Source organism: Phalacrocorax carbo, chromosome 2 (assembly GCF_963921805.1).
Source record: "Phalacrocorax carbo chromosome 2, bPhaCar2.1, whole genome shotgun sequence".
Taxonomy (NCBI): domain Eukaryota; kingdom Metazoa; phylum Chordata; class Aves; order Suliformes; family Phalacrocoracidae; genus Phalacrocorax; species Phalacrocorax carbo.
This window is the reverse complement of record NC_087514.1, coordinates 111,113,223-111,185,311: the sequence shown is the minus strand read 5'-3', so window position 1 is coordinate 111,185,311 and position 72,089 is coordinate 111,113,223. Positions and strand designations below refer to the sequence as shown.

General features: G+C 39.5%; 1 protein-coding gene across 1 annotated transcript; it reads right to left on the bottom strand.

Moving 5' to 3' along the window:
* Positions 1-28,375: 28,375 nt before the first annotated feature.
* INHBA (inhibin subunit beta A) lies at positions 28,376-47,049 on the bottom strand. Its single transcript, XM_009500787.2, has 2 exons — positions 46,486-47,049; positions 28,376-35,488 (listed from the first exon to the last, which is right to left on the bottom strand). The coding sequence occupies exons 1-2, from the start codon at positions 46,871-46,873 to the stop codon at positions 34,602-34,604; spliced, it is 1,275 nt and encodes a 424-aa protein (XP_009499082.1). The 5' UTR covers positions 46,874-47,049; the 3' UTR covers positions 28,376-34,601.
* Between the last annotated feature and the right edge of the window lie 25,040 nt (positions 47,050-72,089).

The following is a 72,089-nucleotide window of genomic DNA, read 5'->3' as shown; positions in this document are numbered from 1 at the left end:
ATGAAGAAAGAAATTTTTTACAGTGAGCATGGTGAGACACTGGAACAGGTTTTCCAGACAAGCTGTGGATGCCCCATCATCGGAAGTGTTCAAGGTCAGGTTGGGTGGGGCTTTGAGCAACCTCATCTAGTGATAGATGTACCGTCGCTTGGCAGGGGGGTTGGACTAGATGATCTTTAAATGTCCCTTCCTAACCAAACCATTCTGTGATTCTAGGAAAATCAGACTTTTCTTTCAATTATTTCTGCCAAGATACTGGGTCTAAAGAGAAAACCATGTGATCCAAAACTGGGCATAGTTGTCTTCCCTTCTGCTACCCAGATGCCTTGGCCTTAGTATGAGTCCAGTCATTTTCTAGTAAAGTTGATAGAAATGGTCATCATTTCATATTAAGAGAGGAACTTTAATAAAGTGGAAATAAGAAATTATGATGCAACTATGAGAGTATCCTGGATAGTGAATTTGGAGTTACTCTTCTTCCAGGGGATTTATATATACCCAAATTTTTCAGTTACTGTGTTTTAGCAACTAATAATGTAAAATTTTGCAAAAATCTGAAAATTTGAGCGTATGTTTCATATAACTCATGTATGTTCTTTTTTTATTTCCCTTGAGGGAGATTTTTTCCTAAGGATTTGTCACAAGAATTTTTTAATTTGCTCCATGGTTTCAGTGCCGAGATACAGGAAACAAGTAACGTGGCTGTGGTTCCAGTAGTTACCAATGCTGTGTTAAATAATACAGTTATCATCCTCATAAATATTTCAATTTCTCTTCTGGCGTAGATCTAAATAGCACTACACCCCTATGTCCTTCAGAAAGTATTGAATGCTTTAGCTACCTGTTTAGCTACTGTTAGCTACCCACAGTAAAACAGTCACTAAATTTTACACTAGTCAATCTCATATTATTAATATGCACCTGTTGATACTGAAACAATTAATTATGTCTCCTGCTTAGCAGGATTCTTACGTGGATGCCTAATTCTTTTCATTGGCTCTCATTAAAATCAGTGAAAGTATGTGAATGCTTAAAGCTGAGTCAGACTTAAAGCAGTGGAAGTATTTTCACTGACACTAGTAAGAACTGAACGGGAATACAAGGTACAAATATAACCGTATTTTTCCCATCAGTAGTATGTAGGGGACCCATGCTTGTCTTAACCATGTGTATGAGAAAGGAGTATGCCTATATTTTTTTGTTCTAGTCAACTCTTTTGCAAAAGAGTTGGTGTAGCTGTACTAATATATTTTTTTGTGGGAGCAGTTTCAAGGAAGGAGTTCTTCTTTAATTGTTTCCTCTTAGAGCAGTAAATAGGTACTTCCATCTTGGAGCAAGGAATGTCTGGGTTTGGTTGGCTACATTTTTCTATCCCCCAGCCAACATACAACCTCAAATATGCATATGCATTATGTATAGTGATTAGGGTTTACTTAGTAGAAACTTTGAGTTATATATTCAGTTTTGCCACAAAATAGAAGTCCTGCCTTCCAAAGGAATGTTCGTGTTTCCGCTACGCTGATCTGGTTAAAGGGCACATGATTTCCTGTAATTTACGTGTTTTGTTGTGTTTTTTTCTTTCATCTTTCTTTGACAGTTTGTAGAGAAGCTCTTCTATTTTCTAATTTTAAATACTTCCTGGGATAAACTAATGGGATGCAAGAAGGAAGTTTGTCTTATTCAGTAGCCATAAATAAACATAATTGGAAGTTTGTGGAAGGACATCTTATTGGTCTGGGTCTGGATCTGGATTTGTAGTTGTTGTTGGTGTGGTGGTATCTGCTGCAGTGTCAGGCAAGTAGGTGGAACAGGGCAGGTGGTGTAGCTAATTGCCTTAGTGTTTATCATGTCTTGCATGAGGTTTTTTCATATCACGACACAGGATGAATGCATCACTAGGAGTTTGGCAAGAGTGTTTTGTGAGAAGAGTAGTCTAGAAGGAACGCCACTGTAATAAGCACAGCATAAAATCTAAAGATAAGCAGAAGAGAGACCAATGACAAAACACACTATTTGTATCAGCTTAAACTTCTGAACTCATAGTTTGGAGAACTGAGAGCAATAGTTACTATCTGTCTAAGATCTGATTCGATGACTGAAATCTTGTACCCACAGTCTGTGTGCAGACAGAATTGTCATTGCTTTCCACCTAATAGATAACAGAACGGAAATTTTAGGCCACTGTCATTTAGGTTGCTTGCTTATGTTCGCTGAGGTGGTTTCCCAATATGTGATGTGAAGTGGTTGGTCATTTCAAATCCTTTTTAACCTCCTCTCACTATCACTAATAATGAAGAGGTGATTCAGTCATTTTGAGGACTTTATCTTCAAAAGGTTTTGCATATTTTGAAGTAACTTCTCAGACCTATTTTTATCTGTTTAGTTAAGCAGTATAGAGACCCAACCCAGATGTCTGCTAGAACTCATCTGCTGGATGTTACAGATGCATTTGGGAATCCCCTGCATAGCAAGAACTGGACAAACTTAACTACAGAGCCTCCCTCCTTCCCCTAGGTGCCCGTGCAAGTGCCCCTCATCAGCCTCCACCATATGTCTGCTTGTGCCACAAGTTTGGCAGCACATGTTCTTTCCACAATTTCTGCTAGCAATGTATTATTTAAGCATTCTTTGGATGGGTGGCTTATGGCATTTTTTTTGCAAGTCATTGTACATCCACGTTTAGTTCGGGTTTATATTTCTCAGAAGAACATTCCTAATAAATTCTAGTTAAGACTCTCACTAGCAATTCCTTCCTTACTCAGGAACTCTTACATTGTGCTGGCATGAGTGTTGTTTTGTTTGGGATTTTTTTGGAGTGTTTTTTTTTAAAAAAAATTTTTAGTTACCTATTACTTACGGTGAGCATTCTTGTTCTGTAATCACACAGAGTACAGTTTATAACAGTGAATGCTATCAGTCCCAATATTTACAAAATCCTGCTTCTCAAGTACTTGCTTATTCAGTTTTAAGGTTACATGGGCAGGACATGAAGTATCATACAGTTGGGCTGAATGTCATATCCAGTGAAATGCTGATTATTCTAAATATTTAGGAAGTACATATCTATGTGATCTCTAGGTTTTTGCTCTTTCTTCTTCCCTCTTTCTACAATCACCAATTCACTTCTACTTTTGTTTTTGATTAATAATGTTTTTGAAGACCTAAATTTGGACTCCCTTTTTCCCTTCTTTTTTCTTTTTGAATCTTAGCTTTTGTGCTTTTGACATAGATATCCTATTTATAGCCACCCACTTAATTTCATATTATTTTAATGAAACCCATCTAGCACAGCTACACAGAGGTATCCAGCATTTATGACATTTTGCCTCACTGAGATCATGAACAGTAACAGAGGTAGTGGAAGAATCACAGCCCCAACAAAAACAACTGGAAACAGGAGTGAAAATGTGCAACAAACTGAACAGCTGACTGTCCCCCCTCTCCCTTGCCCCTGACCTGAGTGTCAGGAGAGGCAAAGCTAATTCAAAACTGCAGTTGAACAAATAATCTGTGGAAGATAAAAAGCAGCCCTTTGAAGTTATAAAATATATCTTGTGTTGTCTTGTTTTCCTTTCCTGGGTGTCTTGGAGGCAATTCTCCTCTCAATTCACTGGAAATGGCTAGTCTGCATATTTTGCTATATGAATTACTGGCAACTATGTCTTGCATAGTTGTTTAACTGGAGAAAAAAGGTTGATTGAGTAATTGAATGTAACAAAATTCTCTAGTGATAGTAAACACAGTGGTCCATAGGCCCAAGCTAAGAGGAAGAATTGACCTTAGAAAGCAGTTTTACAGTGCTGGCATGAAAGTGTGATCTAGCAAACACTGACTGGGTTCTGCTTCTCACGTTCAGATGGGGAAAAACAATGAAGCATCCTGTTGTCTGGTGTGAAAATACTGTAATCCAATTTAACTTTGAATAGTATGATTCTAGTGAACAGAAGTCAGGTCAGATCAATTTGAGACAAAAAATTTTCACAAGCCCACCTCAAAATGTTAAAGCTGCCTTTGCCCTCACAAGGGTACTTTGAGGATTAACGTCCTGTCAGCACTTTGAAAATGTAAAGTGCTAAGTATATATTATTATAACCCTTTCCATTTATTACTTTTATTGATGGTCTCGTGGTTTCCATGACGCTATGTTGATTTGCACGGGATTTTCCTGCAGTGTGCATTTCATCTCATGAAGAGTAAAAAAACAAACAGTTCTTTTTAGGCCTTGTGCCTTGTTGGATATCCTCCAGTTACTGGGGGACTTGTTTATGACCCACTATCTCTGTGCCGTGAAAGCCTTACTGCAATACATTATGCAGCTGTTTGTTTTCAACTTTGTTTTCTCAACTGTATAAGCCTCTGCTGCTACTGAGACCAATGTGCTGCTCCTAACTGACTCCTAAGGAGGGCCTGAGTGAAAAGCAGACTCTTACCACCCATTGAACTCCATGTGCTTTTACAGTAGGTGCCTTTTTATGATAGATGCTTCGGTGTGTTCAAGGAGTGGGGCTGAAGCCAAGCTTGTCAATCACTGGCAATCAGGGAATATCTTGCTTGTTGAAGTTCAGTCCAGTTTTTTCTGCCTCTTCTGGCACTGGTATTACAGCCAGACCTCCTGGTGGCCAAGCTTTTCTGAGGAAAATTCCAAACTTTATTTCAAAATTTTAGATTTACAGTTTGGCTTAGTAACATGTCTGTCTAATTCCCAGCCAAGTCCCCAGGCGGCATTTACTTTTGGAGCAGTTTGCCTCCTCAGCTCTGCTTTCCTGCAGACTTCATGGATCAAGTTAGTCCAAGAAAAGCCAAAGGCATATGAAACCACGTGTGCCTTTTGCTTCCTCCTCTGCTGAGAGTCTCAGCAGGGAGGTTGGCCCTGATCTGTCAGCAGTGTTCCTTCGGCTGATAGCATCAGCCAGGTGGGTTTTCCTTGGCCCCCATCTCCCCTTAAGAAAAGACATAAAGAGGGTTGGAAGCCATGCTGCAGGACAACCAGGCCCCCTCTTACACAGATGGCCCTGTGAAAGGGCACAAGCACAGCAGGTTGTGCCCAAATGGGTGGAGGAATTGCCACACAATGCATATATCAAAGACACCCAAGTCTATGGTATTGTCACACCCCTGACATCTTTAGGGCCTGCATCAACTTCCATACCTTTAACTATACTTCTCCCTGTCTTTCCCTTCAGGAGTCCAGGGTGCATAGGGACAGGCAAAGTCAGAACATGTTGCAAAGGGTCTTGGAGATGCCACCTCCTGTAACCTTTCATGTCCCCTGCTGAATCATATCATAGACAGAAGCCTCCAGGGGAGCACACAGACTCACCTTTCTTCTGTGAAATACAGGGGGTTTTACATCACATAAAACAGCAGACTAATGTAGGTTGGAAGGGACCTCAGGGGGTCACCTATTCCATTTTCTTGCTCACTTCCAAGCTAGGTGTGGTAGCTCAAGGCTGTCTCCAGGTGAGTTTTGAATACCCCCAAAGATGGAGATTCCCCTGCCTCTCTGGGTACCTAGTCCATGCCGCACCACCTCATGGTAGAGAATTCTTTTCTTATATCCAGGCCAAATTTCTTTGGCTGGGTTGTGCAACTGTTGTCTCTTCTCCTTTTGCTGTGTGTCTCTGAGAAGCATCTGACTTAATCTTCTCTATAATCACCCATTAGTTAGCATTCAGCCCTGTGGAGCATGAAATATGGGTTCTTTGCCAAAAATCTATCCTCAACATTTTTCTGGAGCATTTTCTTAGATTAGTTTTGCTTTTGTCGTGGTTTAACCCCAGCCAGCAACTAAGCACCACAGCCACTCACTCACTCCCTCTCAGTGGGATGGGGAGGGAATCAGAAGAGTAAAAGTGAGAAAACTCGTGGGTTGAGATAAAGACAGTTTAATAGGTAAAGCAAAAGTGTGCATGCAAACAAAGCAAAATGAGGAATTCATTCACTGGTTCCTGTTGGCAGGCAGGTGTTCAGCCATCTCCAGGATAGCAGGGCTCCATCACACGTAATGGTTACTTGGGAAGACAAATGCCATCGCTCCGAATGTCCCCCACTTCCTTCTTCCTCCCCCAGGTTTATATGCTGAGCATGACATCATATGGTGTGGAATATCCCTTTGGTCAGTTGGGGTCAGCTGTCCTGGCTGTGTCCCCTCCCAGCTTCTTGTGCACCCCGAGCCTGCTCGCTGGTGGGGTGGGGTGAGAAGCAAGAAAGGCCTTGATGCCGTGTGAGCGCTGCTCAGCAGTAATGAAAACATCCCTGTTTCCAGCACACATCCAAAACATAGCCCCATAATGGCTACTATGAAGAAAATTAGTTCTATCCCAGCCAAAACCAGCACAGGTCTCTTGTTCAACCTAATGAGAAAGTAGAGTGCAGAGAGAAGAGACACAAGAGGGGAAAAAGCTAATGATGCAATCGATGTTTTGTTTAGCACTTTTGTGGAATAAAGCAGGAGTGATAAATATTGAAACAGGAAGACCTCAAATATGATGATTCCTGTAGACAGACAGCTCTCCAGTTCTGCCAAAGCAATTTCTTCTCTTAGTGGGAGAAAGCCCAGCTGTCCAAACTGGAGAAAAAATATAATATTCTAGCTTCTTAAAATGCTGATAAAAAAAATCAGACAGCCACAGGCTTGGACTTTATGCAGCTCAGCTTAGAAGTCTGTAGCTCCTTGTTCTCTATAGGGAAGAACAGCAGAGTTTTCCTGACATGCCTAAAAGATAAAATACCTCTAGTTTATGTGCCTAGTAGATGTTGTATGCCCTTCTGCAGTTGTTACTCCAGACTGGTATGGACTCATGCCCACATTATTAGTCCCAGCTTGCTGCTATATCTACTTGCAGTAACTTGTCCACTTCTTTCTGTGTCCACTTCACATGGCTGTGATGTGGAGAGGGATAGAGGTCCAGGCACTGAGAAAAAATATGGGCAAAAAGGAGCCTTTTTGGCAGAGCATTTTTGGTATCAAAAGGAGAGGGAAGTCAATAGGGCAATGACTGCTCAGGACACAATTCATTAAGATCTTTGGGCACTGTCCCTTCCACAGAGATCAAGTATCCCATCATGACGCTCAGTGTCTGACACAGTTCTCATCCAAGTCAGCCAACCGCAATCGGTTTTATCTCCAAGAGGAACTGTCCTACTCCTGATAGAGAATACGTCCTATCTCTGTGTGTACTGTCTGCTGAGAGAGAAGATAAACACCAAGAGATATACAGAAGAATTGCATGCAGAGGTAGCTCTCTTGCATAGCTTTGTGGGCTGGCAACTGACCTCTTTGGCTATCAAGATAGTTATCAAGAAGCATCTTGCAACCTGTCTGCATCTTGTGACCTCAGACGTGAGATGTTAAATGATACAAAATTCAGGAAGTTTCTTGGTCTATGTGTTTGTAGTCAATGTTTTCTGTTGTTCCTGAGGGTAATGCCGAAATAGGAAAGAAACCCAGAAGCAATGCTGTTTATGCCATGCTGTCTCTGGGGCTGTGACTCTCAGGCCAGGTGAACAAAACAGATCTTTAACCTTAGAAGTGCCAAAGAAGAGAAAATAACCCATATTCCCTCCAGGACCAGACAGATTTATATTACTGTGTAAATGAAATAATTATTGCACTATGGATCCCAATAGAAAAAAAAAGAAAAAATAAAGGGTTTTTTTGTTTTGATTGTTTTGTTTTCTGGACGATTCTAAGGCCATTGTTTAATTAATATATTTTATTGGTGAAATAAGACCAGTGGGGTGAATTCTCCACGAACAAACACAAATGCTTAAACAGGAGGCTCAAGTCTCTTTCAAGAAAAGGAAATTAACTACAACTTACAACATCAAAGCTGATATCCTCAGGATGTTGTTCATGTGTATCAAATGCTGCAACGTCACAAAACACAGCATTTAATCTTCTTTACTACCTAGAGTAACCCTCATAGAGAATAACACCGTATTTCATGTGCTGTAAGAACACTTTCTCTAACAAGACTCTGCCATGTACTTTTAATTCTGACACTTAATCCTCAGTACTGTTATAGCATTCATTCATAATGAGAAATATTTCTTGAATTTACTTAAATATCCAAGTTCAGTATTTTAAAGTATTATGGGTTTTGGGACCCATGTTACTAGAACCATGTCCCACAACTTGAGATGTGCTAGGTAGTCAGCTGGCCATCAACACATTGAATACTTTTAACACCACAAGGTGGTCAAGACCATTTAATATTTTTTATATTGTTTCTTGTTTTCTTTTTTTTTTCCTTCTTTCCTTCTTTTTCCTTTTTTTCCTTTTTATTTTTTCCTTCCATAGTTTTTCATATAACCTACCTTGCTTGGATATCCACACATAAAATCTTTTTTCCAACCTTCTACATCTTTAGGGATGTGTGGGAATCTGATTGTTAAGATATGTACATACTAGCATGTGGAGAAAAAGTATATTTATCCACACACGTTTTATCATTTTGTTCTTTTAAGAAATAAGATTCTCAAATCTTACTTTTCACTGGAAACAAGTATAATCCTAAATAGAAATAAATGTTGATGTCCAAGGACTGAAGTTTGTTCTGGAGCAGAAGCAGCTCTTTGTGCTTTTTCCTTACATTGCTGAAGTATAGTTAACATGATTCATGGTCTGGCAAAATATATCTGAGTTAGTACGACTGTGCAGATTACATCAATTAGAGGGAACGTTGGGAAGCATGGGTTCCTCTGGTGTTCAGTGTCTTGAAAGGTCAAATTTTGTGCCTATGGATTTAGCAGGTTGAAAAATAAAACAATGGAATGAACTTTTATGTTACGTTATTTAATTGCAATACATTTTCAGCTGACCAAGGATTAATTTTCCTGTATTCTTGTTTTGCAGGAAGGCTGAGATCTCACTTATGTTGCCCCAAATCACTCAGAAACTGTCATTCTACCCTTTGAGAAACCCTTTGAATTTATTTCTGTAAAGTATCTCTCTGCTAAATGTTAACAAAAGTATTAGGTCTTTGAAAAAGTTTATCCATACTCTGGACTTTAAATGGTATAGAAGGCTTTGAATGGGGCCAATTTCTGGGTATTCTCTGGTTTCTATCCTACCCTCCAAGCATAGGATAAAACAAAGTGGTAAATGGGAATCAGACCTTCTGCTTTTGTGGACTACATAAAACCATTGGATACAGAGAATAAGAGTGACATATGACAAATGAAAGGAAGATTACAAAATTGTCATATGCAGTGCAACTTAATTTGCTATTTCTTTCACAAGGGAATCCAGGAGTGCAGCAGGCCTGTCAAATCTGGATTATAAAATAAATGTCATTAAAGGGAGAGGGTAACACTTGTCATTAGTTCTGCTTTCAATATATTTGCCCAATCTCTGGAGAATAATCAAATCTCCTTCCAAATAGTAAAATCTTTCAACAAAATAACTTCGATATATGTGCCTGTGTATGCCAAGGTAGATAAAATGCTTTATGAAAGAGATGCAGAAGTTCATTATATCTTTCCTTTTACCTTACATATTGGAATGGCCCCAAGTTATAGGATCATAGAAATGGAAAAGACCTATTAAATAATGCATTTCCTTGCCAGTGAAAGTGTACTCTCAGTATATAGTATTTTCCATCTCAGGCTATTAGGCATCTGTCCTTTCACTTGAGGAATCTATTCCATAGCACAATAAAATCAGTGTTGGGAATTTTCCCTACTGCTCAGCCTAAAAATGGATTTGTTCATTTGTATTGCCTTACTCACATCTGTAAGCCACCCTTTTCTGTCCTTCCTCCTTGAGAGTTCAACCATCAAACTCTTGTAAATTGTCATTACATATACTTCAACCTCTGTAAAGTGAACCATGTCCAAGAGGAAAGTGGGAAATCTGTTTCTAAGCTAAACTTATGGACAAACTGTTGATTTACTATAGGTGAAATATTTTTTTCATCTTTCCTTTCACAAAAATTTTGTCCCAATTATCTTTCTCACTGTCTTCCCAAACGCTTAGATGACTCAGACGTGAGAAGGGCAATCTTACCGGTACAGATCTACATTTGAATTTATTTCAGTAAGATTTCATATTTGGCTTTAGAAATTACTCAGGAGGTGTGTTTCTTTCACAGAAGTGTGCTACCTCATTTAACATCAGCTCCCCTTCCTATGTTCATGGAAACAGAATTAACTTAGCCAGCAGAAGCCCTAGTGATCATGTTGTGTGCTGCGCTGGAAGAAGTTCCCCCACAACTCCATATAGCATATGTAGTTTTATGGACTTTATAACTTGTCTGTCAAACGGTGCCTTCAATCACTGCCTTATTCTTCCTTTTCATGCTTGAATTTAATCTGTCTGAAACTTCCCCTTAAGCTCTTCTTGATAGGTAACATGGACTGTATGCAAATGCTTTAAAAAGACATTAGAAAGGTGCAAAGAAGATAGAGACAAACACTCTAAATCCCCTTGTTGGAGAAAGGCTGTTGTAGTTAATTTAAAAAAAAAAAAGAGAGAGGAAGCCACCTCTGGTTTGCATGAGAATATGTAGGATGGCTGCCCATTGTTAAATTAAGTTCATCCATTCCTTTCCAATTATTTTCACCACACTGCTTGCTCTACTTTTTGCAATGGATACCAGCCAGGTTAAGGATTTACAGCCTTCTATGGCTACTCTTGCCAACACATAGATCTTGAGAAGGTGTTCAGTGTGTATAAAGAAGCTTTAAAACAAAACTTGTTTGCTGTAGGCGTTCACTGCTCTCTCTCTCTTTCCTTTCTCTCTTTCTCTCTCTCTGCCCCTCCGCCACCTTAATTTGCCTATGGACTTGGCTTCTTTGTTCTTTCATGACTAATATTACCATCTGTGACATTACATATTAAGATAGCAATGCAACATATTAAGCACAGGAAAACCCGGAATGTTTGAGCTCATCCAAGCATTTGTTGCTTAAAACTCCAGCATTACTTGTAGCCACCTGAAGCATCCCAAAGTTTCTAAAAGCACATTGCAAACAATCAGCAGGTTTTTGTGTCATTATTGAAATGGAGATATAAGACTTTGTTGGAGCTGCCTTCTTGAAAACAATCTCGGCAACTTACCCACAGTTTTATTTCTCATTAAGGGCTCATAAAAAGAGCTTTCACTTTTATGGTATTAGCCTAACTACCACCTAGGGCAGTTCATTTTGGGAACTCCCCAACTCACTTTTGTCAAGATTTCATATACTACACGGGAAGCACCACTCCAGCATCAGATCTATGACCACGGCCTGTGTGAACTATGCTCTCGTGCAGCAGGGGCCCAGCACCCAGGCAGGACATAAACAAATGCATATCTCTGCCAACTTCTGCCCTTCCAAGGATGGGGAAGGGGCAGCAGCTGTGGAGAGAACTGTGTCAAGTAAAAAACATCTTGAAATGGGCACGTCCCAAGATGCAAGATCCGAATCAGAATGGAGTTCTGTCCTCCTGCTTCTCGTATATTTCTAGACAGATTCAAATCTTATTTACCTAATAGGGATTGCAGTAACCACCAAGATCTGATATTCTGAGAGACAGTTCTCTCCCTCCCTTTGCTGATTCCTCAGACAATGAGTTGCTTCACTGTTTATCTCAAAACCTGTACTCATCTGCAGACATCAACCTGTCCAGCTTTTCTCTGCGTTAATGATTTCCCACTTCAGCTTCTAGTTCCTGCATGTAAAATTGAATATTGAATAACTATGTTTGACACTGTATCTTATTTGTATTATTGCATTCTACATTTTAAAAGAAAAGGCCTATATCTATAGCACAGTAATATATAAAGTAAGTAATAATAAAAATTCACGGCAAAGTTTGGAGTGTTTCTGCACATCCATATTTGAAGTCTGATACCTCCTTTCTAGTTTATCCAAACTGCCCATTAGCACAAGTGAAGTGGGAACAAGTTTCATCCCCTTGTCTGCTCTGTCTGTAGCATCCACAGCTCCTGAGGGCTGAGGAGTTTCTGAATGTGCTCCTCATAGTGCCATGCAGTTGGGTTGAGCTTATGCAGAAGTGATGACGAGAGAGGGATCAACCATCACCTGTAATTAAGGTGGATCCAACGATGTAGCTTCTCCTCTGTTCCCAGGCTAGACGGGGAGCCAGAAAGGAAGATCTGACTTTTACATTAACTTAATTGACTTTGATTTGACCCTAGGCTAGGCAAGCACAGAGATGCATTGCCCTTACCCCTTATTTAGGTCAAATTGTAAATTAACCCTGCTGAAACATCTTTACTGTGTTTTGAAATACAAAATATGTGTGGGTATGTGTATTATAATGCAATATTTCTATATTACTTTTATTTCTCATATGTCCAGACGTTTACAAGACTTTCCTGTCTAACATGACAAATAGTCTATTAGTTTCCTGTTGAAAAAAGTGAATAAATATTACTATTCTTTTTGTATAAGTCGCAGAAATGAGAGAAATACTACACAAGACATATAAAAAGAACTATGGCAATGTTACTATTAGGATTTGTTAATTTGATTAGGCATGATGATAGACCTGGAAAAACATGTAACAGTGGTATATTTAGAGGAAGGAAAAGGTGAGCCGGAGAAGGTGAACCTGGAAGAAAAGGACAAAAAAAGGGAAAGTAAAAAAGTGTCTGCTTCAACAGAAATCTCCTCAGCTTTTTCTCTGGACCTGCAATCAACCTTGCAGGGCCAAAATATTTACTAGTGGAGATACCACTGACCTATGTTTCATGTGGGTTCTGGGTCATTTATGATCACTGTGTTGATATGTTATGCGGTACGTTATTTATCACTACTGTTGGGTAAATGATCTTCCTCTAAACAGGAATTGAAACATAACCAATGTGCATACTAGATGAACATGTGTGCAGATTCACACATGTGCTCAGAGTGCACATTTAACACTATGTATGAAAATTTGTCTGCATACAAATTGGTGGTGGTGTAGGTGTTGACCCAAGTGAGGCTACGTTTTCAATCTGTAGCACACACGTGGTTGTCTATTGCATGCATATGTATTGAAATATGTGTAACTTACTATAGTTCTCTGCATTTCCATAAGTGAGGGGGTGATATGGAAAGTATATTCAATATTCAGTTTGTTTATGTTATTCAGATCCTATCTATTTCTTGTAGCTGATGGCTTTAGAACTTTATTGTAAGGGAAATCCTGATGGTATAGCTATGGATGACTGAAAAACACATGTGGTTAACTTCTGGTGTCCACCTGCGCGACCCGAAACACCTTTGGGCACAGGCCATCGTTAAAGATGATGGCAGCTTCTGTTTCTGTGCTGTCTTTAGGGTCAGGGCTCGTGGGACCCTCCCAGCCAAGGTCTTCCTCAGGGAGGTGGGGCTGGGCGCTTTGCTCAGTGGAGCTGTAGAAAAACCCACAACAATGAAGCGTGTTGCTCCACCACATCTCATATGTTTTCCATGCCACCACTACCTCTGCCCTGTGGACTCAGGAGTAGGGCAGATGAGGCATGGGAGGTTTTCCCCTAACTGCAGCCACTCCTGGCCCTGGGCGCCAGTAGGGCAGCAGCAGCCCCTGTGGAGTCGGGGCTGGGGAAGGCAGGTGCTGTTCCCACGACCAGAGCCTGGCTCCCAGGAGTGGAAAGCAGGGGTCAGGAAGTTAGCAAAGGTCAGCCAAGTCCCGCTGGCTCTTCCTAATCCTCTTTTCCACCCACAGCCCCTTGAAACTCCCCTGATTCCTCCCAGTGCGGTGTCTGGGGGAGTTGCTCTACTGCTGCAGGATTGAATTTATTTTGCTCGCTTCCAAACTATGCTTCTGCAGTGTCTCAAGTCAGCTTTGTTTCAGCTGGTGTCAAGCAACACACAGGAGAGATGCGGCTCTATTACACTGGTTTGTTTTTCTTTTCCTTTCTTTTTTTTTTAAAACTTTTTTTTGGTTTTACTATATTGACAGGAAATCTCGCTCCTTTTTCTCTTGCATAAGTATGAAGTAACCCTGTGAAAACAAACAGTTACTTGTTGTTTACATGTGCAAAACTGAAAGGACAGTTTTGCTGATCAAGTTAGTTCTTGCTAATCTGAAGACTAGAGTTGTATAAAGAATTTATTTATTTGTATTTGTATGCTGGCCAAACAAAAAAAATCAACAACAATAAAAACATTTCTTTTGGTCCACCCAGAATTAAAATTTGTCAGTTTTCTTGCCAAACAGCAACAAAAACACTAATTTGAAAGAAGTGTCATTTCAGGTCAGAAGACATTTCATTTAGGCTTTTTAACATTTATTAAAACTGAATATAGGTAAATTTCAAAAGAAACCCTTATTGAAAAGGAGAAGTGGCAAGTTTCTGTTTTGAAGACATCAATATAATCCTTCTTGACATTTCAAAATGTTCTTTTGACCCAAGAATTTAATTCTGCTCTAATAAAGGTTGTTCCACATAAGAAAATTAGAGTAAGCTTTTTGATACTGATGATGCTTCCTTACAGAGGACCAGAAAGGTTAAAAAGCTGTTAACAAGCAATCTCTCAGATATAGCTGGAGAATGTACTTTTTGGTTTTGGCTTTATACAAAGCATCCAGGCATTAAACCAAATTAAAATATATAGACTATAGTGTCAAGGGAAGGTTTTATCCAAACAAAATTTAAATAAATTCATGCATATCACTAGGTTAAAACATTAAATAAACAAACAATTTTGTACATATGTAATTGTCTCAACGTTTTGTCATTTCTCTTCCGCTTTTAAAACAATAAGACCCAAATGTGGATAAAATCATCTTACTCTTCCCACTCAAAGTGAACAACTTTTTCCAAGTTCTTATGCTGAAAAAATGTGTTTCTTAGGAATTAACAATTAAAACTATATAGAATAAGTGTTTTAGTGCTCTAGTTAAGGAAAAATAAACAAATGCATTAGCTAATCTGAGTTCAAATAAACAGATGCATAAGCGGGGCTATTTCAAAGCAATGCAGAACTGAACAGAGACCATTAACACTCAAAACACTTCATAAGGTTCAGAGATGGTTAACCTCTTCAAAACAAAATGTGCCTAGGTCTTGTATGGCTGCAGTGAAGGAGTGAGGAGTAACACCCCTATGTAGTGGCAAGCTGTAACTGCATATTTGCTGAGCACATATGCTGGTACAGAAGGCAGCTCACATGTACTTAATTTTAAAGATGAAGAGAACAAAAAATATGGTCTCATTTATTGCTCACTGCAGCCAGCAAAGCTGACCAGACCTAGTGGTGTCCAATGCTCTTTTGAGTCTTAGCAAAAATTCTAAATTTCCAGGAGCTTTAACTCCCATGTGCTAGGGAAAGCCCCTTTGAGATATTGCCCAAATTTTGTGATATAGTATTGACCCTTGCTTATTCAGCGCTGAGTGTAAATGATTTGTGACTCATGGTAAAAACTTTCATGGTTTGTAGGAAAATCTTGGCTACCTGCACAACTTGGTAACAGAGGTGGGAATCACAAAATCTGTACTTTGGTGCATTGTGGATTTAAAAACAGATCTCTCCAGATTGTCCCAAATCTATGGACTGTTTCCACAACAAAAAAAAAAGGCTTCAAAAATGAGGTTCATATTCCAGTGAATTTATTTTGAAATTTTTTTTGTGTGTGGGTTTGTGCGTGTGTGTGTGTTAAATACAGAACCATTTGAACTAGAGAAGTACTGAAAGAGTTGTATATAGGTCTCAGAACACACAAGAAATGAAAGGGCCTTGTTAGGTGCAATGGTGCTGATATCCAAAGAGGAGAAAAAAGACTTGCCAGAGACTTCATTCAAGTATTGTTCTGCAAAAGTTTGAAATCCAAACCAGCATGGATTACTTTGTTTGAATTTTTTATTCAGCTCAGAATCATTGTCCAACTTTTAAAATTTTACTTTACTGAGGGAAAATGGGAGGCATTTAACACTTCTGAAAAACAACGAAACAAAATTTTGTTCCTCAGGAGTCCATCCCAGCTTTTACACAGACTTCAGTGCACGCCAGGAGTGGATTTTGGTGTTTTAGCCAGCACTGTGTGATTACACATAGGAGTGTAGACATGATCAATATGTTTTCTAGTTGCAGAGGTCACCATTAAAACCTTTATTAAAACCTTTACAATTGCCATTTGCACATAATTAACATTACCACATGGTTTACAGTATTCCCCACACTATGAATGCTGCTGTAAAGATAATTAGGTAAAAGTTAGAATTGTAAAGATTTTAATTTGTGTATTCCTTAATATGGAGTCTCAGTGCTGTGATTTAAGGAACTCCCAATAACGGCAGAAGCAGCAGGGGGCTTTGCAGGGGAAAGGAAGAAGAACAATATTTCTTTTAAGAGCTCCTTAAAACTTCGTTCCACTTATGAAATCCTCTATAGTCTGTACTATTATAGCCTAAATAATCCATGCTATAACTCCAAATTTACATATTGTAATTACTTATTTTTTGCTCTTATAGAAATGTCTGTTTCTTATGTTAGAAGAATTCCACTTGGAAATTTCAATTGGAGGACTCGATAAAAATAGCTGTAAGAAGTGCTGATGTTTTTGAGGTCAGAGCTTTTAAACAGGTTTTCACATTTGCCAGTTTTTACAGCCCATTTTAAAAATATGTGCTAGTGTCAGAGAAGCCCAGCTGCGCTGAAATGATAAACATGACTAGGGATGCTTCAGACTGCGGATGACCTCTTCAGAACAAAGGAATGAGGCTTGACTTTTCAGGCAAGGGGAGAGCAGCACTTCTGGCACCCAAGAGACTTCCTGCATTGTTCTAGGTGGGTACTCACCTGCTTCCGAAATGTGGGCCCAGGGAATGGCCACACCGCACTAGGAAGTCATGAGCTACCTCAGCTGAGATGTGGTATCTCTGCGTCACCCCGCAGCCTGCTGTGTAGACAAGTCCCGAGTGTGTTTGAGCTGTATAAACATAACCACAAGCTAAACAGTTCCATTGTTCAATACAGATTTCCACTGTGCTTGGAAACTGAATTATAAATGCCTTTTCAGAAAAGCATCCTAAGGGTAATGGATGCCTAAAATACATCGGCTCCATTATCAAGGAGTAGATTATCCCAGCTGAATACACAGTATCAGAGTTTCCTGGTTTGTATATAATCTACATTCTTAACATTTTCCTGGAGTGCTGTTAGTTTGGGTTAGTAGGACTTATTGTACTCTCAGCGTTGAAAGATGAATAGGCCTATCAACCGAACAGCATAATAAATTTGTTAGCCTGCGCATGTCATGGTCCACCTCTCCCTCATTCTTCATCCTGTATAATGTAGCCTAACGCAATATGACAGCTGCTAGCAGAAAAATGGTGCAACAGCCATAAAAAAGTGATTTATGCCTTATTACCAAAGCAGCTAAAATTAAGAAGCTGGTGTTTGGGAGGGCAGCAAACAAGTGAAATGTGAAACACAGCAGATATATATATATATTCATGAAACATAGGAAGCTGTGAAATGTTTAGACTGACAGTGAAATTCTCCCTGGGTATCCACCACAAGGTTGGACTAATAAAGGGGGTAATTGGTGGTGATGGTTGTGGATGTTCAGAATTGCCTACATGTCACAGCTGCTTATGGTGGAGTTTCAGAAACATGTTAAATGCATCTCCTGACATGAACCCAAAGATCCTTACTACCGAACGACATAAGAAAGCCTAATTTAAGGTGGCAGCTGGCAGAAAGAACAACATATCAAGCAGGAAAGTTGTTCTTAACAGCCACAATGTAGGGGTGGGGTGGGAGAAATAACATGGGCCTCATTCCCTGCTTCATTTTTCTGCTGGTGTAAATCCAGCTGGTGTAAGGCTACAGTCATGGATTATGGATTTCTCCCTGGATGCTGAAACTGTAAGCATCAGAGAAAATTTTGTATCTGGTTTACAATATACCTAATGTGAGTAAACGTGATCATGTAACATCTTGTCAGTTTTGCCACTGAATGATGTAACATATTAATTTAAGATATGGTGAATTACAACCACCACCTCAGACCACTCCTTGGTTTCTGTTCAACATAAGCTGTATATAAATACTATAAACACACATATGTCTACATACATATATACTCAGGCAGCTGCTAAGTGTGATCTTTTTGGTTCAGTGGGTGGCACTCTTCCTTCTGAATCAGTACTAAACTAGTTCTTCCCCCCATGGTGCTTAATGAATAGTGGAATATGGTCAGGTCAGAGAGGTTAATAGCCCTACTTTTGTGAAAAGTGCCAGGGGATCTTTCTTAGCAAGCAGTGAGAACCTCACATTAAATACCATCTGAAAGACAGCCTGGGACCTGCTTAGAGTCACAGGCTGGGTGTTGCTGTAATGCAGAAATAGGAAGAATCATACCGCATATTCAAATGACTGAGTTGTCCTGCCCCCATAATTATTTACCAGATGCAGTGAAACTTATGTGGACTTAAAAAATAATAACAAAGGGTAGTATGGCTGGAAAATACTAGAGATTCTCACTGGCATTCTGATCTAAATAAATACCAGGGAAGAAGCTTTCACCTGGTAGCATGCAGTCATGTTGTAAATAATCCGGGATGGGGATCTCTCAGACCCTTTGTTGTCATACTCTGGGTGCAGTTAGTATTGAATGAATCAGAGCAAGTGAGACCAGTCGCAAAAAAGGCCACATTTTGTGCCATTGATAGAGGCCTAGCCTTGGACAACGATTCCAGTCTTCTTAGGGAAGGGCTATGGAAGTCCTGGTTCCTATGCATTAGATTTCCTGAGTGAATTTCTAACCACTGGGTAACCAGGATAGAGATTATTATAACTGGATGTTTTACAGGAGCATATCCATGGCAAAATGAAACATCCAGGAGGACTCTATTTTGTGAATCCCGATTGAGATTTTGCCCTTTGCAACTCAGTGTGGCTAAAAGCTGCGTGCTGGCAGCTATATGGGCCCCTGTGAGATGACAGCCACTGAAATTTAGCCATCAACAAAGTTTGTGTGACTACAAGATTAGGTACAGATTTTGCAAATGCCAGCGGTGCCTTAATATTGCACTAGAGAGCATTTCTGTACCTAACCCCATAGAGACCTAGTAGGTCACTGCTACCACACTGAATGCTTCAATCACAATTCAAATTGCATCCAGGTCTTCAAGTAACAATTTTCCAAGGGCATCAAGGGCACATCGTCATCTAACATACTACTGACCACTTTCCTCAGGGTTCAGCTTCATATGTGGCTCCTGTCCCCTCCCCAGCCCTTCTGTCCACAGAATGCACAGAATGCACAAGGAAACCTTTTTGTATGTGCAAAGGAGCCCAGTCTTTGCTAATCCATTGGTGGTGAATCCTGCCTCCACAAACCACTTGGGGATTAAAGTACCAATCCCCGATATATGCTCACATCTTAGAAGAGCATACACGATTATTTTCAGCACTGCCGTATGCCCAGGGGAAGGAGCATTGCCTTGCACTGGGATGGACTGTCTTGCTGCAGGAGCTCATGCTGCTTCTGCACCCGAGACTGGCTTTGTCTCTGCCCCGAGCACCCTGCATAGGGAACCTGTGTGGCAAAATGGCTGAGGAATGATCCCATCCCACTGGTGCAAGGGGCCAGAAGTGATGAGAAACATATACTTGGCTCAGTGGGAATTCTTAGGAAAACAGCTTAGCAAGGATGGCAGGATTCATTACACTACCTATGTGGGATTGAGGTACTTCATATTTGTGTCTCTTTGCCGTAACTGTTTTCACAAGCTGCATCATTAAATTCTACTGTATAATTATGGTACCATACTAAACACAAACTTTTTAATCAGTTTCTCTGTAGTGTCTCTATTAGAGGATCCAAAATACCACCTTTACATTTCTGGTAAAAAACATTCATAAATCCTTCTTTTAGTCAATATTGAAATGATATTGTTACATTTGTCATAAACACTGTTTGCTCACTAGTTGTCTCCTGAAAAGTGATTGTTTCAAATGTCCAAACCAAATGTTCAGACTTATTCCAAGCACACAGCAGTCTGTTAGATAATAAAGTCTTACATTGGTATGGCCTGTTACCTGAATACATTCCAGAAAATGAGCATAAACCATGTTAGGAATCATTTCAGCTGTCATTGCTTAGTGGTAATCAAGGTGCAATGAGGCAACTTTTAAATAGTGCCAAGTAAGATTGCACAATAATTTAGGTCAAAAAGTGAGTAACTTGTCACATAACTGAGATATTAGATGAGCAGAATATAGTGAATGTAGAAGAGTAGATACCATGCATCACTGTCATCATTCTAGATCCTCTTAGACTAACCATTTCTTGCAGTCCGAGTAAAGAAAAATGTTAGTGTTGCTGCCAGAAAGAGTTCCTGGAAAGGCAAAGGTTGATAGCAAAGGATGCTTTGTATTTTGATGGGCACTGCTTAAAACATATTTAGAGATACAAGGTACAAAGAGTGTACATATATTGGAAAGCTGAAGAACTTAATCTCTCTTGAAGTGTAACAGCTTTAATAACTGCAATAGAAGGAAGTGATTTCTGTCCACGACAGAAAGACTTTTTGCCCAATTATCAAAGAGCTTGCGATACCAGAAATTGAAGTTGTGCAGGCAAATTAAAGCAGGCTGTACTTCTTTGTCTTTCCTTTTTGGAATGGCTGTGCAACACATATAGATCAAAGCAAATGGTTGTGCGTTTGGATGCAATCTCTATGATTTCTTCTTTTATGCCAAATCACTCAAAAGTGTTCCAACACCATGCAAATTTGCCAAACACTTCTAATTCTAAGGAATTATGATTAGGTGGACTTGTTATTCTATGTAATAGTTTCACTGAGCCATCTTTTTTTTTTATTACTGATATGTTACGTATTAGCTTGGCCAAGTACGTTGCTGAAAGACAGTATGTTTCTACCTGTCTTATATCTTTCAGTGACAATTTTTGCTTTGGTTCTGTATCCTTCCAGCTTTGCATGACTCATTAAAGCATCAAATCCTTTACTTTTCAACAGCTGTCTTAGTGGATGTAGGGCTTTCTTTGAGGGAAGCATTGTAGCCACCTTGTTTACAAAGACAAGTCATAAGGCCACATGTAATTTTGCATCTAAACATATTTATATGTTTATATGCAGCTTCAGTTTCAGGTCTGAATTTTTATGCTGGCCTTCAAAGTCTACCTTGTTCTGCTTGCTGTATCTTACAATACTTCTGTGATCTCCTGCCTTTTTACTCTCTTGCCTGATAACTGTACAGACAAGCATTGCTAAGATAATCCTGAGAAGTAGCTTTACCTGCTTCTTCCACCCCAGAGTTTTCTTCAGTAACACCCTGAACATCCTTGCAGCAATCCAAAATTAGGGAATTTATTCAACAGACAGAACTGAGTTGTAGCACCTCTGTTCTTTGCTGGTTGAAAGTACCTGGGCTTGGGTCCAGACACCAGAAAGCTTTTTGGGGAGTGCTGTGTCTGTGCTTATGTGCCTTTTTGCTTTATGTACCTTTTTTTTTTTGGTGACTGTCTTCAAGTGCTCCATAATGAAGGATATTTCTGCCTTTGTTTATTCTGGAGTTTGTTAGATCCTGATTTCAGTTATATTTGTCTAAATCAGAAATAATCCTAATGCAGTAACTCCAACTTTCCTTTGGTGTCCCTGAGATTAGGTCTGACTCACTTCTCCTATACCTAGTCTTTAAAATAAAATCTGTTCTTTTTCTCTTTAAAACTGTCATTATGTTCTACTGTACTTTAAAGTGTAGTATTACTTTGAAAAATGAGCGTAAAAGTGACATTTCAGGGTTCTATATTTGTCTGACAGTTGTTTCTGTTGCAGAAGTGCTCATTTCATAAGTTAAAAAGCTGTCTCTCCTAACACCTAGCCCTGCAAAATGCAGAGGGTGCTATGATTCGAGCTGTTGACACACCATCATCAGATTCTGCAACCAGTCTAGGCCATCTTATATTGTAAAGCTTCTGCCTGCTTGTACCACCCTACCTTCTTGAAATCATGCCCTGGGTGACACTGCCAGGTCCTTCGCATTGCATGAACATGTTATAAGTCTAAAGGTTCAAGTTATGCAAGGAGAACGTACACTGCAGAATAAAATGCAGCTCAGGCTTTGTGTTAGAATGACAGGAATAATCGGTATTAATAACAGTAAGACTTTACTTCTCTTACCAGATACAAACGTAGACCCACTAGAGGTCATTCTCTGGGGGCCGGATTTGAGGCATAGCACTTCTAGCACAGAGATCTGGTCACCATTCTGCTACATGTACCAAGAAGGCCTTAATTTGATCTCAAAGGAGATTCTAAGAAATTTAAAGTAGTACCTCTCAGTTTTGCAGAAGTGGTGATCTGTTCAGCTGCTTTGGCAGGAAATGCATTGCTACAGATGCATAGGCAGCAGTTGGCTGGGGAAGGGGTTAACAGAAAATGGTGGATATAGCACATTATGGCACCAAGCAAACTCCCACACCTCCTTGTAAAGGTCTGTCTTTCATTTTCTTTTATCAAATGTATCAAACAATTTGACATTAAAAGTACAACTGTTGTCAGATTGAGAATAACAAGGTGTTATAATGCAAAGGAACAAAGGCTGGAAGTTGAGGGAAATTAAAAAAAGGGAAGAAACAAAGAAAAAATGAAGATGTGAAACAGTTGTGTTTAGCTGGGGAAAAAAAAAAGAAAACTTTAATCTTTCCCCTCCCTCTTTGTCTTTTTTTTTTAATATATTTGAAAATGCAACATTTGGAATATCTACATGTGTCTAAATTTAGACTCTGTGTTACTTTACTATGCATTTCTTTATCACACTTTAGTCATCCATATATAATTTTGTTGAAAGCGTATGTGGCAGGCTGATGCATGTCTTATTTTATAAATATTTATTACCCACTGGTGTGTTCCTATCTTTGAAGTTACATCCACTTCTCCTTTTCAGTCTATATTCCCTCCTTTTCCCTATTAAAAAAAGCTCTTGACAAACAATTCTGTTTATGTAGAAATGGTATGAAGACCATTTTCATTTTGGTTTTAGCCTCATCTTTGTTTTAGCTTGCCTTGCTTCCCTCCTCCCAACTCCCCTTCGTTTTCTTTTTAGATAGTGTAGGCCAGGAATAATAATGTAAACAACATAATCTCTGTTGCTGTAACACGAATGCAGCAAGGCAAGCCTGACCATTCATAAGCTGATTTGCTCATTAGTCTGTCTCCCCAGGGATGCATATGACGTGTGCAATTGAAACAGCTAGAAGGACTTGAACTTGAGCTTGAAGGAAATAGTGACTGGCCTTTGAAGAAAGCACAAAGATAATCATCACAGGCTGTAGCTGCTCAGCCATGAGGATAATATAATTTTGTGATTTAACAGCAGGGGATCTTAAAAACATGTATTTGAAAAAAAAAAAAAAAACAACAGACAAACAACAAACCACAAAAACAATTGGCTGCATCGGAAGGATAACCGAGCTGTTTCATCTGCTGGAGCAGACCTGTATTTTTGTCTTGTGGTGTTTAGTGAATTCTCTCTGTATACACAGGATCAGTGTCTGCTCATAACCTGATCCTCTGTGTCGCTCTACCAGAGAGGGTGTAGTATTACACTGAGATAAAAAATGACATAACTAACGGAGAATCAGCAATGACATTTTTCAATCAGAAGCATGATGACCTAAAAATTGTATCTTATTTTTCTTCCCTCTGTCTGTCTCTCTAAGGAAATCGTATAAGGAAAGTGCGCATGAGCTGGACTTTCTTAGCTTGAGGAGAGAAATCAAAAGGGGAGCCTAGTTGCTGTCTTCACCTCCCTAATGACAGTTTCTGTTTTACCATGAAGTCTGCCATTCTCTTTCAATACCCAAAACCGTGTCTGCATTTTCCAGCTATACCAACTAGTCTAATAAGCAACACACCTTGGCTTGCCTAGTAATCCCTAATGTTCAGCTTGCTTTTCTTACTGATGATGAGCATTTAGCTGACACTGTTCATTATAATGGTCAAGTCCCTTTCCTGAGGTGCAGCTCACTAGCTCACTTCTGTGCATGTGAAGCCTGGATTTTTCTCTCCCACGTGTCCTATGTTGCCTCTGTTACTTTACAGTTGTCAGTACTGATTTTTCAGCTGCTCTTTCATTTTTTTGTGAAGTTCTTCTGCAATTCCATGCCACCAACAATTGTCTTTGCTATTTTGATTAACTTCATTTTGTCAGGAGAATTTGTCATCTGACTTTTCGTCCACTTTCAGATTTTTATGCTCATAGCACAGACCCCTAATGCAGAGCCACTAATGACATCTCTCCATTTCTTTAATCTCTTTTAATTAAAACTATTAGTTATGTGTGTTCTGCCTTCTTTATCCCATGATGGGTTGGTTTCTTTAGGAAAAGTTAGTGGAGGTCTTTATAAATCCCTCCTGGAAAATCCAAGCTGACTATATCAGCCAGCATGTTTTCCTTTCCATGAACTTGTTGATTCCTTCAAAGAAATGAAACAGGTTTTCCACCTACAAAGCACACACTGACTCTTACTGCATTTATCTTACTTGACTTTTTAACTTATTCTTAGATATTATGGATTTTGCAGGATACTCAGATTCTTTTCTAACCTTCTGTAATATGTTTTTAGAATTACCTTGCTGACATTTCTGTTCTTTTCTATTCTTCTCACTTAAATACAGCTTTATCCTGCTGACCCATCATACTGGCTTTTGGGGTCTTTTTCAATACTGTGCCTCTAATACAGTATCCTTAAATAGTTTGCCAGCTGTTTTGAAATATTTTACCCTTTCAGATGTCCCTTTTAGTTTCCTGAAGTTTTCATGGGTTTTTGCAGTTTCTCATTCTGAAAACGCATTCTGCTGTAGCGGTGGTAGGTAGATTAAAAAAATCGAAAAGTACTACTTACCTTCTCACTGTAACAAACCTAATCATGGTATAGTTACAGTTTCAGAACAATATTTTAAAAATAGATTCTTGAGCCAGGTTCTGCACAGCCGTTCACTGCTTCTCTTGTGGATTCCCTGCCCAGCTGCTCCCTGAAGAGGTCATTTGTGACAGCAAAAAAATATAGTCTCTGCATCATGACCTGATGTGGCAGTTACTGCATGAGAGTAATTTAAACCACTCCCTCATTGCCACATTTCCTCTCCCTGCAGTCCCTTTGCTCTTCCCCAGGTACTGCAGACCCTCTCAATACCTGGGCTGGGTCACTGGCAGGGAAGATCTAGTACTGGGATTCTTCTGTCTGGATGTGGAGTTTCTATCCATAGAGAATCTCTTATGTGTTGACATAATTAACTTATCTGATCTCTCTCCTTCCTGCACAGACATGTGGGGGTGGCATAAAGCCCCTGTGCCTAAGTGTATTTTCTTAGGCTATGAAAATACAAATGGAGAAGCGAAGCCTGAAGCCTAAACCTAGAGCCAATTTCACCACAACAGCTGTGTACAAATGACCAGGCTGTCCACTGAAAGCGTGAGAAAGGAGTCAGATTTACATGAAAAGGTATGCATTTGAAAGCATGACAAATTTAAACCTGATTCATGCTAAGGTAACTTGCCAGTGCTGAGACAGGCCTGAATTGCTTCTGAGGGTTGTGTCATGTGCTAGAAATTTCAAAAAATTGAAATAGTTTCATTTGTCACTTGTTAACGAGTCTGTCTACTGAGTTTTTAGATAGGTTTGCAGCCTTTGTACACTCTCAGGGTGGCAAAAGCAGTGAGTGTCCGATATCTGAAAGTGGTGCTGTGTCTTGTTCCTGCATTGCACCATTTCTGAGTCTGGCATGACCCTGGGAAGGGCTGTGTCAGTGAAGTAGAAGACACACAGCTCAGCTGAGAACTAAGATTTAGACCTTTAAATGGGCTCCTTATGTAGAAAGACCCTGTGAAATTCCATTCTGTAACTGGAGATTTTTCTACCTCTTCTGTGATTTAGGTTATCTTCACATTTTTCAAAGGCATTCAACTCTGATCATTTTCATGTGCAGTTCATTAAAGTGCCCACATCATCTACCATCTTACTCTTTGCTCACTTATACTTAGTGACCTTTCTTGAAAAATAGGACCTCATTTTACTTTCAGTTAAGGCATCCAGGTCTGTAATACCCTGCTGACTTCATTAAGATCAAGCCCAGGCCTATAAACTGCATCCTAATGTAGCCATAAGAGGCATTCTTGTGTGTGCATGAGTTGTGGAGGAGCAGTCTGCTCAAGAGCCCCTCTAGGGACTTCTGCTAGTATCTGTTGCCAACTTTCCTCTGAATGTTTTTCTTGTTTGAACAAAGCTGCTATGTTGTTTTTGTCTGCTGTTATATGAAATTCTGGAGGCCATAACTCTGGTGATATACATTTCTGTCTTCTCAGAAATAGAGTAACTTTCTCATGGAATAGAGACTGGATGAGTCAGACATATTAAATAATTGTTATGCAGCTTCCTGATGTGGTGTTGTAATGTCTACGTTGAATTTGCTACTGTGTCCATAAGATGCAGTGTCACTGTTCAAAGACAAAGTCAACCCATTCCCTCTCACAGCCCTTTTAAGACAAAGATACATAGATGGTGTGTACTTATGTGGACCTTTCTCCCATCCCTTCCACTTTGGGTGCTCACAGTTTCTGGCTGTTAGATGGGAAAGGGAAACCTTACCATGCACTTAACTCTGCCCTGCAGAAAGGATCTGGGATGCTCTAGCAGCTGATGATTTTCTGTACTATTTTCCTAGTCAATGCAATTCCAGCAAAGCTGATGAGAAGCAATAGTAGACAGGAGAGATGTGATCAAATGGTGACAATGCTCAATATAGCTGTTTTGAAACCATGACATGCCCTGAGCTCATAGAAACTGGGTGGCAGGTATTTGCAAACCATGGATTTGATCACTGTGCTATATTTCTATCTGCAGCATAAGCGAGGACAGTCACTCTGAGCCCTAGGCAGTACTTGAAATCAGTCTGTGGTTGTATTTCAGGGAGACAGACAAACTTAAGTAAGAAAGGGATCACTGAGGGCAGCCATTGAGACTACCAAAACATAGACTCTCTTAGCCCTGTGACAAGCACAAAAAGAATCATGATATACACTGAAACTAGCCCAGTGACTCAATAGGCCAAGCAACAGTGTGAAGATGTTCCTCTAAGGCAGGAAATCCACACTGACTAGACACTATCTGTATATCTGTTCTGCAAAATCATTTGGTGTTATCTGTCTTTATATATATTATTATTAACTCCATCTAATTTGTTTATTTGGGTTTTTTTCAGTTTTAGCAGATTGTTCTGCTTGTGCAAAAGGCAGCTTTTAGTTCTCCACTGTTCTATTCAGATGAGGCATTTCAACAAGCCTGTACAATAGTAACAGTTCTCAATAGCATTCTTAAAATAAAAAGAAAAACAAATGGCTGGATAAAATGGAAAATATCTGGATTACACCATCCAGTACTGCACTTCATGTTATGGCAGAGAAAGGATATCTCCCTATTTTACACCTGAAGTGTAAGCTTCATTTATACCAGGTTAATACAATAGCCGTTGGAATCAAGTAGCTCTTTCGATTTTATTCTCTTAGAGCAACTTCCAAATCCAGTTGGATTTGTTCTTGCTGGCATTAATGATAATAGTGATCATAACAAAGGAAAGAAAGCAAATATTTAATCAAGTCTTAATTATATCCTAAACAAAGGCTTTCTCTAGCTCTGATTGCATTGATTTGTTGAAAACTTAGTAAGAGGAAAGCAATTAACTTCTCCAGCCTTTGTAGAAGAGCTTTCAGTGCATGATTATTGAAAGGCCTGCTTATAGCTGTGGTGGCCTATGCTTGAGCACTGTGCAAATAATCCATTGCAAGATCAACCTCAAAATTCTTGTTCCCTGATTCTCACCCCACTGGAATGTAGCAGGAGTCCATTTATCACTATAGGAATGCAATGGCTGGTGAAAACCCTTCATAAGTTCACTTTACTTTCAAATATGAGGGTATTCAGATAATTCCTCACTCAGACCAGGGATCAGCTGGCTGTGATCAGGCTTCTTTAATCACTTCATCTCTCTACTAATCAATTTATAAACTAGCACATGTGAACTGACAGCCTTACAATTTTGTCTTGGTAATACAAATTCTCCTTTTATCTGTGTAAGCATCTAATTCTGGGTTATTCAAGGGAACTGTAGTGATGGTAGTTGAAGACCTAACAGCCTCCAGGCAAAGGGAAGTTGCAGTTGGCTTTAGCTTTTGTACTTGCTGCTTTTCACAAGAACTGAACAACGTAAAATTCCATTACATGTAGGGCCATGAATTCGAATGTCCATTTAGCATAGTCACACCAAAGAGAAAGGCATCACACTGTTCAATCCAAAGAGGCACCCACAGGTTTCACCTCTAAGGTTAAATTTTTTCTGTTATTTCCCCAGCTCCCATGAATTTCCCAACCAGGAATGCATATTAAGGGACGATTACACAATGCTTGGTGAAACTCCCTTTATTTATTTCTCTTGTGTTGTTGCTGCTGTTGTATAAGAAAGAGCAAAATAACAAAAAGAACAAAGTAAAATAAAATAGTAGCTGACCCAAACATTTTTAACACATTAAAATCCTCTTCCAAATGCAAAGACTCTCTCTTCCTTTCTCTTTCTTTCTTTCTTTCTTTCTTTCTTTCTTTCTTTCTTTCTTTCTTTCTTTCTTTCTTTCTTTCTTTCTTTCTTTCTTTCTTTCTTTCTTTCTTTCTTTCTTTCTTTCTTTCTTTCTTTCTTTCTTTCTTTCTTTCTTTCTTTCTTTCTTTCTTTCTTTCTTTCTTTCTTTCTTTCTTTCTTTCTTTCTTTCTTTCTTTCTTTTCTTTTCTTTGCATTGATTTGCACAAGCATTTTCTCTATGAGCCAAATACATCTCTGGTATAACTTCACTGAAGTCACTGGACTTACACCAGAGGTGGTTTTGGTCCTCTGTCCTGGGTAAATACAGTAGGAATAAATTGGTCACGCAGGCAGAGTGTCTGGCAATAAGTGCACTGAGTGGTCCTGGCAAACCAATAGGAAAGACCTAAAATAAAAATCCAAACCAGGTCTTTTATTTAACATAGGGCCTAAAATTCTACCGGGAGCTGCTGAATACTGCCCACTAACTGTACAAAGTATAGGTAGCATGCCTTCCAAATATCAAAATACCAGACGGAATGCCGTGAAAATAAATAACTTCTAATATAAACAAATGAGAACATATCAAACTGTTACCTCTTTAAACATAATGTAAATAAAAAAAATACCAGTCCTTCTACACAATAAATATTAAGAAACCATTGACATAGTTGAAATGTACTCATATAAATTAACAACTTTAATTACATTAGCCGAACAGACATTGGTTAAAGCACTGCATGTAGTATGCAAAATAATAATAATAACAATAATAATAATAATAATATCAACAACAAAACACAAAATGATGAAAACAAAATAGGCTTCATAATATCTTGGCTTTCATAATTTATATATATATGTATATACATATATATATATAGTTGTGTGTGTATATATATACTGTAGATATATATATAATATGTATATATATACACATATATATATATCTTCAACCCATCGTCAATGTATTGGTTTTGAAAGTTTTTAAATACAAAGAAACTCATTGAGAATTAACACAGATTCACTATATCTCAAAAAATAAATACCTATATAACCCAGAAGTGTTGTTTGTTTCTGCCCATGAAAATGTTGCTTATAGTTGTTCATGAAAGGTCAAATTATTATGTTATTTACTCATACTGAAAACCTTTTTACTCCACATGTAATGCAGTGAGAGCAGATGAGGAGTAAAGCTTTTTTCAGTGTAAGGAAAGTGATTAGCATCTGATTCTTATACTGACGTACACTATTGACATGAGGTTTAACTTGAAGAACTTAATAATTTCCATTGCTTCTCTTCTACCTGCACACCAGAAATAGATTTTGCTCACTTTATTGATGCTGACTGGTAACTTTCTAGGAAAGGAGACCCTTTGAAATCAACAGCATTGCTTACAGAGTAAGGCACTATTCCACACAAGTAACTATAGTCCATAAAAATTTTCATTTTGCACATAGAGTTTACAGATGCCTGAACTTCTCTGCCTTGGATATATTGCTGCTAGCCTTTACGTGGCCTTGTGGTGTCACAGTTAAATGAACTTGATGGCTTAAATCTCAACTAAATATAAAAAAAGCAGGTCTATATAATGGGGTCTTATTTTGCAATGATTTGGTAAGAGACAGTTTCTATTGAAGCCAATGACAAAACTCCCATTACATTCATTTCTGCAGTTCCGGGCCCTAGATTGGTATTCTGCTGTGACATATGAGTGCAGAATAATTATAAGCATCTGTAAGCGTTTCCTTTTGCTAAACCCCAAGAATACAAATACATACAGCCTTCCCAAAGAAACATCTTAACATGCACTTCTGCCAGTTTCTTAGACCTTGTATCCAGTGAGCATCTGACTTGGAGAGGGGGAAAGACAATCAAATGTGGTCAACTGTGAAGCAAGAAGACTGTGGAGGTACTAAACAAATACATTTCTGTGATTAAATATATACTGAAAATACATTTTCAATATAAACAGGAAGTAAGTTATATGGAAAGGAATGTGTTAGTAGTTAAAAGACTCTTTTTTTTTTTTTTGTATAGTCATACCTGAAAGGAGAAGTAATTTTTGAGACTGCATGCCCTTGAACAACTGTTTAAATATGGTAACAATTTCTAATGCTATTTTAAGTACATGCAGATTTAATTAAATAAAATTATTGGGTGTGGGGTGTTTTGTTGGAATCAGTCAGTCTTGATTAACATCCCAATTTCTTATTTTATTTTATCATATAGTTCTTCATTTCTCCCTACTTTAAATAACTCTGACCACAAATCAAAACCCCATGACCAAATCTAGACATTGGAAGGAGAAACCTTTAAAATTTGTGACTAATATACACACACAAATGCAAGCTAAAAAGCAGGGCTTAGGAACAGTTACTTCTTGGTTTGAAAACCTTCTTCTGTTTTTGGTGTATTTATCATGAAACATGCTCACCACATCTAAAATCTTATTTTCTTTCCTCACTTGGAATCTGTCTCAGGCTAGTTTCATGTTTTCCAGGGCCAGTCCCCATTTACCACATGACAGCTGGTATCAAACTCAGCATCAGACTTCTTTTCAAAGGCTGTTTCTGCTTTGGCCAGGAAAACTGTGAGCCTAAACTTACTCTGCTTGCAACCAGTGGGAGTTTTGCCATTGTCATTTAGGGGAAGGTGCTGGGATTTCAGGTCTCCAATGGTCTCTAACTACTCACGCTTGAGAATAATTTTTACCCACATGAGCCATCTCACCTGCTTCCATTGCCACTACATTCAGAGATCAACCATGATGCAAGCAGCCTGGTTTAAATAATTGAATTAAACAATGTTGGATATTGTGCCATTCATTCAAAATCCTTTCTTTCCCTTCACACTGCCCACAGCAGAAGGAACCTGTGATTCACCCTGGCTACTTTTAGTCATGTAAGTAGTTTTACTACTCTTCTAAGGAGACCAGTAGATGTCAAAGAGCCTGTTGACATGAGTAAGGGTTCTGGGACAGAACGCATCAAATTTTAAGGCCAAGTCTAAAGCCTAGTGAATTAAAAGGTACTCTCCTCAACAACTGTCATGGACTATGTCCCTGCTTCTGCTGTTCCAGAGCCTGGCTCTACTACTAGAAAAATCAACAGTAGTTCTGCCACTTGCTTCAAATGAAGTAGGGCCAGAAACTTGGTTTGTTTAAGTTATAAACATAAATCAGCTGTGCATCTTTTTTTTTTTTTTTTTAATTTTCCTACTAGAATTTGGTATCCCTCCCTCTCCCCAGGAAGAAAACACAAAAAACCCAACAAACTTCTGCAAATAATTTAAATTAGAAAGCCTTGATATTTTACAGAATACTTTAGTGACAAATTTAGTGTTTTTCCAATTGTTATAATTTTAAAATTTTCTTTTTTTGCAAATTGCAAACAAGTCTGTAAAAAAATGCATTGTATAAAAAGTACATAAATGTATAACCCATTAGCTGTACTATGCAATCTAAATACTGTGGAATAAATTAGATAGAAAACTTAGCTATAAGCATGTATGTTGATATCTATTCAACGGAGGAAAGGTTTTTTTTCTTTTCTTTCTTTTTTCTTCTTTTTTTCCTTTTTTTTCTTGAATCTCTATTGATACATACAAATAAGGACATGCGCCCATGCGCACATACATATGCACACACAGAGAACACCCACACACACACGCACACACAAACAGTTTTGGCTGACAAAATTGAGGGCCCTGATTACACTGTTTAAACATAATTCTTGCCAGGAAGGTGCTAACACGCTATCCCTAGCCTACGTGACTGGGTTAAATTGTGCTATCTTCTTTTTTTTTTATTATTTTATTTTACAGACTGTGCTCTCAACAAGGTGGGCAGCCGTGTTAGTGCTTCTTTCTGTGAGAGGCGTTTTGAAGCCTGTCCTGTCAGAAGGCAGCTAACAGGGGCTTGGTCCTGCAAACCTGTGAGAGTCTGAAGCTTCAGGCTCAGGGTTATCAAACTCAGTGTAAACAGGGCCTAAAGGTTTCTCCCACTCCCTCTATCATCTCTCCCTACCCAAAGACAAATGTTGTAACTTTAACATTCTTTTAAATATGACAGCGATAGAATTTTTTTTAAAAAAACTATCTACCTATGCCCTATGGGTTGGACCCTTCAGGTTAGGTGTTGACACTGAAAATTAGGTCTTACAGGTAATGCGCAAACGCATGAAGAGTTGTCATGCTAGGGGGTGGTGGTTGAGACAGCCAGTCTTTTGTTGAAGACTGCATTTCAAACAGAAATCCTACCACAACTGCCATTTTCTGTATATTTGCAGGGGCAATGGTGGACAGGGCCCAAAGCTGCTTGCAATTTTACATCAAGACATTCTCAGTGTACACCAGCACTTTAGGTTTCTCTCACACAAATACCATTTTGAACGTGTAGCCTCCCACTTGGTAGTAACAAACAATCTTTTAACATACTGTGCTTTGCACACAAACATTCATTGTTTTAAGAACATTAAAGTGAAGCCAGAAGTGCTTATACCTTGTGTATACATACATATATACATACAGAAATATATACATATATATATATATGTATATCCGTTGTATAAAGTTGTTTCCCAGCAATGCACAGTTGCTGTGCATCAGGGACAAGTCTTAGTGTTGTACATGCAAAAGAGTAAAATTATGCTTAGATGGACCTCAGATCCAAGCACCTTGGATCCAAATCTCAGGGCTTTTCTGGGCTTACTTCAAACGGCAATTTTTCTGTTGAGGGCTCTCTTTGAATTTAACTGGTTAACAGATATTCTAGCCTAAATGTAATCAACCCACTGACCCTTAATTCAAACCCTAACTTACTACAGGTGAATGGTACCAACCACAAACAGACTTTTTAGAGGCTCGCACAAATGTCTTTGGTGTATGTGTCTATTCATTTTAAGGTACAAAATAATAATAATTATTATAATAATAAAAATAGCTATTTTGTGTGCTGTAGCAGTTCTTGTATAGCTCACAATAAGTGCAGCTCTCAACCCCTCCCACACCCAACCACCCTCCCTTGCAAAGATTTGTTAAATAAGGATTAGACAGGTCAGACACCATTGTAGTGCAAATAGTAAACGATTAAAAATTTTTTTTACAAAATATAGAAATGTTTGGCTCCAGTAACTGGACAAACATGTTCCTTTCAAGTATCTCTCACTGAAGAATTTTTTTAAAACAAGTTACTTCTATTTAAAAAAAAAGTCTTTCTGTTTTTTTTTTTCTTTCTTTCGCAGGTAAACAGTTTCAAACCAACTAGGTTGCATAGTTCTAATGTTGTAAGCACCTTTGCAAAATGTAACTTTTATTCATTCATTCATTCTTTCTTTTTTTATTCTGCTTTTTCTTCATTTTTCTTTTTTCTTTTTTCTTTTTTCTTTTTTTTTTTTTTTTTGTAAATGTAGTGCAGAAGATGAAGGTGTATACACCTGCACAATATTGTCCCTTTACCAATGTTAAATATATGTATGTGTATAGTGTCTGTATGTATAGAGATATGTATATAAATACATAGCCATATATATATACACACAAACACTACACACCTACTCAGTTCCTCGGTAAATTTTGGGGGGGGAAAGTGCCAGTGAATGTAGTGTTCATACACATGGCTTTTAAAGGAATTTCAATGACATTTTGGACTTTGTCCAAATTGCTGCAGGTTAGATGAGCTGCTACCACGGCTTGAACTGATGGGTAACTAAGGGAGGGAACAAAACTCCCCTAGTAATAACTAATATTTAATATACTATGTAATAAGGTAAGGAGCATACTGAAAGGAAGGGGAAATCCCCAACCCATACCGCCATTCAGACATATCTCATTCAAGCCCGGGTTCATGAAGGTTTCTTCCTTTTTATAGCTGAAGTCTCTTCTGATCCTCCATAAGTCTTTTTTTTTTTTAAATCTTTTCTCTTTCTTTTGTTTTTGCTTTTATTTCCGATGATTGTTTCATTCAAAAAAGGTTATACCATGTCTGGTCTTTCCTCTTCTTGGGCTTTTAATACATTTTCTTCTCAACTTAACGAGAAGGGTCTTGCGCATACATGCGTCTATGAACAGCCACACTCTTCTACAATCATATTCTGTATGTCTTTCTTAATGATGTTCTGGCCATCGTCATAGTAGAGCATGGACATGGGCCGCAGCTTGGTGGGCACGCAACATGACTTGAGGTTGGCAAAGGGGCTATGGCCCCGCATGCGGTAATGGTTGATGACAGTGGAGTGGAAAGATAATGATGAACCAGATGTGCCTGCTATATGGCTGGGGCACTCTCCTTCGCAGTAGTTGGCGTGATAACCTGTAGGTGCAATGATCCAGTCACTCCATCCTATGTCCTTGAAGCTGACAAAGAACTGCTTCTTGCAGCAGATGTTGACTTTGCCATCACATTCCAGGCCTCGCCTCCGCCGCCTGTGCTGGCGGTCCTCTGAGTGCCGGGCAAGCATCATCAGGAAGGGTCGATGTGATTGCTCCTTCTCCTCTTCTCCTGTGAGTTCTCCGGCTTCCTTTTCTTTCCCTTCCCCATCATCTTCCTTTTTCTTCTTCTTGCCGAGTAGCACCAGGCTGGCTCCAGTCTCTTGGCACAGGTCACAGGCAATCCGCACATCCAAAGAGCTCTTGCCTTGGTCCAGGAGTCTCTGGACACTGCTGGAGACAGGAAAGATGTGCCAAGTGCTCTTACGGGTGTCCACAGCCTTTTCTGAAATCAAAGTCTCACTCCTTTCACCTTTCAGCCCCCCATCCTCCATATCTTCTGCTCCTTCAGAGTTGCCTTTTGGCTGCCGCTGCTGTTGAAACAGGCGGATGGTGACTTTTGTCCTGCTCCGGTTGGCCTTGGAGACCTTCAGGAAGAGCCACACTTCAGCATGTTCTACCACCGATAATTCACTGCCTTCCTTGGAAATCTCAAAGTGCAACATTTTCTTGGCTGTGCCTGATTTGGTAAATGGAAATAGACAGGAAGAACTTGTTAGTATGCCTGCTTGCATTCATTCCATTAAAGAGATTTCTGTTACTGTCACCATAGGCATGAAGATCCCTAGGTTTCCTACTTGGCTTTTTAAATTTTTATGATTCTTCTGTTCTAACCTTCCTTCACCAAATCTCGTCCTCAGTTTGTCTTTTGTGAAAATTCTCTCTTTAGAAAAGTATTTCTTTGCCTGTTGTTTTCCAGTATCATATTTTAACCAAAGCATTTTGTTATAGTAATGAGATAGTCATTTATGTAAAGCATCTCATGGCAAACAAGCATCACTAGCTGCTAAGAGTTCATTTGCCTAAGCTGTCTTTGTGATCACTGTTAGCCGAAAGGCAAAAATACTTTTCTGACAACAGTGCATGACTATATGTACCGTACACATACAACTCTGTGCCTAACAGCTACAGTTAGGGAGTGAGTTCCAGCCCTGCCAATTCTTTGGCAATACTTTGGAAATTATGCGGGAATGAGGTCTGCCCTTTCTCCCTCCATAAAATGCTACTTCATATGCATCTTAAAATGAGTTGTAAATGTCACCTGTTTAAAAAACAAAGAAATTCTAAAATATGAGCCTCAGCTTTGAAAGGTTTGCAGAGTTATATTGTGAAGAATTGCAGAATTGCAGCAAGCAGATTCTCCATCCTGTGAGATGTCAGCTGTAGATCCTGTTCTTAATTTAACACCCTGTACTCACTGTGATTATAGTAATGGTGAATACACTGAGAAATGAGCTAAAGAACTGTATAATTATGGGGATGGTTCTCTGGCATAATTGTATCAACTTGCTGAGATGTCATGATGATGATTATGATGGTGAGGGGGTGTTTCTCTGATACAGAGCTCATATCCCTGGCAGAAGTTGGAATGAATAATGAGGGCTGTTTAATGATTTGATCACTAGAGCATGAAAAAGTTAAGAGAGAATGAATTAGCTGGGGGGTGGTGGTGGTATTATTTTTTTAAGAGAGGTACTTTTCTATTTTCTTGACAAAAGAAAAAGCCATGTTGGTATCTTTTGTTCTTTCTCAGCATGGAGGCCAGGTTGGGGTGGCGACACAGAACTGAAATGCACAGGTATCTGACCTTAGTGAGACAGAAACAGTATTCATAATTATCAATTCATCATTGATATTATTCTTGAGCTACCCACGGTTGTTGACCCAAGCAGTGGTTCTGCTTTTCAGGGAATGAGAACTTTGCACCCTTAAAAGGACAAGTGATCATCAAAACTGAAATGGCTGGACACATGCAGGAAAAATGGCTCTCATGGCAGCAAGGCTGTCCTCCTTGTTTCCCATTGCCACTGACCTTGACTAGTTCAGGCTCTCTGACCATCTCCCTTCTTCCCCATTCTCAGGTGAGACAGAAGAGAGTCAAAATCACAAGAGACATCTATCCCATATTCAGTTGCAATTTCAGGAGTTCCTGGTTTCTGAATGTTGTAGGCAGGCTGTGCTGCCCTTTGAGCTACCTGTTCCTGTCCTCCTCTGCAAAGTCCTGGCACTGGCACATTTGGCTTTCCCTGGTAGCATTTCCAGGTCAAAGAGACAGACGTTTCTGAATTACAGTGGCCAAAGTGTGCAGCATTTTGTTTTTGTTTTCCCTCTAAGTGAGAGTGTGAAATTGTAGACTTTAACTGTCACTGAGATAGGGAAACACATGGTTTGTGTTAACTACTTCTCACAGACTTTGCTGATGCCAGTCTCCAAAGTGTGTTACATTTATTTGTCAGGATGCTACATGAACCAGTGGGACTGTGCCATAGAAAAGGAAGTGGCTTATAGAAAAGACAGAGGAAGCTGACCAGTACTGTGAGGCATGGTGGAGTTACTGTTTTTCTATTATTTTTAAAATAAGACTCATTCAATAATGGCTGAGAGTTCATTAGTCAGCTTTTACCAGCTGACATTATTTCTTTCCATTCTGGAAATGAAACTATGTAAAAGCTGCCAACAATGTTGGAGCAGAGTGCAGGTGACAGGCATTAACCCCACTCCTGCCTGGGCTTCAGAGCATGAGGAGATGTACAATGACATTTCTCTAGTCCAAAGGAAGTCTGGTCTGAGAGGCTGGTTGCCTTGTACGTAGAAAAGTTATAGTGTTCTCTATGAGAATGGATACTTCTAAGGCCTGCGAGGGCCATCCATCCAGCCTGTGGCTTCATTCCCCCCGACTATCTCTTCCAAAGCAAACTTCTAACTTCAGCTTATCACTTTCCTTGGCACAGTCCTGATAAAACCTTTGTGAGGAAGTCTTGGGCTTCTGGGGAACCTGAAGGCAGGTGACCTGACATGAGTAGGTTGCTGCCTCCAAGGCTCTTCATCCAGCCCCTTCTGCTTGCTGTCCCTACGTAAGGAAAAAAAAGATGGGGGAAGAAATTGTTGTGATACCAGCAGCCCCTTCCCAGCTGCTCCCTTTCACCAGAGCTCACAGGCTGGTGTGGGCAATGGGCATATATTGCTGGGAAGCGCAAAAGTTATTCTGTGTTCCTGAGGTACCAAGCTGTGCACAGACAGCAGTTCTGGCATGAAGAGGGATCCTGTGCATGAGCAGATCAGCTGTGCTGGACATGAACATGGAAAACTGGCCCAGTCATGTGCAGACCTGGCTCAGCAGGGGAAGAAGCTCCATCGCCCGTCTGATCAGAAAAGCCGGACAGCCCTGTGTTACAGAATAACCTAATGCTGTTAAGTGGTAATGCATGATATTTCACATTTTGTTCTTTCCATGCTAGTGGGAGCCGAAAATAGTTACGAAGTGACGTATCTCCAACAGTAAATATCCATATTACCTTATGTGCTAGCCAGAAGTGTAGCAATGCAGCCACTCTTTTTGACAGATTACATGAAAGAAACAGAACCTCGAGAACTCTCTTAATTAGTTTTTCATATGTTCCTGTATGTGTGAAAGTTGAATACTTCCTGATTACAAAAAATACTACAATAGTAGGGTAAAAGTACCAAAGTACTTGCTTTTTCTTCACTTGAGGAAAGTGAGCTTGAGCAAGGTAGCATAAAACATGTCCTTATGCAGGGATAACAGCCTCCCCGTAGGTTGTTAGCTACAATAGCAGCCTCTCTGGATGTGTCTCTACATTTGCACACACGAATGGTTGATTCAGATTCTAAAGTAAAAAGATGCAGGAAGCTTATATGAGCCTAATATTTCTGGACGCAACAAAACCCTGAGTCCTCAAACCTGCATAGCTAATAAAGGTTTTATTGCAATTAAACAAAATTTTCCCTTTCACAGATCTTTTTAGAAGGAGACTGGGAATGGTGCAAAGTTGGGGATAGAAAGCATGCTTTCACATTAGGAAAAAATGAAGCTTTTCTGAATTCTCTCCACATTCACAACCAGTTTGTTACGATCACACAGCACAAATGGTATGAATCCTGCAGTCTTTACGAGGTGACTATGCTCAGACAAGCTCATTTTGAAATCAGAGTTTGGCCTGTACTAAAACTGAATTGAGATCTCTGGATCTGACTTATTATGATTACACATTCACTTTACAACAGGATCTTTATTTCCAAAAGGTTCGGTGCTACAATAAATTCTCCACGTGTTCTGAGACAAAAAAAAAAAATTCACTGTATTTAATTTTCTCCAAATATTGCTTAGGGAGTTAGCAGTCTCTTCTTTTTGGCCTGATTTAACGGCCAGGTTCAAAGCTTCATCTAACTGAAAGTAAAAAGGAGACCTTCCCGAAAGTTGGGGATGGTATCACTTCCAGAATTACACTTTGTTTATCCTCTTGTCCTGCATTTTCATCTGCCACAGCTGATTTGCAAGGGTCTTTTTCCATTTCTAATCATCCTGCTCCTCCTGCCTGACTCCTGTGGAAAGGCCCACAGCCCAACAGTGGTAATGCCTTCATCACTTCCATGCTCATATAAACGGCGATGTCAACGGCCTGGATTGTTATCATAGCAGAAAGCAGCTGAAAAAGGAGATGAGGGACTCCTTTGGGCCCCCTTTGATTGCTTTGCCTCGTCTCCCTTTCCCAAATCCTTGGAAAGGCGACCTCTCTGCTTTACTGCTAAGTAAATTCCCTTCCAGGAAGAGGGCTGTGATGCTGAGGGAGCAGTCTAGCTGTGCGAGTGACACTGGCAAATGCTGTGAGAAATGGTTAAAAATACAAGCCCTAAGAAGTAGGGCATATATGGTAAAAGCTTTAATGGAAGGAGTTACTGAATGGAAAGAAAGTGAAGAATCAGTATATATAGCTTGAGAGTTTGCTCGTATCTGTTTTTCTCTTCAGTGGTACTTGCACACCTTTTTAGGAGAGAAACCTGAACATGAAAGCAGAGGGGTGCCTGCACAGGTACCCTCCTCTCCACCTCTGGAAGGGCTGTTCAGGGCTCACGCACAGGACTCTGTACTTGGTACCTGCACCCAAGCGGCACTTGGTGATGGGCACGGCGCGGGACAGCCTGGAGGGATTGGCAGAGCCTTTGCGGGCCCAGGCGTGGGGGGACTGGCCGTGGCAGCTCTGCATGGGGTAGTTCGTGCTGGGCTCACAGCAGGAGCCTGCGGCTCCAGCACACTCTTCCTCTGAGGTTAAGGATCCTTCCTTCAGTATCGCTGGCTTTAAGTATGCAGTTGCAGCTCATTTGCTTGCAATTTGCAGCGGGATTCAAGATCAAGCCCTGTTAGTCAAGCTATATACATAAACTTGGTAGGGTCTAAGCTATACAATTAAGAGGATTGGGTTTTTGAGTAAAATGCTAAGATACTTAAAATTACTTTTTTTTAAACTGTATGGTGTTAATTTATTAAGGCTGTTTCTTCCATAATGAAAGTGATTATCCTCTCTGATGTTATAATGTGACTTATTCTTAATTTCTCTTAATACACGGTATTTAAATTTTCCTTTGAAAAATGTTCACTGTCTAAGAAGGTGCTGTTACTTTAAATTTCTGTGCTTCACCGCTGCTTAATTTTGAACCGTTTTTACGTTATACTGTAAGTGAACTGTTTTTCCATACAAAGCAAGCTTTTTTTTCCTTTTTTAGTTGCTAACTTTACTACTGCCTATGTTTAGATTTGGGGGAATTTGTACTGCGTGCCAATCTGTAATTACATTCAAAAGCATCCTTCTCTTTACTTCTCATTTCCGTTCCCCAGGAGACAGAAAAAAATAGGTTACTAGAAAGGTTTCTCTAAAAAGAGTGAGGAGAAGAGCATGGTTATTGAGAGATAATTGCTCAAAATGTTTACTAATGAGTGACCACTAGAGTTAAATGAATTGTTCACAGCATAGAATTTATTCACTGAATTTAGCACTGTTATCGATGGGCAATTATCCCTAGGCAGACTGATTATTACAAATGTGTTATTACCGCAATTAGACAGTGGCCATTTCTGTGAATGCATTTCAGCCTATGGATCACTGGCAAATGATTTATTCTAACTGTTCATCACCCCTTGGATGTGACTGGTCATCTAGGTTGCATACTTTCATTTCTGCTCCCTGACTGCCTGACTGTTGTCTCTTACAAAGGGAGGAGCAATTATAACATAAATAACGAACACCTTATCTTTATTTTCGCATACCCTTTGCTGCCAGCAAAAGGGGATTTCTGTTGTAAGAAAAAAGCAAACCAAAACAGAAAACCAGGAAAAAGAAATATTCCCCAAGCGTTCATGGAGGAAAAAGCAGCAGCAACCTTATTTAAATACCTTTTCTCAAAAAGTTAATCCAAAGGGGCATTGACAAGGTCATTCAGAACGTGAAATAATTCAGTTCTGGTGAACCTTGACTCTCCTCTGCTATTTTGTCAGGAGGGAAGCACTTTACATCCAGAGTGTAGAGTTCTTTCCAAATTGAAAGCCCTTCCCCCACATGGCTTTAAATATTTAGAAACAAAAAAGGTGTTTGTTTGGTTGAAGTTTTTTGTTACTTGATTTTTGCATTTATGTCTAAAATAGCTCAAGCAAAGTTTAGGGTCGCTTGTACCAATAGGATATTTCAAGGTAAAAGTAATACCAAGTCTTTTCCTTTCACAAAAGAGAGAGTAATATTTTTTTTATATATACTTGTAGTAATTTGTTGTAAATTCTAAAATCAAGTGGATCAGAAACTGCCAGTCTGTTTTCATGAAAATATTTAATTTCCATACACTAAGACCCAAATCCCAAGCCCACTGAAATGAATAGCAAAACTTCCAATTGCTTCTAGTAGACTAAGCTTCAATCCTAAATCAATCTTGCAAAGCTCTGTTTCATTAAATGAGATTGCCTTTTCATACCCATATCTAGATATAATAACTCCTCAGCATGAATCATTTACACATATGCAGTGCAGACACGTACCGCGTACAGGAGAGCACGTGAATGCACATACTTATCTGCCGGAACCTATTCACATTACAACGATGCAGATACAGCTGCATAGGTATTTAAGCGTCTCTGCCTTGACATAACTATACATACAGACATACATGCGGCTATACAGGCAAATGCATATTCTGCTGTTCCCAACCGCATTTGCATACCAGACTGTATGCATGACTAGACAGAGAGATGGACACATGATGTACTTTATCACTCAGGTATCCCCTTCTAAATTGGCTCCCACCTGCTCAGATTCTTCTGTGCTTTCTCAAGTTGTTCTCAAACCAACCAACCTCCCTGATTATCACATTTTGTTACAATGAAATAGATTAATACAGAATGGCTTTTTTCTTCTGGAAGTAACTTGCTTTCATTTGCTAAACTTGAAATCTTTGATAAAGCATGCCAAAGGGGGGGGAAATATCAAAGGGAAATAGGCTTGTTTTCTAAAAGCCAAGGAGACTGCATTGAAAAATAGATGTGAGAAAATCAGCTCAGATGATGATTCACGGTCACATTTCTCAGTATCTTGTAAAAAATAATAATGCCGATTTCCAATCTCTCTAGAGTTCTACAACTTCTAGCATCCATCAGTTTACCTTTTTCCCGTTTGCCTGTTTCCTTCCTGCATTATTTTACTTACAGTCTTCCACTCCAGTGAATCTCTGCCTTTTGAATAAACCACAAGAGAGAAACAAGAGCTCCACTCAGAGAAGCTACAGATAAGCATAAAGATCTCTGGGATTCAGGATCCAATTAGGTAAAATAGGAGTTTGCAGGAAGGTTGCCTTGCGTGGAGCAAAAAGCCTTTGCAGTGTGCCCTCTCGTGGCCATTATTTACTCAGCACGGATATCTGTGCCATTAAATACATTTGATTTCAAAAGGAAATCGATTAAATTATTTAAAGAGGCATAAGCGACCCATACTTTTTCTCCTGCTGAACTGCCAGCCTAGGTGTATAGAAGTAGGCATCTTCCTAGGAAAAGGCGTGAGTGTGTACACACATGTATCTGCACTTGAAAGCGGTCAGTTCACCTTGAATTCAGTATGAACTGATACAAAAAGGTATCGAAATAGCGAAATAGCTGTCAGACTTCTCTCTTCTTCTTTTTTTTTTTTTTTCCCCTGACAGTTCTCCTAATGATAAGCCTTTGGATTTCAGGATTTCCATCCAGTAATTCCTATCATCTCTTGGAGGCTGATGTTAGCAACCCATTTCATTGGTAGTTTAGTTGCCAAGATCAAACTTACTTGGCAAAATAACAGGTCTGACTAATAAGCCATCTTCTTAAAATCATGAAAGAGTTAGTAGCCAACCATATTTTATGAGTATTGAGTATCTCAGTTATAGAACCTGTTGGATTTGCTTGTCACAAAATTATATGACCCCTCTCCTCAAAACACTATTTTTAAGACCTTGAAGTAACCCGCAGAGCTCTGGCACAGCTACCCTCATAGCAGAAATAATCGAGGTTAGTAATCTTAGTTTGATATGCAAGTAGAAAATCATTTTCATGTTTTACTTGTAAGAGTGCCAAAGGACAGTAGGGTGCATTTGTAAACTTTTGCCCAATACTCACGGTCATTAGTTTTGCAAAGATCTGCCTGGATGTGTTAGCTGTGAAAACTACCTGCCAACTGTTTTGCTGATTTCCTGGACATAACTACACCTGTGCTTCAGACAAGCTCACTGCATTTAGTTTCCTCTCCAATTTTCTGAAGCCTGTGCTCATTTGGATTTTGGTCTATTTTAGAAAATAGCAGTCTCAAGCCAGAGTCACATGCACAGGGTACTGTTTGTTCATTCACTCCATTTCATTTTATGTCTGAGGATACGGCCGATGAAAGATGGAAATACTACTTTTTTATGAAGGCAAGTAGTAAATGTGGCTTCTGAAAGGGAGGGGGAATGGCTGGTTTATGTCAAGTCATACCCAAAGGAACAAAAAGCCTAAAGTCTTATTTCTCTTTCCATAGACCTTTATTTGATACAATGTGAGATGTTTCCATTCATTTTCATTGATTTCCTATTGCCCTGAGCTGTGCCCCATGGGCAAGCCCGCCCTCTGCCCAGGGCCTGTCTCCCAGCTGACTTAGGACGAACAACTTTCACATTAAAAGCAGGAAGAACATTAACCTGACTATGAAAGGAACATGCTTATTCTGCTGCTCAGCGTTTTAAAATTATCTATACTCTTCCCAGTTCCCACAAAGTGAAAAGTGGGGATTGTCCATGTGGCTATATTCTATTCCTGTCTTTTAAACTCATACTTCCTATATGACACATCACTTGCCTTGTTTTGCCTCACTTTCCTCAACAGAAAAAAACTGCTTTAATATTTGACACACAATACTGCTGGTGCGTGAGTGGAAGAGATCCCAGGTGGAGTTTATGTAAATCACTGCGGCATTGGCAGCTGTAAAGTGTGGTAGGTCCTCTGGTGTTAACAAGAGACCAATTATGAACGGCTATAGATGAAAAATATGTTTTAGCAGGCTGAAGTAACTCCACAGAGTGGACTTATCATTTCCATTATAAGCCCAAACCCTAGAGCTTGGTTTCTGGGTTGCTAATTGCTCCTCCCTCCTCCCAGATCAAAGCCTAGCAGGTATGGGAAAAAGGGCTGGAGCAGCCCTCCTGCATTGGCTTCCAGGATGGGCTTAGTGTGAAGGTGGAGAACAGCAGCTGCAGGGAAGAAAAGGCATGGGAACCCAGCGGATGCCGTCGCCCTTCAGCGGTGCTACTCCATAGCATAAGCTTCTTAAAATAACTTGGCTAGCAGTGGTAGGACAACACTCTGTAAGTCAAACTAAGTGATGTGTTAGTGTTGGGTAGCTTGTGGCGGGGGGGGGGGATCGGTGGCTGGACTATTGACCAGCGTGTGGGCAATGGCATGATTTTCACTGCTCATGTGACCCTGAGAGCCAATAGCTTCAGGAGCTGCCGTTGGAGGGTGTCGTACTGAGTAGGCATATATCAAATTCCAAATTCCTTTGTGTCAGAGCTCAGGAGAGACAATAATGTGTTTACAAATGATTGGGACTCACACAGTGAAGAGAAACCACTGCTCATGCCATATGTGTTTCACTGTGCTCAGAGTAAGCTGCTGAAAACCAGGTGGGGAATCCGACTCACAGATAGCTTAGAGATTTCCTTGCTTTTAAAAACTCATTTCTAAACTAACATCGAGCCACCCCTGCTCCTAACGACCACTGGCATTGACACCTTCTGCCTGCGTTCTGAAGTGGAGGGGATGGAAAAAACAAAACGCCTGAGCTTTCACACTGAAAGGATTGATAATGTGTATATTGACAGGGACTCCAAAGGCAAGGGCTCCTTGTACATTTGGAAATTGGACAGCCAGCAGGAATGTCTGCTCTTAAAAGCATGCACACTTCTTGTGCATGGCTTCCCTGCAAACAGAACATCTGAGTCAACAGGTTTTCAGGACTGGAAACTCTGAGTGTTGTCTTAATTGTTTATACTGCTGCAGCAAACTTTTAAACAAAAATGCTTGGAGTTCCTTTGCATACTTTGCCTACCATATGCTGTACCAAACAAAACAATGACATTCTTTTAAAACCGTCTTGGCAACAGGAAAAATGCTTTGGCTAGACAGCATCATAAAAAGTTGCTGTTAGATGATAGAGTTATTGCAAGATACTGCTACTGATGCATGTATAAACATATTCACATATACTAACAGATAAATAATGCACATATATATACATTGAATTAAAATGGGGTTTGGTCCTAGTCATGTAGGAACAAGACAGAAAAGTACAACTTCAGTACTGTTTCCTACAGGCAGTTGACGTTAGTCTTAAGCCATTACTTAGTAAATACCTATATTCTGAGCTCTTACTGTATAAGAGTTAGGGAACACAGAACTGTGAAAGAGTTCAAAATACACCCTACCAAGGTTGCATATTTTTGGCAGGAGCGTTTTAGGAACAGAATCTTTTTTTCCAGTATGCAGAAGTCTGCATTAGAAATTGGATCAGCTACAGCAACTTGTCCGGTTCTATTGAAGTCATCTGACAGTCCCTGCAACTCTCAATTGCCGAAGATGCTGTGCTAAATTAAAAAAAAAAAACACAACACAAACCAAAACAAAAAAAAGCCTTCTCACTTCTAAAAGTTAAAGCTGCTTCATCTGATTTTATAACTTCCATTATAATTTTTACATGAAAAGGCTGTTTCTCAAGTAGTTTGCAGCTCACTTTCTGTCTTGATAAACTCCCCAAAAGGCTTCAGCCCTTTTTTTTTCACCATGAGCTCTGCAATCCAGTACTTTACTGCAAGTACTCTGGCTTCACAGGCACAGTTTGGAGGACCCCACTGCAGCCTGACTTTCTGCTCAAGATTGGTTAGAGAGCTTCCTCCCTGTGTGGCTGTCTGTGCTTAGCAAGTGTAATCTGTAGCCAAGACTAAGTCAGAAAAATCAAATTCCTTCAGAGCCCTGTCCCCCCCATCCCATTCCTCCTTCTCCCTTCCCCCAAGTCTCATCCTGCAACCTTGCAGAAAACGTTATTGCTGAGGTGAAGAAAATAAGTTAATTGCAGTTCTGGCACAAAAGATATTTTACAGTTTTGTTTTTCAAGCACTCACCTGATTCCGCAAAAGTGATGATTTCTGAGGTTTGTTCCACAACTTCATTCATTTCGGCTCTTCTTCCAACGTCATCCTCTATTTCCACATAACCATCCTCTCCCACCTTTCCCACATGGAGTTTTTTGATGGCATTTAAAAGTGCTGCCTTGGGCACCGGCTGGGTGATATTAGGTCTGTCCCTCAAGTGCAACATGTTCAGTATGTGCTTCTTTACTGCTTCCACCATCTCAGGCTGTGAGCTGGGCACATCCTTTGAGAGCGTGGCGAGGGCACATGATGGACAGTCAGTGACTGAACTGTGCCCCTCGGATCCTGGGGTTGGGGAACTCCTCACTATAATCCAGCAAAGCACCAACAAAAATCCTCTCTTCCAAAGCAAAGGCATCCTGGCAGCAAAAGTTGTTGTGATTCCCTTTTTAAAAGGCCCTGCTTTTCCTCCCCCTTCACGCACAGTTTTTTTGGGGCTGGTTTGGTTTGTTTGTTTGTTTGTTTGTTTTTCCTTCTCTTCAGCAAATTCTCTGGAACAAGAACCAAAAGTTTTCTGTGAAGTTTTGTTTGCAGGTTCCCTCTCTGAATGCAATAAGTGCTGTAGATGTTTGTGGCTGTCAGGGAGAAGAGTTCTGACTCTGTCTCAGAGTAGGAGAGAGACACAGAGAGAGGGGGAGAGAGAGAGAGGACGGATTGGCCTAAAGTGAGTGAGTGAATGAGAGAGGGAGGGAGTTTTGTCTGTGAGTAAAGGCTATGATTAGGAAGGGGGAGGAACAGGCAGGCTGGCTTCCTTATGCTCATTGCTCCCCTAACACACACCTCTCTTCAAATATCACTACTCGTGGTTTCTGCCCTCCCTCCTTTCTAAAATCTCTTTTTATTCCTGTAAATGTACTCTTTTGATTCTTTTTTTTCTCTCCGTTTGACCCTCCTAGCTCCCCCCAGCTGTCATTCCTCCCCCCCCCCCTTTTTTTTTCCTTCCTTTCTTTTTTTTTTTGTTTTGTTTTGTTTGTTTTATTCCTTCAACAGTATCACTGGCTTAACTAAACAGAGGAAACATGAATGAATGAAAGAGTGAATCCTTTTATTAACTAGCACCTTGCTCTTGGTCCTGCCTAGTATTGTTAGGGATAGCTGGAGATGTTAAATATCTTATGAATGAGATGGGTAGGAGGGCAGGGGCTCCGGATATTTTGGGCAGAACGTTATTCTGCCTTAAGCAGAAGAGAAAAGATCTTTTCTACTCAATTCTAAATGCTGGAGGTTATCAGCACTGGCAAAAGATCTGACAGGAGCAAAATAACACTGTTGTTTGGAGTGCTATATAATACATGATACGCTCTCCAGCTGCAACACGCGGCCAGGCACTAAAAGTCTAAGCAGGAGTTGGTACGGCACATATCTGTGACATGCTAAGGTAGTGCCCTCACACCAGAAATATCCCTACTTCTATGCTAGTCTGTGCCTAGAAGTTCTCAGGCAGATATATTTAGGTTTGGGTTAATCAAGTAATGTCTGAAAAATGCTTTGAAGGTGAAAAGTGTTACATGTCATCTGGCCAAATTATACTTGCTCCTGACTCAGGCAAATCTCTCATCGATGCCAATAATAATTCTGTCTGAGTGAAGGCTGAGTAAGATCATCTACATTTGGCCCATTGTTATTAGAAGGCACTTTTTGTTTCATTCATTTAAACCACACAGAGCAATCATAACATTAGAATAAGACATCGGGAATGAAAAGTGATCTAAAACACTGCTAGGAGACAGAGTTTCAACGAGTGTTGGTAGACCCTTGCCAGTTTATGCCTGTGAGGACTTTGCTCTGCAGTGAAAAAGCATTCCCTGTGTCACTGCCACGGCTTCATGTTGCCTTTACGTTCTGTAGCCTCTCCGCTCTATTCCTTACCTAGCAAGGGTAAAGTTAGCAAACTCCCTCATATTTGAAGTTGATAATGGAAAATGAGAAAACTACAGCTGACAGATTCTAACTTTTGAGGTTCTTCCCCTCCAGACTTTAACTTGTATGGATTTTCTTAGAACAGGTTCTGGTTTTTTAGTATTTACCCTATTTATCCTCTTTCTTTTCCTTCCTTTCATTCTCCCTCTCACACACCTCTTTCTTCTCAGGTGTGCTTACCTCCTACCCAGCAAATATTCCACTTTCACTCTATTACCGTCAACCATTGTATTTTAGTGGAAAGGAGTAATTTATAAATATAAGCATTGTAGGGTCTCTAATTTCCATGAGATGACTACAGGCACATGGGCTGAGAGACAGGCAAGGAATTATAGTTAGAGTAAATGAAACATACAGAAGTAATTGAACAATCAACCAAAGTTTTACAAATGTTATATATTGCAAGTCCTTTTCAATTAAGCTCTTTTATAAGTCTTTCACTGTTATAAGGCATCCACAGTACACCCTCATCTGTGTTTTACTGACCTCAGTTGCTATACTGTTATATACTGTTACACTTATGGGTCTGTCAGCATTATAAACCCTGCAGCCATTCTTATAAACACATCTTTGTAACACAAACCTCGCTATAATACATCTAAATTTCTTGGATCTTGTGAACAGCCCAAAGTCTGTTGTAATTATATGAAGTCTGAAAGTCAGCTTGAAATAGAACTAAAAGTTTAATTGGACGAAAAAATAATTTCAGTCTAAAATATGCATTCATGATTAGATGTACTAACAGATGACATAATTAAAGGGGCTATTTATAGTTCTAATATAGCACCTATCCCAACAGTGTCTGATGAAAAGGAAGGGATAGGTATAAATCAGTAAAAAATACAGATAAGTATATTTGGGTTCTTGCTGTGGGGTATACGTTGCTTGCCATATATAACAGGTACACTTATCACAGACAATCTCTATTACATATAGGTATAGCATATTTTACTTGCATGCCATGATGATGACAGGTTTAACATTAAAGCACAACTTTCTAAAAACCACTGTTTTCTAAAAGCGAGTCTGCTGATACCGCTGATATTCATTTGCACTTACATACATACATATCGATAGGTACAAAAATACATGGTGTTTGAATAAATATAGACATGGTGGTTCTTTCTATAAAATTACCTGAGCTGCAAAGCTCTGCATATGCATTCATTCAATATAGCCCTAACAGTATGCAACAGCATGCACAGGAATTAAAAGTTTCAGTTTTAAAAGAAAAAAGCTGATTTAAAGTTTTACCTCTCTAGTCCTGACTCTCAGAAGGAGACTGCTGTATTGTGCATTAAGAACTGCTGAAGTTCCTCTTTGTGGTATTTATAATGCGAAGCTTTATACTGTACTTCTCATGTGTACACTCACATATAATGTCTGTCAAAAGTAAGTGGGCCGGATCACTGTGCTGGATTGGTTAATCCTGTTACATCAGCAATTGACTATTTTCCTGTATGAGACATACTTCTGGTAATTATCTAATGGAAACTCCTAATTGTCCAGCATGACAAAATATCGTGGATTCAACTTGTAGTGGTGATCTCTGTATCCACTTAAAGAACAGAACTTAAAATCAGACTGAAAGCAAACATTATGAGTCAGGAAGACACACTCCAACTTGTTTCATTGCATAGCTAGATATAGATATTATTAGATGTAGATATCACTGATTTAGTTCAAATACAGTATTTGCCAGATACTTAATTACTAGTTTGCAAATTGTTTTCTTCTTCTTTCATACTTAAGGGTATACCAGATAATCTATTTGCAAATTTGGATTCTTTTCAAATTCAGGAAAATGCATTTGATTGAGAATCCTTTTGCTGTGGGTGAATTTTTTTAATTCATTCTTTGTATAAATACGTCCTTCTGTTAACTTAGGGATCCCTTTAAAGCTCTTAAAAATGAATCATATTGCTCTGTCCAAGTCTCCTGGCTTCTTGACGTGCAGATTGCATCACACTATTAAAAACTGTTTAGACATCTAAAAATAAGTTACAGTGAATGACAGGTCACATTTTTTGCAAGTGTGATATTAACATGTGGAATAAAATAAAATGCAATTTTCATTTCAGTTTACATTAGTGAAAATCAGAAATAGCTCTATGCCAATTAGGCAGTACAAAAGTAATATATATAAGGTCAAAAGTAAATCCAAAATCCGTCTCCTTTCTTAAACTCACATAATAGCTGGCTTTATGTGGTACCGTTTATGACAAATGGCATGATCATGCAGTCTTTACTCATTCAAAACGCCCACTGATTACCAGAAAATCCCCATCCTTCAGATTTTTTTTTTTGGCCTGAATCGTACTTATAATTGTATTTTTATGTCCTGTTGGTAATGTAAGTTTAATCTGTCTTGGAATATGGCTGATCTGGATCAGGGAAGAAAGATTTTAAATTTTCAACTTACAGTGATACCAGGGAGTAGCAGCACTGATTCCAACTGGTGTGTGTGCTGTATTCACACAACAGCTTTGGTAGAATGAACAAAAATTCAGGAGTTAATGGGAAACATATGACCAGATAGGTTGTTTTTTTTCCCCAGGTTTAATATGCATATAATAAGTTTTCAGGCTGTAACATGCTGTGGATTGAAGCCTCTTGAAACACGTTTCAGTAGCTTTCCTGCAATCTGACATTGGTGGTGGCTCCAGTTGTTACAAAGAGTGCTTTTTTCCCCCCTTATACCTTTTCCCTTCAGGGACAGTGAGACTTGCTTGAAGACACAGATAATGAATATGCACACATCTAGTTTTTTGCAAGACTATTTTTAATGGGGACCCTAAAACTGAGTTTTGGCAAAGGACTTTTCCAGCATGGAATTCTGTTCTTCTCAGGACCAGGCTGAATTTGGTTTTAACTGGCACCCTAAAACTCTTTGAAATTAGTTACATACTGGCAGTGCAGTGATTGTAATTTGGCAGCAGACATATGCTCAGCAAGAGATCTTGTACTGCACTGGGTTTACAGAGAGTGGAAAAATTGCCCTGAAAGTAACAGTTATCTTCTCCTTGGACTCAGAGTAGCACGGTGCTCCATTTGCAGCAGCTGGCACGACGGCTGCTGACCATCACACCCCTACTGATGCAGCACCCAGCCGGACTGCAGCTTCTCCCACAGCACAGCAGGTCAGAGAATTCCCAGTGTGAAAGTGTGCGGTCTGTGACAAAAAAAGGCGGCTACTGAGTGAAGCACAGCAAACATGTATGTGATTTATAGTGCAGGATAATTTCTGAAAGGAGATTAGGAGAAGTGAAAAGCATTATTCATTTCAGAGCATGCTCCTTATGGCCTTGGGGAGTTTGTGTATAGCTTTACCAAAGGCCTAATGAAAGCTTTACTCAGTGACTAATTTTTTTTCACACCTATTTCTCTCTTTATAAATATTATTCTCCCCACCCCTCCACTTCTTTTCATTTTGTTGAACACAGCAACACCTGCTGGCAGTGGTCCGGGAGTACTGCTGGAAAGACCCACTGATCTAACTCTTCAGACCAGCTGCCATTAAGTACTGCCAAGCCATATTAATGAGCTGCCTCTATTTTTACCCCTTCCTGCCAGAAAGGGCAATTGCTCTTGGGAAAGACTGTAGCTGGTTTTGGTGTTTTTTTTTTTTTCTCCTTTCTTTCTTTTTTCTGGCTGCTTCAGAATCCAGAAAATAATTGTTAATTTAGAGAAGTTGGGATTTCTAACTTAAATTCTGATACCACTGATTGAGACCACATAAAACATCGGAGTGATGCTGAGCCTATCTTGCTGGCTCGCAGGCATATTTTAGTTCCCTGCTGGATCAGAAACAATTAAAGGAATGGGACTGAGAGAGAAAGGATTCCAGCAACCTGTCTTTGTTTTTCCTAATTGTGGATCTTATCTTACAAACTATTAAAAAAAAATGGCCCAATGCCAGTTCATTATTCACCTAGTGGAGATGGTGTGATTTGCTGACTATTTTGGAATCCCAAATTGCATGCAACATTATTTGTGCATCTCCGTTGCTGCTTTGAAGAGCAGTCAGTAGAAAACCCATTGGCACAGATTTCTTTGCAAATCAGCTGGAATCTCACTCTGTCGTACCTTATTTTACTGTAATAGCAAGAAAAGATACGCCAGAAACTTACATTAGAAGTTTTATGTTTCTACTTTTATGTAAGTGGACTAATTAAGGGCAGTCTTGCTGTTGCTGCTAACTCTAATGCTTATGTGCTGTTTAGAGGGGCCAGTGATTTCAATCATAATTAGTGAGTTGGTCAAAAAATAAAGTTCATCTGAGGATAAGAACTCAGTCTAGAGGGTGGGGTAAAGAATAGCTTTCAAGTTCTTGCCTTTTTTTTATGTTAATGGATGACACTTTTTGCAGGGGGGCAGGATAAGTATAAATGTTCTGTTTTAAAAGGATCTTATATAAAGTCCATCTGACTAACAAAAGCTAGTATGTTAAATTTCTTTCTAAACTGTACTTATGTCTTCAGCCATGTCATTCCTTGATCTTTTTTCTTGCCAACTTACAGAACAGTGAGCTGTTTCTTTAACAGGGATATTTGTATGTCCATGTTACTTTAGCATACATGTTGCCATTTTACACTTAAAAACAAAAACCAGGCGTTATCGATACATAAGCCAGGTGACACAGATGATGTTATTACTGTGGTGTGAAATGACACAAATGTGTTCTATAATCAGAGATTTTTCAAAACTCTGCATTTGGGGGAAAACCTATTTACAAAGTGAATTCCCTTGAATTTATAGAGAGTATGGAGTTATCACGGCAGAGGGTAGTCCAAAGAACTAAAGTTGTTCACACAACTTGTTCATCTGACAGGCGATTTTTCAGTACATTACTGGAAAAGTCTTTTTTTTTTTTTTTTTTTCTTGAGAAACAGCTCTGTAATGTGTAAAATGTCTTGAGTGATGCAGTCTTCAAAGATATTTCCAGAGGTTATGATTACAGTCACATCAATGATTTAAACCACACAGGGAGACAGCCCCAGATGACAGATCCTATTTGGTTCCAAGTAGGGTGAAAAATTTATGGCTAAAGTTGGAGCAGCATTTAACATTTATAGGTGAATTGAAGCTATTCTTGAAAGGTGGATTCCACTAAATTAATTTGCATGCTGTTGAAAACTTCGACTGTTGCACAAAACATATATCAAAATCATTCCTTACGTAATTGTACTTCAGTCAGTGGAGTTTTATCAAGGATATATTTGGGCCAGATGCAAAATAACAGGGAATGGTGTAATTTCTCTGACAAGCCCTGAATTCTCTGTTCTGTTTCTTTTACCACCACAGTTAGTCAAATCACAGCACACACAACAGTTTAAGTAGAGACTCCTGCCATCTTTTAGTTTTTAGGACTAATTTTCGATGCCACTGAAGTTAGTGCTGACTGTGGGAGCAGAAGTCAGCTGAAGTGACTCTGAAGGTTAGTATTAACCATTGGTGGATGGAAAGAGAAGCAAGAAATCAGGTGTTAGATAAAAGCTGTTCAGATGATTATTCACTGATATACTTCCCAAAGTAATATTGCCTGTGGATTTTAGGAAGATTTACAACTCTGTCTGCAAGAGGAGGACTGGACCCTTAGTTACTGTAAATTAGGGTAGCTCTCCTGACTTCAGAGACTGGGTTACATCGGTAGAAGATCCGATCTAAAGTCTTTTTTTTTTTTTTCATTTAACTTCTAGGTAGTAATGTCTGGTTTTTGGCTCTTCCTCTTAAAAATAGATCCCTGCTTTCATATTGTAAGAAAGGTCCAATTTCATCTTGTTTTAGCTCCCTCAGCGATGGGGATACATTTTGCCTATTATGTTTTGATTACTTCTAAACCTGCTGACACATGGGAGGGAACTGAATGAAGCTCGTAAGCTTGCCACTTTTGTTGAGCTGAGCTCAACAAGATGTTACACTGGCAAGTCTTTGAAGGTAGTCACCATGCAAAGACCATTGGGAAAAGCTGCAGTGTCACACATCGACAGACATTCCCTCTCTGTAGAGTGACCAGCAGAGAATTGGCATAAGTGAAATACTGAGGACACCAACAAGTGGCTTAAAAAGCTTATATTGATCTTGTGCATTGTTGCTGCTTTGTCCATTGTGAATCCCCTGCGGAGCAAATCACTGTGGAAAAGTAAATATATCCTGCAGTGAAAGTGGTAAGGGGAAGCCTGACTGCTTACAACTGTTTACTGAATAGAGGATTAGATGGGGACCCGGGAAATCTGTATTCTCTGGCCCTGCCCTCAACTGCTGTGTAAGAAGAAAAGTACCTCATTTCCTCATCCGTAAAATGGAAAGAATCAAGATCTGTTCTGAGGTCTGTGGGTCAGAAATGGCAAAAAATTCCCCACTGTTGTTTTGTTGCTCAGGATCCTTTGGGATCTGAATGAAAGAAGCCATAGGGGGAGGCAGGGTGCAGGTGAGGGCACAGGCACCAGCTGAGCTTGTCTGACTTAACGTGGAGTGTTGGTGCTCCCCATGCATTCTGTCTTTCCTAGGTACCATGCTGGTACCTAGCTTGGCACCACTTTCCTTGCTGTGCTTCAGCGCTGCTTTCTGAGGCACCAGTGAGCTTCTAGGAGAGGCAGTTTCTAGCCCTGCATCTCATAGGAGGACCTGCTGGGGCTCTCCCAGGAGTGAGCACGAACAAGTATCTATGTCTTCACTGAAAATCTCAATCCAGCATTTTTGCCATTAACCACACAATTCAGAAGGTCCTTGACTCGACACGGTGTCCAGCTAAAGCACATAATGTGCGGTGAGCAATGTCATACTGTATTCTTACTGCCAGCGCTGCTTTTCATGTTGGTTATTTAAAATAATGTTTGGACTCATGTCCAGTACAGACACAGATCCCTCTGAGGGATGGGCTGGGGTTTAGTGAAACGCAAGAGAATCCTGAGCGCATTTCACATATGGGGAGGTGAGGAGAGTAGAATAAACAGTCATCATTTGTTGATGTAATGAAGCTACCCCCCTCTCTACATGTGTGCGCGCACACACACACATTCACAGTTTTAACAAGCACTAGAGATGACCCTGAGCTCCCAGGTTCAGATGTAAACTTGCCTAAGTTTTGAGAACTTATCTCAGAATTTTCTTCAAATCTGGAATTATAACACTTGAGATTTGACTTGGTAGCACTGAGGTTAAACCTTTGGAAAGGATATGGGGTCCTCAAATCTGGATTTAGTTCACTAATCCACTTCCATTAATTTTTCTCTTGTGACTTCACATATACGGTTGAAATTTTATACTTGTAGTTCAGTGCAGGTGCGAGGTGTAACATGTAGACAGTTAAATACCTACTTGCCTTGTGTCTTTGCCTACAGACTACAATGATATGAATAGTAAGGTTTAAGCCTGTTTATCAGTGAAGCACAAAATTGTACCTGCCAAGGTCGTAGGTCTCGTAGAAGTGCTTTTGATATGAGCTTTATAACACCTTTTAACAGTTGGGGGAACAGAGGGTTGATAGGCAGCAGTGGTGGCCAGTTGCCTAGAATATCAGTTCCTCTTCAATAACTTTTGTATGCCAACTCTGAACTTATAAACAGTTATTTTCTTTATTCATTGTCTGCTTATTGGTGTCATGCCCTCGTGATGACTCCTGCTAAAAGGGGTGACATAAGGTAGCTCAGAATAAAGTTTTTGTGTGCAAACAGGGCTCATCTGTGTGTCCATGCACACATTTTTTTAATTGCTCCTTTGAAGCTGCCCATTCAGGGACAGTAACCAAGCATCTAGGAAGTATAAAACCAACAAAGAAGTGTTCAGATATTTCTCATGAAGCAGATTCTTTTTGGGGGGCTAGTTCTGTTTTGTTTTTTTTTTCTTTTTTTTCCCCCTTAAACTGAATTTAGCCTCTGTGATCAGAGCCAAATTGACAGCTTTGAACAATAATGTAATCTGCTTGCTCACAGGAGAGCTACAGCAGGGGCAGCCACAGTTCTTGGGTACACAGAGGCTGGCTCATGTCCTCGATCCAACGAGTTCTTGGGACGCTCAGCAGAGCTGCCTGCTCTAGTGTCATGGTTTGAGTAGAAACTGAACTGGAAGAAGTGAATCGTTTCATACAAATCAGCAAATAGCCAATCTGGAAGTGACATGCAAGGAAGTATTCCTGAAGGGTACCTGCAGCCTAGGGAGAGAGGGGTCTTGGAGGTATCATTTAGAGGCCTCCAAACTTATGAATTTAATCTGCAGTGGCAGGTCAAAAAGCTAACAAAATGTTGGGTGTTGCCAGGAATAGTGCTGAGAAGAAGACAGAGGGCACCGTTTTGCCACTATGTAAAGCCCTGGTGCACCCACAAGGTGGGTGTTGTGTGCAGTTCTGGTCTCTGCATCGCAAGAAGGACATAGTGTAGGTAGAGAAGAGCCTGTAAAATTATTAAGGTTATGGAGCTGCAGCTTAATAAGAAGAAATTGAAAGGCAGAGATTCTTCAGCTTGGCGAAGAGAAGGCTGAGAGAAGATATGCTTGGGGTTCAGAGAATCATGAAGATGGCAGATAAGGTGAATGCCAAACTGTTATCCACCAAATCCTGCAGTACTAGGGGGAACTCGTTGAAACTGGTAAGAGAAGATTTAAAACAGATACAGTGCTTACACAATGGAGACTGAGCTTCTGGGATTTGTTGCCACAGGAGGCTGTGGAGGCAGACAGTATCAGAAGATTCAACATGGTCCATAAAAACCTACCAGAGGGAATAGGCAGGGACATATCCTTTAACATCCTTAATACAAAAATTGAGGATGCTGGGGAGTTTGAAGGGACAGGCCTGCGGAAAGCGGCCAGGCTCACATTCTCTCTCCAAGTAACTTCTACTGTTGCCACTGTTGGAATGAGAAAAGGGGGTTAGATGGACCACCAGTGCAACCCTGCAGGGAGTTTCTCATGTCCTTTTGTGGTAGTGAGGTGCTTCTGTCTCCGTGCTGTGGAAAGAAGAAGAAAGCTCCTGAAGGTGATTCAGAGCAAGAACTAACTGTTCCTGCCCTGAATCACCCTCAGAAAAGCCTATCTCTTGCCATCAATTTCAAAGGAAATCTACCCTAGACAACAGTCCTGTGAATAACCGCTTTAGTCACAACTGACACAGGTTGGGTTTGAACTGCCGAACTAGAACTGAAGAAAGTGTCGTATACAAAAACTCAATCCAGACCCCTCACAGTCATTTTGGTAAGTGTTTTTAAGAGCAAAAACGCTGTATCAGAGCTCAGTATTATGATAATGATTATTAGTTTGATCACAGGGAATTGGAAACATTTCCTCAGCCAGTGATGTTGAAGCAGTACGTCAAGCTCTGGTTAAGATGAAAAGTTAAGAAAACATCTTTTGTATACGTTAGACTGCTTTCTCATAGTCTCAAAGCTGAATCACTGGGAAGACTGCCTCTGCTGTCTCGCTGAAAAGCTGTTCTGAATTGCCCAGGTATGGACGGATGTCCTAAGGTTTATGGGAAGCTTGCTGCATGTCACCATCTGGAAATGGAAACAGGCTGTAAGGCTGGAATTGCAGGATGACATCTGACTCAGAAAGAAGAGTGAAAGTCAGGAGGTGATTCTTTTATGTAAAGCTACCCCAGTAGCTTCCTTTGACCACTCCAGCTCACAAAAATTAAATAACTCCTTAAGTAACGGTTTTGTATTTCATCACCTGATCTCTACATGCAATGAGCTATTTAGACATGCAAATATATTTTTTTGGACATATATTACTAAAGGTACAGATGTTGTGAGACATTTTTAGGCATCTGCTGAAAAGCTGGTCATTAATGGGAGAAAAAAAAAAGTGGTTCCCAAGAATATTTCGAGATTCAAGAGTAGGCTAAAATAGAGTAAGAACTGCACAGAATGTAAACTTGCCTTTTAAATGCTTTCTAACTGTGAAATTAAGTATAAGAGATAAAATGACTGATCACTGGTAGCATGAACACTTGGTATTCAGACAGTATGTAGATCTTTCAGAAATTAACTGATTAATCACCACTGTACCTTTTGAAATAGGTATGTGTCTTTTTTAACTTGGAAGATACGAGGTGAGAGCTTGCTGACAGCAATTAATTTGCTGTCCAGGGCTGCCAAAGAAGTCTGTGGTCAGGATGGAAATGGGAACCTGCCATGGTTCCCAAGCTTTTCTCCCTTCTTGCTAAAATAGGTTGCTACCTAGTTATGAGCTGCAAAACCATTCCAAGCTGCACAAAGCCTCCAACCGAAAATGTTTAGGATATAGTTAACTTGCCTGTGGTTGAACATTTCAGTATCTGTAGTACTCCTCAGCTCATCTTCTGGCTGAATTTCCAGATATTACCATTGGGACCATTATTCACTGATTCAGTTCGGAAAATTCTTTTTGTTTCCCTCACAAGATGTCTTTGTGAAAATGAGAAGCACAATGTTATTAGTGTTTGGACAAGTAAATGGTTAGCTTGCACACTCTATCTTTCATTTAATTAATGTTCAAAAAGGGCATTTGAATTGTCCCAGCTCAGATAACTTTTTAGTAATGTAATGTCAAATCTCTGCAGCAACCATTTGGAACTGTTTCCTTAGTGCTTGTGGAACAGAGAAGTTGAAAGTAGTGTCATATGCCCTTTTTATTATCAGGACAAATGCTGTCCACCTCACATGAAAAAGTTAACTTGATAGAAAGAGTCCAAAGTATCTGACCTGCTCTCAGGCACCTCATATTTATATTCAGGACTGCACAATGCAAGTGCTGTTACTCTACAGGGATAAGAATTCAGTTTACACCGACGGTGATTTTGCAAGAGCATTTCAGTTCAGTTGGTAAGTATCTCCAGGTGGGCAAGTCTAATTTTAGGGAGGGCAAATTTGAAAAAGTTAAATAGCAGGCAGGATTGCTATAAGTCTCTATCAATTAGAAAAAAGAAAATGTAATTAAACACACCATTCTTCCAGAGATTAACAGGAGGCTCTATGTCTAACTTCTTTCTTTTGTTGCAGGTAAAATCCATGCTCCAAAGATGCATAAGTTCCTTTTGTTATGACTTTATGGAATTAACAATGAAGAAAAAAGTTATTATAATATCAGCAGATGAGGCAGAAAATTGAGATAGTGCAGCTTTATATTGGAAAGGCCATTGGGGTAGGTTTTGACCAGTTTTGAGTTTGCATGTGTGTGCATTTAATGAATAGAGAAAGGCAAGAGCTTGCTGTAGGCCAGCTGAAAAGTCTTGCAACATTAAAATGAAGCAGAAGACTTAAAATGGTGGCTCCTATTCAAAAGTTCCACCAGAAGCGTCCTTCCAGTTCCAAGGACCCTTTGTGCCATCAAATACTGTTAGCCCCTTGTTAGTCATTGCTAGAGAGAAAAACCTTAACAACACACAACTAAGTTTGGTCAGTTTGCTCAGCTGCTGTTGATGTCACCCCATGCCCACTAAGAGTAAGTTACTGTAATAATCCTCCCCTTTTATTAATCATAACCTTGTAGAAAGCAAGGACTGGGTGACATCATTGTTCAAGAGGACTGGCTAGCTCATGCGCAGCTTTAGTCAGCTTTGCTATAACATCTCTTGTGTGTCATATGAAAATAATTACCAGCTCTCACTTTCCATGTCTGACCAATCATCCCCTTTTTTCCTCTTTATGAGGCTACAGACCTCTGCCTATTTCAAACACCTGCTGAAGGTGTAATCTATTTAGAGATGAAAGAGAATATCTTTAACTGGAAGCTGGGACATTCCAGGGGATCCTCGTAGGATGAAGTCACGTGCCATATAAAACATTAGCGGTATTTGTTATAGTGAAAGCATCATCTTCCATAATATAACATATTAAAGTGCTTCAGATACAGGCTATCATCATACTCTGAATGTGATTTCAGCATTGGCACATTCCACTGTGTATTTTCTGCTCTGCTTTTGTTTTGGATAACATAAAATATTTGTCTGCTTGTAGATCTATCTATATAAAAAGGCAAATAAACCAAATTTCAAGGGCAACTTTTTCACTGTTGATTTTTTGAAGGATATTTAATTAGTTATTTGCTAGGAAGCCAATGTCTTTCTAGTCTTGCTGACCTATTGCCTAAGGCCAAGGAAGAGATAGACTCTACCCTTCACTTTTAACTCCACATTTCAGTCATTTTGAGGTCAAAAGAAACCTTATTACTTCAAGAGAAGTGCGGTTGAGAAAAGGAATTTAGACAGTAGGGGAGGGTTATTTCATTAGAGCAAGTGATTCATTCACACCAGGGAAGGAAACACAGGTAGGACTTCAAGTTAGACAGCCTTCATCTGTTAAGGGTCAGGGAAAAGAGCAAAGACGTAGACATGACTGACTGAATGAGAAGGACTAGGCGGACAGGTCAAACATACAGGTAAATGAATTTCAACAAAACACCTGGCAGTCTGAAATGGAGATTTCTATAGATTTTGTGCTTTTTTTCCATATTTTCTGTTAGAATGAGTACATTTCCTTTACAACATAATAGATTATTGGAGAGTTTGGTCACAAATATATACCTTTTCCTCTAAAGATCTAAATTAATTTGTATTACAATCAATAGCAAAACTTTCTTCGACTTCAACTAAACTGGAGTGAGTTTTGGGTTGTGTTTGCTGTGCTCAACAGTCATTTCTAGCTCTTCAACTTTGTGGTGTTTGAACGTATGCAAAATAATTGTGATGGTTTCTCTCCCTTTCCAAGTAGGCTTGGTAGTTCCTCAAGAAAACATCGCAACATAATGTAATTGCAGAATAATAGACTTAACATCATATGATCCAGCAACACCTCCTCCAAGATAAAAGATGCAGAATTTCACTCACTAATACCTGCATTCCCATCTTCCCAATGTGACCAAATGCTGCTTTTCACAAATATGTCCACTCTTGATAACAAAGATCATAAGGACTAGGTTCAACAGCATAAAAAGTTCCTAAATTGTCATAAAAATAATTTCTTGAATCTGAATGAGACAAATTTTTTACTAGAGGTAAAATGCTACATCCCATGAATATGCCATATCTTCTCCATTGAAAGATGTATTGCATTGCTCTCCACTGTACTAAGACATCTGTAATGCACTTGAGCAGAACTTATGAAGTTGGGTCAGCATGTGATACAGGTCATCTATATGGATCACTCTCAGCTGAGGACTCTGCATAAGACATCTACTATTATTACTATTACTGTGTCACCAAACTTTCATTACCTTTAGCTGTTGCCAGCAATGATTTAATATTATACTCCACGTTATGTATTTGAATTGTTATACTAAGTAACATTGAGCCACTGGAATGTTCAGTGGAATTAAATTGAAGTGTCCTATTCTGTGCAGTTCCTCTTGAATAGTTAAGTTTATCAGCCAATTGTTAGTTAGATATAAACCCACTTAATGTCTCCTATGTTGATTTTGCCACATTGCTTTTGGATTCCAAATGCTTATCAGTATTCCATGAAACCATGCAAATTTGTCTTATTTATGTTTTCACTCTTTAATTTTTTTACTGAAGGAATCCAGAATCAGTTATTTTGCCCTCTTTGGTGTCAAACCGCCAACATGCAATAATGATTCTCATCCTATGTACCTGTTTTAAACTTAGGACAAGGTAGTTTGATGTAGGTGGATCTTTAGGAATCAGATGGAATGTAATGAAACTAAGTCTTTTTTCTAATAATCTGAATTTTCTTTTTATTTTATAAATATTAAAGATGAACACTCAGGTGATAAGAAAGCACTGAAGTCAACTCCTTTAAAATTGATTGGAAAAATGCATTTTACCTAGGAATGGTTAACATAAACACATTATGGAAAACAACATCTGTAGTTATTGCTGAACTAGAAAATAATCCATTATAAAACATGCATGCAGTCTCCCATTTTCTTTTTTTACAGAAAAATACACAACAAATATTTATCATGCTTGTTGCCCTTTTTCTGTCGTTACTGCTGACAGAAAAATTCCAAATAGAATTTGAACTGAGGTATTGCTGATGTTCCTTTTCTGCCTGATTTATAAACTAGCTGGGGCAAGAAGTATTTATTTTTGCAATTAGCACCTATTGATCATGGAGTTTCATTACTACTTTTAGCTTCCCTTATCAATTATTTGCATTCTTTTGTGTCTCATTTATATTCATTGAAATAGCATGCTGTTCAATATTTCAGCAGAATCTATGGTTTTAATAGGTACTAAGGGCTTTAGGAAAAACAGAAAGTCACATCACTAAAGAACACCTATAAAATAAGGCGATTTAGAGGAATACACATTACTATAGATAAGGACCACTTAACCTCATGTCAGCTGATCATGCTTAATCTTCCAGTCTGTTTAGGTTAACCATAAGTTGCCATAATGTTTAAATGTCTGTCTTTCTCAAGGCTGTCTGGTTCATATTTAACAACATATTATTTGCCATATATACCATTTTCCCTATTTTTCTTCTCCAGTCTGTCTTGAAATATGTTATAAGCTTTAAAAAGAAGTTGTCCATGTCAAGCTTGGACAGTGCTACTGGAAGAATGCAGGGAACTCACACTGCTTCTGCCTGTCTTGTACTTTGTTCTGTGCATGAAGGAGATTTTGGTCTCCAGGCCATTCATCTGGCACCTTTTATGAATGTTAAATTCAGAGCCAAAAAGGTTTAGCCTAGGAAATATAGAATACTGTATCCATTTCAAATCTCAAGGAAAATACAGGCAGTCAGAAGTTAATTGTCCAGCTTAGAATTTGGCTGGAATTACTTAACACGCTTATTCATAAAATTCAGTGTCCCTGGATTTGATAGCTTGCCCCTGTATGACCTCAGTCCAGTATTTGCATTCTTTCACATGATAATATACTTGAATGTGTATTAGCAGCATGATGCAAAATACCATGCACTGCCAAGCAACATTATATGACTTAAGTTGTAAGAATTTTTTTCTCTAGTATTTGCTTGATTAAGTGAATTTCTGTATATTCATATATGATTACATCTACATACGTATATATATACGTGAATAAGTGAGTATGATTTTTTGTGTGTGTGTGAAGACAAGTGCTGCTTCACTAGCCTAGTGTTGGGAAGTAACAGAAATGAGGTGGACTTTTCAAGCACTTCTATATGGATTGTCCTCTGGGCTCTGGGGTGGCATGTCAATTTATGCTTATAAAGCACAGTTTCTTTAGCCTGTATATGCACCACAGGTGCCATATCTCATTCCTTAAGACCAAACAGCAGGAGCAGTTAGTGAGTCTGCCCCAACAGCACTCTGCATCTTCCTAATGGTTGTGCTAGGATGGCAGAGCAGTAAGAAACATTGCATTGCAGCATTCAAGTAGGTGAGGCCCACTCTTGATTTCTTAATTTCATTTAGTCATCTTATAGGTGACTGAGACTGCCTTTTTTCACATTAAGGTGCACCAGACCAGTACAGAAGCCATCAGTTTGTATGGTGTCTTGCTAAATATTTTCTTGTCACTTTTCTTGTGAAAGCCCCTGTGTCAAGGGCTTTGCATCTTCTTTCAGTTTCAGCCTGTGACGTTCATTTAAGATTGTTTATGAGGGATTAGCCCCTGTGGAGTCTCTTCTCCTGGGATTCTTCTTTGAAAACAGGTTTCTGCTCTTCTTGGAACTAGTCTTTTTTTGTGCTACGAGGCAGAGGTTACACAGTAGGAACACCATGCTGCTTAGAACTCGCAGGGTGATCCAGGCTGTTGTAACTCCTGACACCTCAGGCAGGGAAGTGCACATACCACTGGAAAGACTAGATACAGGTCACCATCCCTTATGCCAGTCAAGAAGCGGTCAAGGGACTTTTGAGTTTATCAGAGTCATTGGTGCTAAGCATGGCTGTCACCATGGGTCTGTGAGATCCACCATCTGTGGTCACACACCTCATATTTCCATTTCAGTGATTGTGTGCTCAGTGCCATCAGATGTGGCATGTTTGGTACTGTTAATAGATAGAGGACTTCTCTACCTGCTAAACTGACCATTTCAGTCCCATCTCTTTCAGAGCAGAGTTCTCTAACTGGTGCATTTGTAATGCTCGCTGAGCCGGGTATCGCTTCTGAAGGGCATCTTTGTTCTTGGATACTTCTTTGCATCTAAGATTTAAAGTCTCTTCTAATGATGGCTCAGATAGCCATTAATATAAATATCATTGTAATCATCGTCTCTGGCCTTTGTAGCTACTTTTCAAAGGTTGCTTCTAGCAGTCCTTTTTTAGTCCTAACTATTCACAGGTCCCATTTTCAGCCACCATTGCATCATATTCTCCTGGAGTTCCTGAAGCTTTAATTAAAATGTCTTGTTTTCGAGATTTTGTTCCTGAAATAATCACTGGGAAAGAAGTTCTACTCATCATAGAGGAGAAGATTTGGAAATATCAAAAGCTCTCCATACTCTGTTCTGGGACATCACTGATATTTAAAGCACAATTCCTCCTAAAGTTCCTAGTAATTTGTATTGTAGCATCATTCCAAATGTTTTACTGAAATACAGACTGTCTTACTTTTCTAGGAAGTGGCTGTAGATATCAAAGAAAGACTTCTGGATGTTCTTGCACAGAGTACCTCTGATGAAACCCTGTCCACTGTTTACCTGTTTACTACTCAGCTGCATGTACGTGCACACCCTCAATTATTCTTTTCTTTGAAGTACTCCTGAGATCAGTCAAATACCCTTTTTGCCTAGATCACACTTCCTTTTGTTATCTCAGGCTGCCACATTCAAAATTTGCCAGTAATACAGTGCTCCCGTAGCTTGACAGTTTTACTAACAGATTGTTACCAGGCTTACTCTTTAACAGGCCAATTAAAAAAAAAAAAAGGGGCGGGTGGCAGTTATCTTGTGATTCGGGCATGCTTAGCTGTTTCAGTTTTGTTTTTAATTCAGATGTGTCCATTACAAATTCTGATTTGCTTTCACTCTGTAACCTTGCCCATTATGCTCAACAGCTGCATCTTTGCTGAAAACTGAGGCAACGCACTCAGGTAATTTTTGGAGCCATATCTTGAGTCCTATCCCACCCTTTCTGCACAACAAAAATTTGTGTCATTTTATTATTTTTATTGAACAAAGGACCTTTTGCTGCTTGCTTTAAGAAAAGTCAGGAAATCCACAAAGTCCGTGTAACTCAATATAACTTTTGACAATTTTCACCCTTCTGGACCTCCAAAATGCACTTATTCATGCATTCTTAAGTTCCTTTTTATAAAAGTCTCTCTACATGATTCTAGTTTTCTTCTGGTGTCCTTGTCCACCCAGTTAGATCCGGAGCCTTTGTCAGATGTCTTTTTGTGTTTTATGGACTACAAGTCCATGGTTAAAGAAAAGTAAATTTTGTGTGTTGAAGTCCTCAGGATTGGCAGAAAAGGGTAAGGAATGAAAGCTGTTAGAATTTTTTAAAATTTCCCAAGTTGCAACAGAATAAAAAATAAAACTGGAAGTTAAAAAAAAATCTGGATAAAATATTCAGTTTATGGTATTTTCTCTCTACTTCAACTACTTTTTCCCTGAAGGTTCATATTATTATTATTTCAGAACATAATTTGAAGTGTGTTTCAAGCCCTATTTGTCAAATTCTGAATGATTGGCACTTCTACTGGGACAGAAATTGCAGGTACTTTTTCCATCTTTGTTTCCCAGTAAAGAAATTCAGGAAAACTGCCCTTTTCTACTAAGCTTTGGTTTAGACAAATCAACATTTTTGTCTGGAAAAAAATTGCTATTCCAAATAATTTCATCTGAGTTTTGTTCCCCAGAGCTGCATTATAATGCAGTGTCATATTAAGCCACTACCTTCTGTCATTTGCCTGTCCCTTTCATTTGACAAGATGCAAGTTCATTATATGCTGTAGTATTCTGATTCTGAGGGATTTAATCATACAAGCTGAGGTATAAAAAGTGTATTGATTTGCCTTATGGTAGTCCCACCATTCTGTATTGTATCCAGTTAAAGTGATATGGATGGGTCAGCATAAGATGAAAGGTATCTGTGTGACTGGAGGAGGCTGATGGAAGCCAGGTTCTTTCTCTTGACAGAACATGTACCAGGATGTCAGAAGCTGAAAGGGTTAATACTAGGATAGAGATAATGTCTTTGGAAGATAAAAGGCCAAATTTCTACCCAGCTGCAGTCATAAAGGTTCCCGGCTTAAAGGCACTTTCTACAAATGATCCTCTTCAGTCTTGCGTCTGTGACTAGTTCTTACTTGACAGTTACATCCTGCTGATCTAACTACCCATCATCACAGTTCTACCTGCATGCTGCCCTTCCCAAAGCCTTTCTGCACAGCAAAGGTGTGATGTTTAGAAATTGTCACCGTTCACTTCTGAGTTAGTGAGAAAAAGATTGTGCAGTCAGTGAAGTGCATAATGCTCAGTTTCATGTGTGATTGTAGAAGGATCAGCCAACTTCAAAACTCTCTTAATAACTTCCATGAGTCTGAGTGGATTTCTAACACTTGACTGCGTAGTTTCATCTTTTGCACTGTAGACAAAAAAAATAGTATGTGTACCTCAGCAAAACTTAAAATGTGTCTGTTCTTTGGACGCTCCATAGATCAGCGATCAACACAGTGCAGAAGTTCTTACATAGTGTGGAGTCAACATGCCTTACTGATTTGGAACTATGTTGTGCAATATAACAAGGTTCTTCTTTCTAGACCTCCTTAATGGAAGCTGGAAGTCTCCTGAGAACAGCGGCTTAGCAGATAGAGTACCCTTCTTTTTACCATTGTTCAACTCCTAAATAAAATTCATTTATAGCTTTTGCTTCCTGACAGACAGCAATTTGTATCTTGAAACCTAAGACCACTAAGTTATAATTTGCACAACTTGACCATTTCTGGTCAGGAAAGTCTCAAGCGTGGACTCACACAGAGGCTGAATTATCTCTGGCCCCATGAGAAGTAGTCCCTCCAAGTCATGGCTGAGGTCATTATTAGAGTGTTTTCTAAAGGCTTGTCAGTATTCGGAGCATATTGTTTCCTTGTTCTTGGGGGATTTAACCCTGCAAAGTGCTGAGCACTTCAGATATATATTGAGCACCCTCAACTTTCATTTGGATTAAGATAAAATTGAGGACACTCAATCTGTCCTGAAAATGTTTAGTATTTCGTAAGATTGAACCTTGGCCATCTTTTTTTAGTTCACTTTACAGTCCCTAAAGAATCTTAAATTTAATTACAAAAATTCTGCTGAAGCTCAGGCAGAATGGACACTAGTCTATGCCAATGGTATTTAAAACTGTCTGTCAATGGAGTATTGAATTGCTCAATCTGGGTTTTAATAGCTTTTTATAAAACAGTAAAAATATATTATTTAAATCCCATGTAATGTAAATGTAATTAAAATGTACTTTTAATGCAAGACAGTGCATGCAGAAATTGTTGGATACCTCTCCTATACTTAGAGGGAAAAAAGACATTGGGCTTAGGAGCTCTTTTTAAAAGTCTAGTGAGGGCTTAACATTTCTCTATGCACTCCTTGAAATCAGAGATAACCAAATGATGAGATAAGTGGATAGCTCTTTTTTTGTTGTTTTTAATTCAGTGAAGGCCTCCCAGTGCATATTCCTGTTGGAGTTGATGAATAGCTCCTCTGGGATGCTGTAAGCTCCACTCAATGTATTTATGGAATACCTTCCATTTACACAGACCACATTTTTCTTGATCAGCCCATACAGATCAGGGGAGAGAAAAAGAAGCAGTAGGCTGCTTCCCCCCCCCCCCCCCCCCCCCCCTTCTGGAGAGCTGTTTTGTGCTTTGTTTTATGATTGTGGCAAACTGAAGCTGCTGGGATTCAGGCTGGCCTTACCTCTAGATGATAACATCCTCCCAAACCCTAAGGCCATCTAGTTAAAGGGTCCATTAGCCATTATTTTTCCTTTTTAGATGAAACAGTCACACTGTAAGGAAGGCTTACTGGGAATCAATAGGACGAAAGACCTTCTTTCAGCCCAGCCCACAGAACAGCAGTATTTTTGATGCAGTGTCTTGCAGCTATACCTTTAACACACCTCAAATGCTTCTTATATTTTCATTACAAGGCCACTGAGAGCAGATGAGTGCACTACAATGATACCCTTAAATCTTTGTAGTACGCAGTCAGGTCATGTAAGTTGGCCCAGATTTTCACTTCTGCATGGGCTTGTCTAGCTCTTTTAGACCTGCCTGATGGCTGAAATACAGTGGCTGTAGTACTATTGATAGGGGAAAATTAAAAGGACATGAATTACAGGCAATAAAACATGCTTCCATCATAAACTCCGCTCCTGTAACTGAGTGAGAAGTGAATTTGATTCACACTCTCCAAGCTAAATGAAGTTTTTAGGTAAAGAAGAAATCTTCCCCTGGGTGGTGGATGCTGGGGTTTTTTTGGTCTTGCCTTCTTACAGCAAAATTCATGCTTTATTTCTTAAAAACATTCTACCCTAAAATGATGATAGCCCCCAGCGCTTACATGCTGATGATGCTTGATGTTGTGTTCTTTCTACGCCACATTACAGTTCTGGTTGCTCATTATTATTCATCATCTTTCTTAATCGTGTTACATAGGAACTGTTTCATGGCCTGTGACATGTGGGGTAGATGTTCTATGCACTGTTTGCAATTAAACATCTAATTTGTAGTAGCCTACAGTGTGAGGAATGGCTCACAGATGGTTCCAGATGGTCCTTTCCAGTTCTGTGTTCTCATGTTTCTATTACAGTGGAAGGGTATCAGCAATGAAAGGTAAATTGCAATCTCTGTAACTTCTCTTCTGTGGATTTGCAATGCTCTTTGATCTCCATTTCCTTTGAAAGAAAGACGGAAAAATATGTTACTTGAAAATGAATGCAGAAATGGAGTGAAATACAAGATTAAAAAGAAGTAGTATGAGAAATGATTTTGCCATAGTTGGTTAGAAGGTTCCTACTACTGTATTTTTATGATTTTGCTTTGAATAGCAGTGCTTTGCTCTGGGTACCAAACCAAGAGCTCACCAAATGTTTTCATCCTTCAAACAACATCTAAGAACAATGTATTGCCTCTTCTCTGGCTATTAGTGGATTTGAATTGCATTACCCCGTGCATAGGAAAGCGTCAACGTTTTCCAAAACTATACAGATGCATGTCTATATCTGCATCTTTATCTGTGTCTATATCTTCCTAATAACTTGCATATGAAACACCCCGTATCTTGCAAAACAGAGGTATGACACTTTTGCTGCTGCGTAAATGCTCCACACTAACGTTCCCACATGCTTTACGTAACGCAAGCACATGCACTCTGACGCAGAGGAATGAAGCAACCTGGTAGGGGGAAGCCTCAGAGCAAAGGGGGTCACTGAAATGCAGAAGTGGGAGAACAACAGATCTGCTCCAGGAAAGGTCCCAGACCTTCTCTGCAACGAGTAACTCGTGCACAATTACAGGTGTAATCCATTACACCAAGTGTACGGCTTCTCCATGTCAGACAGACACACACAAAATATATCCTAGTTAGCAAAGCCAGCATAGTACTGAAACGCTCATTTTCCACATAGTGCATAACACTGAGTTTCATGCTACTTTAGTCATTAGTTATGGGGATAAGGATTCAATTAAGCCCATATATGTTCCCCGAGCTCCCACTTAGGGAAGTTCGTATGTCCATGTTTCCGTGCTGTGTCTGTAATTGTGACTCTTTGTATGAGAGTTGGGGCTGAATAAAACTTTAAATCCAGAATTAGGGAGATGCAGAGTGGACTTTGGATTCAGACCAGAATTTTGTAGCTCAGGCTCATCTCTGCTCTAAGTTTGCATGGCTGTGGGTGGAGCTTATAGATGTCAGTACAGGTGACTGTGTATCTAAGACTTTGAAACAAGAGCTTAGGTGGCAATAGGACCAGTCCCATGCTTTTGCTGGATCAGAATTTCCTTTTGATTGAAAGACACTGCTAGTGTCACTCCAGCGTATTTTAAAACAAGAATTTCCTGTGTGTAGCACTCGGAAGGAAAATCTCTAGCCAGTCGGTTAAAAGCTAGTCAACCTTGTAATTTATCAGTTTCAACTAGGCCAGTGTCTCAGAGCTGAGAAGGAGAGAGTAAATCATGAGACGGTTGTCTCCTGACACTCAGCAATGTACAGCAAATGTGCTTTTCAAGATTAATTGATTTTTCCCTGAAGAGTGACTATTCTGGGCCAAATCTATGACCCAATCTACCTGCTCCTCAAGACATTTTAGAAAAGGTAAATTTGGCCTGCTATATATAAACTCATTTTCATTTTCAGTGTTTTAGCCTGCAGGAGTATTCAACAGGAGAAAAAATTGGATTTTTTTCTCCATTTGAATAAGTGATAGGGAAGGAAGCTTTAATCCCACATCTTTTGTCTGCCATGGATTTTATACATTGGTTGTTTTTTTTTTCCTCAGTCTGTCGAGGACTCAACAGTGACCTTGACAAGTGATTTCTCTCACTTCTTCTGAGTGTGAATAATCCCAGTTATTTCTGTGCTGATGGTTGGTTTTTATTATGGATTTCCTTGAGCCTAAGAAGCTTGAAATAGTGGCTTTTATCTTAAAATGTATAAACTTGATTGAGTCACAATAAGTCTGTAGCTGTCTGGATACGTAGATACATATCTGTTCTTGGCACCTATACGGCCTTCACTGATGCAGTCTTCAAGCATCTTGCAATCCTAGCAGTGTTTTACTCCCACTGCCCCTGCCAGGCAGGGAAGTATTAGCTGTATTTTGCAGATGGGAAACTGAAGTGTGGCACAGAGTGAGTGGCCTGTCCAGGGGTTCCCGGGAAGTCCAAAGTGCAAGTTCACAGCAGCATCCACTAGGTCAAGCTTATCCTCTCACCGTATTATCAGACCAGTTGCAGAACAAAGAAAAAGCAACCTTGTTTATTATATGTTAACCCATTTTTGAGTTAAACTTAGCCCCTCATAACACTGATAATTGTTTAAAAATAAGTTTAAGCATGGAGAATGTTGTTCTTAAAAAATACATCTATACAATCAAGTCAAATTGATAGCTCTTACCAGGCTGTAATAAAAGCAGGCTAATTAAGCCTCAGGGACTTCAATAAACCAATTCTAGATATATGGTGTTGGAACTTAAAGGAGTGAGTTAGCCAGCAGATGCACACCAGGGAGAATCTGCGATGACAAAGGTGACGTTCGTTTGCCTGTTAGCATTGAAAAAAACTTCCTGATCATTTCAAATGAGACATCTTTCTAGATGGCCCAACAGTGATTGCCATATTTTCCTACAGGATGGATATACACCATCAATTAAGTGTTGATATTCATATATACAGTGAATCCAGGTGTGTAACCCATACGTAATCTAATATACCCCATCCCACCTGCTGTTTACGGAGTTTGTAAAAGAAGTGTTAGCAGGAGAGTGTAGAAAGGAAGGCAGTGATTTGCTGGGGTTATCAGCTTACAGGTCCTGTTATGGCTGGCTCCACCTGAAACGTTTCTAGTTCTTATATGATCCGGTCAAAACTGACTTGCCTGTCTATACCTTTTGCTTCTGTTCTGTGAAATTGAATTAAGGATGTTCGATCTGAACTTATCCAGCACTGATAATCATGGAATCATGTGGGTTGGAAGGCACCTTTGGAAGTCACTGGCCAACCTCCTGCATGGAGCAAGACCAACTTTGAAGTCAGACTCGGCTTCAGGGTTAGATCAGGGGGCCCAAAA

Bases quoted from the DNA above. Each gene is read 5' to 3' on its own strand.
- INHBA (XM_009500787.2), bottom strand. From the start codon at position 46,873: ATGCCTTTGCTTTGGAAGAGAGGATTTTTGTTGGTGCTTTGCTGGATT. The intron at 35,489-46,485 runs GTGAGTGCTTGA...TTACCAAATCAG, and splicing joins CATCACTTTTGCGGAATCAG to GCACAGCCAAGAAAATGTTG.